General features: G+C 48.0%; 3 protein-coding genes across 14 annotated transcripts; 2 read left to right on the forward strand and 1 right to left on the reverse strand.

The window, feature by feature from the left end:
- Positions 1–10,041: 10,041 nt before the first annotated feature.
- Positions 10,042–33,546, forward strand: HDAC6 (histone deacetylase 6). Of its 12 annotated transcripts, none has more exons than XM_078363182.1 (29): positions 10,042–10,258; positions 10,852–10,974; positions 11,059–11,187; positions 11,323–11,411; positions 13,857–13,941; positions 14,051–14,091; positions 14,788–14,884; positions 15,030–15,127; positions 16,155–16,259; positions 16,379–16,447; positions 23,522–23,648; positions 23,758–23,823; positions 23,917–23,976; positions 24,045–24,134; positions 24,474–24,580; positions 24,670–24,737; positions 24,971–25,139; positions 25,228–25,356; positions 25,554–25,722; positions 26,133–26,266; positions 27,193–27,261; positions 27,373–27,565; positions 28,991–29,140; positions 31,211–31,385; positions 31,502–32,169; positions 32,249–32,362; positions 32,499–32,645; positions 32,739–32,867; positions 33,106–33,546. In XM_078363182.1, the coding sequence occupies exons 2-29, from the start codon at positions 10,882–10,884 to the stop codon at positions 33,172–33,174; spliced, it is 3,639 nt and encodes a 1,212-aa protein (XP_078219308.1). In that variant the 5' UTR covers positions 10,042–10,258; positions 10,852–10,881; the 3' UTR covers positions 33,175–33,546. The 12 variants fall into 12 exon arrangements, with proteins under 12 accessions (XP_078219308.1, XP_078219303.1, XP_078219311.1 ...); XM_078363177.1 differs by having other exon boundaries at positions 10,042–10,156; XM_078363183.1 differs by having other exon boundaries at positions 10,138–10,394.
- A 1,046-nt stretch (positions 33,547–34,592) lies between these two features.
- ERAS (ES cell expressed Ras) lies at positions 34,593–38,691 on the forward strand. Its single transcript, XM_078363190.1, has 2 exons — positions 34,593–34,731; positions 37,808–38,691. The coding sequence occupies exon 2, from the start codon at positions 37,851–37,853 to the stop codon at positions 38,550–38,552; it is 702 nt and encodes a 233-aa protein (XP_078219316.1). The 5' UTR covers positions 34,593–34,731; positions 37,808–37,850; the 3' UTR covers positions 38,553–38,691.
- Positions 38,692–39,824: 1,133 nt separating this feature from the next.
- PCSK1N (proprotein convertase subtilisin/kexin type 1 inhibitor) lies at positions 39,825–44,435 on the reverse strand. The gene is made up of 3 exons (XM_035287692.3): positions 44,273–44,435; positions 40,412–40,884; positions 39,825–40,183 (listed from the first exon to the last, which is right to left on the reverse strand). Exons 1-3 carry the CDS (start codon positions 44,384–44,386, stop codon positions 39,988–39,990), a joined length of 783 nt encoding a protein of 260 aa, XP_035143583.1. The 5' UTR covers positions 44,387–44,435; the 3' UTR covers positions 39,825–39,987.
- Positions 44,436–69,060: the final 24,625 nt, after the last annotated feature.

The following is a 69,060-nucleotide window of genomic DNA, read 5'->3' on the forward strand; positions in this document are numbered from 1 at the left end:
GTGGTAATGTGGCTGGGCACAATGCTGCGGAACCTTTGAGACAGCGTGACGGCATACACGGTAGGCACAGAATCTGATATTCTTGGAATGTTGAACAAGAAGTGTGTGTCAGAATGTCTTTGTGGGTCTGGCAATGGCAATATTTCACTGCAAGTCCCTACGCATGGGCATGGGTGTGCATGTGTGTGCATACTGTGTGGCATGTGACATGTCACAGTATCTCTGAGTGGTGGATGTGAGCAGCTCTGTGTATATTTGTTTGTGGAGGTCTCAACAGGCAGAGTTTCAGAGGGTGTAAGTTAGGGACTGTCTTATGTCCAAGGGACAAAAGACACGTTCAGGAAAGGAACGCGGGGAAGGGTGGAGCTGGAATGGTAGCTGGCAAGTCAGAAGCCAGTTGTCAGAAGCTGGCCCAGGGTTGTCTGTGGGTCTTCCTGTCAGCCGGGTCTTATCTTGCTCAGCCCAGCTCAGCCTGCAGCCCTGTGGGAAATAGTAGAGAATGAGAGGGGGCCATTAGGGGAACAAAGCAGCCCCTGGAAATGATGCTTTGTCCTCAGTAGGTGGGGTGCTCTACACAGTACCAACGCCCTCCCCAACACTCCCACTCACCTGGGTGAGCTGCTCCCCCCACAGCAGAGTCTGTTCCTCAATTTCACAAACACACAGGAGCATACTCCAAGTCAGGGGACATCCTAAGGCAGACTGCTTAAGTGGCTCTTTGGAGGCCACACAGCCAGTGGCAAGGGGCCCAGCGGGGCAGTCTGGCCTGGGGTCCGTGTGCTCAGCTGCTCCCCATAACCAGCAGCACTCTTTCCTGAGGGCTTACCACAGGCTTGGTGGCAGGCTGGGAGGCTCCAGTTGCTATAGTTCATTAATGCCTGAAACAAATATTCTGAGGAAGATATACCCATACTCATTTCCCTAATGGAAGAGTAAGGCCCAGAACTGATGAGTAATTTACCCTGACCACCAAGTTTAAGGAGCAGATTTTGGATGGGATGATACCCCCAGCCCAGCAAATGAGTACTGCTCACACTTAACTGCCCTGCTTTTTATGGCTTCTCCCCTAGAGCCCTGGATTGGGGGATTGTGGAGACCCATAGGTCCTGACCATATTATAGGTAAGCAGCTGTCCTCCACAGAACACTAGCCCATCAGCTAAGGGGCACGCCAGCTCCACTGAGTAGCCTGCTGTAGAATCACAGGAGTCTATGCTCCTTGTGGGCATTGTCCACAACAGCCCTAATCCCATCAAAGCCACTGTCTGGCCTCCCCTCAGAAGCCCAGCACTCACACCCTGCAGGAGGCCCTGTCCTCCATAAACCCCTTCAGCTCTAGGGAACCCTTCATCTAATTATCAACAGGAAACCTATCCCGATCCTGCATAGGAACACCAACCCTTATAGTGGATAGGAGGAACCTCTGCCTAACCCCAACTAGGGACGCCTGGACTAAGCTGTATGGAAACCCCTGCACACCTTGGACAGGAACCCCCTGAACACCTTGGACAGGAACCCCTGTCCTGACCGTCCATACAAGCCTCAGCCTCCCTATTCGAATTCTGTCTTGATCTCAGACAGGAACACCTTTGTGCTCACACTGCTGCAGTCTCCTCCAGGTAGCATTTTAGAAACACCTCACTCACAATAAACTGAGTAGTGAACCATGGACCCAGCTCTGTCTCTATAGAAATACCTGTCCTCAACCTCTTCAATAACCTGTGTGTGGAATCTCTTGCCTTCATTGTTGACAATGACCCCTGACGTCACCCTGTACATTCCCTGATCTCATACCCTATCCTATAGAGTCCATATGAACCCACAATCCAACTCTCAACATGAACCACAGTCTTAAACTTGTATAGAAAACCACTTCCTGACATGGCAGGAACACCTGTCTTGACCATCTACTTTAAGCCCTGACCTCAGCCTATACCGGCACCTATGGCCTCACCTGGTACAGGATCCCCCCGCTTCTCACTATATGGGTGGCATTTACTGATGCTGAATGAGGCTCCTAGTCCTCACCTTGCATTAGCTCCACTACTCTGACCCTCTACAGCAGGGGTTCCCAACCCCCAGGCCATGGACTGCTACTGGTCCAAGGCCTGTTAGGAACTGGGCTGCAGAGCAGGATGTGAGCAGCAGGCAAGCAAGCATTATCACCTAAGTTCCACCTCCTGTCAGATCAGCAGTGGCATTAGATTCTCATAGGACCACGAACCTTATTATGAACTGTGCATGCAAGGAATCTAGGTTGCGTGCTCCTTATGAGAATCTAACTACTGCCTGATGATCTGAGGTGGAACAGTTTCATCCCCAAACCATCCCCAACTATCCACGGAAAGACTGTCTTTCACAAAACCAGTCCCTGGTGCCAAAAAGGTTGGGGACAGCTGCTCTATAGGAAGTCTGACCCTAAAATTGTACCAGAACCTCTGACCAGTCTCTGCAGAAAACCCTTGTCATGAACCTCAACAGAAATCCTTTACTGTCCTCATTCACAGGAATCTCTGATCTTTATAGGAACTCCTAACTTTACTCTCTGGAAATACACTACTGACCCTCAACAGGAAGCCTAATGTGATTCTCTGTAACAGCCTTTGCCCTGGCCTTGTCCTAGAAGCCCCACCTGCACCCTGTACAGGAACCACTGCCCTGACCCAACAGCAGAAACATCAATCTGAACCTCTAAAGGGGCAGGGTCCTAACTCTGCACACAGGATCTTTGTCCTGACCCCACACAGGCACCTCTATGACCCCCAGCAAGAACCTGGGCCCTGAGCTGGCACAGAAAATCCTGCCCTTACACTCAACAGGAACCTCTGATTTGCCTCTTTAGAATAATCTAAGGAATGAACCAGTATTAAAAAAACCTCTACATTGTAGAGGAACCCCTGTTCTGAACTCGTTAAACAACCCTTAATAAGAATCACCATGATGAATACCTGCCTGGAGCCTGCCTGTACAGGAACCCCTGGCCTAACCCCCAGTGGAATCACCTGATCTGTCTGTCTCTAGTAAAACAGCTCTGATCCTGGACAGAAATACCTGACCTCAGTATGCTGTTGATCCTCTGGCCTGGCCGTCTACAGAAAACCTCTCTCCTGGCCTCAAAAGGAATACCTAACCTTAATTTGTATGGGGAAAAAAATATCTTCACAGCCTTCCCTCTCTTTACAATGTCTCCAACCCTTGTATTTCCCTGCAAACCTGCCTTAACAGGTAACAGAATCACTCTCCTGACCCCAGACAGGAAACACTAACCTGACCAAGAGATATTCCTACCCCTACACAGTAAGAGTCCCTGTCTCAATACTTTAAAGGGAACTTTCTATAGCAGTGCTGTTCAATAGAAATATGTACGTCACGTAGGTAACTTTATATTTTCAATGTAGCCACATTAAAAAGAGAAAAAATTGATAAAATTAATTTTAATAACATATCAATATATTTAACTTTACCCAATATATTCAAATATTATCATTTCAACATGTAATCAATACAAAAATTACTGAGCTATTTTAAACTTTTTATGCTGAGTTTTGTAATCTGGTATATATTTCACATTTATAGCACATTATCTCAAGTTGGACTGGCCACATTTCAAGAGCAGTAGCCACATGTGGCTAGTAGCTACCATATCAGACAGCATAGCTCTGTAGAGTCTACAGAACCCTATAGCAGACAGTGCTATAAGCTCATTGAAACCTGTTCCCATTCTTCCTGAGCTCACTCTATCTTTTCCAACCTTCCCTGCAGACAGATGTGGGCACATGACAGAGTTCTGACCAATGGAGTATGGGCAGAAGTGACATACACCAGTTCCAGGCCTGGCCCATAAAAAATCTCTCATGCAGGCTGGGCAAGGTGGCTCACGTCTGTAATCCCAGCACTTTGAGAGGCCAAGGTAGGTGGATCATGGGGTCAGGAGTTTAAGACCAGCCTGGTCAAGATGGTGAAACCTTGTTTCTACTAAAAATACAAAAACTAGGAGAGAGATCCAAGATGGCCATCTAGCAGCAGCTCAGGGTTGCAGTTCCCAGTGAAGGCGCAGAGAGAGAGTGGACACCAGTCTTCCAGATGAATTTTTGTTGCTTACGGACCAGGAGATTCCCAGCGGAGGAGCCCCACGGGTCACCAGTGCAACTCTTTTGGCTGGCATGGCTGTTTTGACAGCGTGGCGGCTCTCAGTGCGGAGTATGTGGGACTAGGTACCCTTTTAGTTGGCGTTTGTTGCTCTGAGAAGGCAGAGTCACCCATTCAGCTGATTGGGAGGGGGACTGAAGCCAGGAGCCAGACCGGGAGATTCCCAGGCAGAAAAGTGCCACGAATCTCAGAGCCGCTGTTTCAGCCGGCGCGGTTGCCGCATAGGGAATTGCATAGATCCCAGACCCTTTTTGGCGGGCGACTGATGCACCTGGGAGAGAATCAACCATTCAATTAGGAAAGGAAAAAAAAAGGGGCTCCGAGGCGGGGAGCCAGGAGATTGGGCTAGGCTGGTCCCACCCCCACAAAAAAACAGCAATTGGAAGCACTGACAGTTGAGAGTTTCACAGCAAATACAACTGAACCTGGGAAGGTCCAGCTCTGTGGACGAGGGGCGTCCACCAAAGGAAAACAAAGAAACAGAAATAACATCATCACCAACAAACTGGATATCCACTCAGAGACCCAATCTGAAAGTCAGCAATTACAAAGACAACAGGTGGATAAATCCACAAAGATGGGAAGAAACCAGCACAAAAAGGCTGAAAACATCCAAAATCAGAATGCCTCTTCTCCTTCAGGGGATTGTAGCTCCTCAACAGCAAGGGAACAGGGCCTGATGGAGAATGAGTGTGATGAATTCTCAGAATCAGGCTTCAGAAGGTGGATAATAAGAAACTTCTGTGAGCTAAAAGAACATGTTCTAACCCAATGCAAAGAAACTAAGAAACTTGAAAAAAGGTTTGACGAAATGCTAACGAGAATGGACAATAGATAGGAATATAAGTGAATTAACAGAGCTGAAAAACACAATACAAGAACTTCGCAAAGTATGCACAAGTTTTAACAGTTGAATTGAACAAGCAGAGGAAAGGATATCAGCGGTTGAAGACCAACTCAATGAAATAAAATGAGAAGACAAGATTAGAGAAAAAAGGATAAAAAGGAATGAGCAAAGTCTCCAAGAAATATGGGACTATGTGAAAAGACCTAATCTACGTTTGATAGGTGTACCTGAATGTGACGAAGAGAATGAATCCAAGCTGGAAAATACTCTTCAGGATATTATTCAGGAAAACTTTCCCAACCTAGCAAGGCAGGACAATATTCAACTCCAGGTAACACAGAGAACACCACAAAGATATTCCTCAAGAAGAGCAACCCCAAGGCACATAATCGTCAGATTCACCAGGGTTGAAATGAGGGAGAAAAGGCTAAGGGCAGCCAGAGAGAAAGGTCAGGTTACCCACAAAGGGAAGCCCATCAGACTCACAGCAGATCTCTCGGCAGAAACTCTACAAGCCAGAAGACAGTGGGGCCAATATTCAACATCCTTAAAGAAAAGAACTTTCAACCCAGAATTTCATATCCAGCCAAACTAAGCTTCACAAGCGAAGGAAAAATAAAATCTTTTGTGAACAAGCAAGTACTTAAGAGATTTCATCACCACCAGGCCTGCTTTACAAGAGCTTCTGAAAGAAGCACTACACTTAGAAAGGAACAACCAGTATCAGCCTTTCCAAAAATATAACAAAAAGTAAAGAGCATCAACACAATGAAGAATTTACATCAACTAATGGGCAAAACAGCCAGCTAGCATCAAATGGCAGTATTAAACTCACATATATTATTAATCCTAAATTTAAATCGACTAAATCCCCAAATCAAAAGACATAGACAGGCAAATTGGATAAAAAGCCAAAACCCATCGGTATGCTGCATCCAGACCCATCTCACATGCAAGGATCCACAAAGGGATGGAGGCAGATTTACCAACCAAATGGAGAGCAAAAGTAAATAAATAAATAAAAAGCAGGAGTTGTAATTCTCGCCTCTGATAAAATAGACTTTAAAGCAACAAAGATCAAAAGAGGCAAAGAAGGACATTACATAATGGTAAAAGGATTAATGCAACAAGAAGATCTAACGATCCTAAATATATACGCACCCAATACAGGAGCACCCAGATATATAAGACAAGTTCTTAATGACTATTTATAAAGAGACTTAGACTCCCACACAATAGTAGTGGGAGACTTTAACATCACATTGTCAATATTAGACAGATCAACGAGACAGAAAATTAACAAGGATATCTAGGACTTGAACTCAGACCCAGAACAAGTAAACTTAATAAACATTTATAGAACTCTCCACCCCAAATACACAAAACATACATTCTTATCAGTACCACATCACACCTACTCTAAAAGTGACCACATAATTGGAAGTAAATAACTCCTTAGTAATTGCATAGCATTTCACAGGTTTAAATGAAATATTGGTTGGCTGCTTGTTTGTTATTTTCCTCCCTTATTCCTTCCTGTCTCCATTGGTAAGCACAATTATTGGCATAAAAGAGGTTTTCAATACCCATTTTTAGACTGCATTCTAGCCTGGGCAATAAAGCAACACTCCTGTTCTCTCTCCCTCTCTCTTCCTTTCTTTCTCTCTTTCGTTCTTTTTTCTTTTTTTCTTTCTTTCTTTTTTTTCTCTGAAAAAAAAAAAAACACAAAAACTAGCTGGGCGTGGTGGCAGGTGCTTGTAATCCCAAATACTTGGGAGGCTGAGGCAGAGAACTGTGTGAACCTGGGAGGCAGGGGTTACAAGTGAGCCGAGGTCGTGCCACTGCATTACAGCCTGGGTGACAGAGTGAGACTCTGTCTCAAAAAAAAAAAATCTCTCATGCAATCCTCCATTTTCTCTCTTTCCCTGTCTACCAACTGAAAGGCGACTAACTTCAAGGACCTAGAGGAAGACAGAGTCACAAAATAGGTTTGTCTGGGTCCATGAATGAACAGTAGTAAGTATTCAGATTGGCTTTTGTATAAGCAAGAAATAAACATTTATTTGTTAAGCCCCTGAAATGGGTTACAGAAGCTAGGATAATTTAGCCTAATTAATAATAATCTTTCTACTTTTTTTTTTTTGAGACGGAGTCACCCAGGCTGGAGTGCAGTGGCACAAACTTGGTTCACTGCAACCTCCGCCTCCCAGGTTCAAGCGATTCTCCTGCCTCAGCCTCCCAAGTAGCTGAGATTATAGGTGTACACCACCAAACCTGGATAATTTTTGTATTTTTAGTAAAGATGGGGTTTCACCATGTTGGCAAAGCTGGTCTTGAATTCCTGACCTCAAATTATCTGCCCACCTAGGCCTCCCAAAGTGCTGAGATTACAAACGTGAGCTACCATGCCTGACCAGTAATTTCTTTTTTTTTTTTGAGACTTGATCTCACTCTATTACCCAGGATGGAGTGCAGTAGCACAATCTTGGCTCACCCCAACCTCCGCCTCCTAGGCTCAAGCAATCCTCCCACCTCAGCCTCTCAAGTAGCTGGGACTACAGATGCACACCATCACATCCTGCTAATTTTTGTGGTTTTTAAAAATAGAGACGGGGTTTGCAATGTTGCCCAGTCTGGTCTCGAACTCCTGAGCTCAAGCAATCTGCCTTCCTCCGCCTCCCAAAGTGCTGGGATTACAGGTGTGAGTCATTCTGTATGGCCAATAATAATCTCTTGGCTGAAATCTAGACACCCGATCTTACTATCTACATGAACACAAGCTGTGAACCTATACAGAAACACCTGTGACCCAGCACTGGACCAACTGATCTCTTTGTAGGAACCGGTCATAATATAAGTCTAAGAAGCCCCATCCTGGCCACGCATGGTGGCTCACACCTGTAATCCCAGCACTTTGGGAAGCTGAAGTAGGCAGATTGCTTGAGCCCAGGAGTCTGAGACCAGCTTGGGCAACTTGGGGAGACCCCATCTCTATAAAGAAAAAAAAATTGAGCAGGTATGGTGGCATGCAGCTACTTGGGAGGCTGAGGTGTGAAGATAGCTTGAGCCAAAGAAGTTGAAGCTGCAGTGAGCCACGCTCACACCACTGCACTCTAGCCTAGGTAACAGAGTGAGACCCTGTCCCCTGTCTCAAAAGAAAAAAAAAAGCTCAATCCTGAACTGAACTTGTACAGGAAAAGGAACCCATAGTCTGGAACTCTCTAGAAACCCCTGCTTGATTAGTAAAGGAACAACAATATAGAAACCATAGGAATCCCTGCTCTCATGATGTCCAGTAACATTTGAATGACCCACGAGAGGTACACTAGAAGTGACCTAACCCTGTCCATGAATCCCTATAGTCGCACACCTCACACAAAAGGAATACCTCTCCTTAGGAAAAAAGACCCCTACCCTCAATCCTGTAAAAGAATCCCAGCCAGATAGAGGAATCCAAGGACTGACACTACAGCACAGATCAGCAACTATGGCATTCAAGCCAAAGCCAGATTGTAGGCTGTTTTACATTTTTAAAAGGTTTTTTTTTAAGAGGAAGAAAAGAAAAATGCCACTGAGACCGTATGTGGCCTGCAAAGCCTAACATGTTTACTCTCTGTCTCTTTATAGAAAGTTTGCTGACCCCTGCTCCACAGTTATAGAAAGTTTGCTGACCCCTGCTCCACAGGAACCTCTCTTCTGATCCAACAGAAAAATGGGCCTTGACCCTTTGCAAGACTCCCTACTCTATTATGTTCCAGGTACCACAACTCTAGAATTTGTGTGTGTGTATCATTGTATGTGTTTTCTTTGGTGAGTGTAGGAGTTTAAGTCTTAGGTCTGCAACTCTTTTGCGCTGAGACAAAAGAGGTTCAGGTAGGAGGAATGAAAAGGGAAGAGGCAGCAGGAATTGGCATCTTCAAAAGGATCAGAGGGCACAGCTACTGGGCGGTGAGACCGTCAATCTGTCAGTCTGCGACGCTGAACCCCCGGACTGCGAACTGCTTATCTCTCCGTTTCCAGCTTATAGACCGGTAGGAAATGGTGGAGAATGAGAGAGGGAGATTAGGAGGACAAACCGGCCTCCTGCAGAGCTGACATTTAGACCCAGAGTGGGAGTTGCGGGGAAGGGGGTTCCCAAGGACAGCTCCCCCGACTCCCCGGGCACACAGACACTTTCTATTACTCCTTGGGAGCAGAGGTTACCCGTCGGAGGGGGCAGATAGGGAGAGCTGCTGCCCATGAGTAACTCCCCTCTTCGAGTCCATTCTGGCCCTGGGTACTATTATTATCACAACTTTCCAGATAAGGACACGGAGCACAGAGCTGTTCAGTAACTTGCCCAAGGTCACATGGTTAAGTCCCGTAACCTCAGTTTCCTTATCTGCAAAGCAGCCTTAATAATGGGAACTACCTCATAGAATTGTGGTTTACAACGATGCCTGTCACACACTTGCTATCATTACCATTCCCTGCCCCCACTAAGACTCCTTTCACCCAGAATATTGCGGCAAAATATTAATAGCTAACATTCGGCTAGTGCTTCCTGTGTACCACCGTACTGAATACTAACTCGAAAAATCCTCACAACATTTAGCATCGTCACCACGCCTATTTTGGCCGCCACCAGCCAACGTCCAGTGGCAACCCCGCTCTCGGCCCATCCACAACTAGCCCGCCCGCGCTACGTCATCACGGCGCGTCGCGCAGGAAGTCCCGAGGAAGAGGGAAGAAGCCCTTCCTAATTCCCACGCTTCCTTGCTTGCTCTCGCGACACCGCTGGCCTGGAGGGCTCCTAAGTGACTGGACGGGGACAGAGGGGCGGCGGCTATGGCATACAGGATGACAGCGATGGTAATCGAGGGAGTGGAGAGCTTGCGCCGCAGCCCGGTCGCGAATCAACGGCGCGCGCCTTTTACGTAGGCACAGTACAGTGACGTAGCACGCCGACGCACCATCCCGCCTTCTGTGAGATCGCGAGAGGTGTGGCTCGCGCGAGGGGCGCGGCCTTGAGGCACGTTCCCTTCCGAAGGCGGGATCTGGGCGGGCAGTCGAGAGACCAGGCCCAATGGAAAAGAAAGGCCCGGACACTCGCGTCCCCACGGGTCGCCAGGAACTTGGCGGAGCGAGCCAAGGGCGGAGTTTGAGAAAGGGGTTGCGCCCGGTGAGTGGAGCGGCGAGGACTGGCCGCGTCGACAGCGGAGGCGGGAAGGGGGTGGAGGCCGACTGAAGGCGCTCAGGACTGGCTGAAGGGGCTTAGCGAAACGTTAGCGGTCCGGTCCGGGCAGGGGGTGGAGCTGGTGAAGGAACGGGGCAGTCCCCTAAGGAGCGGGGCTGGTTGAAACGCTAGGGGCGGGATCTGGCAGAGTGGAAGGTACCGGTCCGGCCCGATAAGGGGTGGAGTTAAGTGAATCGTTAAGGGTGGAGTTGAGGCCGGGGCCGGGGCCGGGGCGGGCTGAGTGAAAGGGTGGGTGATTATCCTGGGAGATAGGCCGAAAGGGCAGGTACGTGAAGGAATGGGGTCCGGGCCGGGCTTAGAGGGTCTGGGAAGGGCTTGGGAGAGTGGAAGGGGTGGTGATTGGTTGGAAAGGGTGGGCCCTAAAAGGGATTGAGTGAGCCAGGGGGCTCATTGCTCAGTGAAAGGGCAAGACCGGAGAAAGAATCATGTAAAGGGGTGGAGTCTAGCGGACCGGGCGGGTCCAGGTAGCATGGCCACCTGAGTGGAGGGAGAAGGCCTGAGAGAGGCGGAGTTTGGAAGGCTGTGGAGAAAAAGATCGCGTAAGGAATGGAATCTAATAGAGGGGGCGGAGTCCTCTGGGCACACTTGCCCCTTCACACACCCACGCCTCCCCCCCCCAGAACCGAGACAGGGGCAAAGCCTCCTCAGCTATGACCTCAACCGGCCAGGATTCCACCACAACCAGGCAGCGAAGAAGTAGGCAGAACCCCCAGTCGTCTCCTCAGGACTCCAGTGTCACATCGGTGAGGCCCTAGACCCGCCCTGAGGAGGGGAGAGGGAGCAAGCTGGCCATGCCCTGGACTCTGACCCTTCTCTCTGATTCGCAGAAGCGAAACATTAAAAAGGGAGCCGTTCCCCGCTCCATCCCCAATCTAGCGGAGGTAAAGAAGAAAGGCAAAATGAAGAAGCTCGGCCAAGCAATCGAAGAAGACCTAATCGTGGGACTGCAGGGGATGGTGAGCAGGGCCTGGCTGCAATTTAGCCTCGTATGACAATCAAAACCCAAAGGTTCCCCACCGTGGACAGTTTAGGATGTTCCTTCTGACTCAAGGCCTAAAATGGATCTGTGTCTCCTTTTTTTTCCTCTGCAGGATCTGAACCTTGAGGCTGAAGCACTGGCTGGCACTGGCTTGGTGTTGGATGAGCAGCTAAACGAATTCCATTGCCTCTGGGATGACAGGTGAGGCTGGATCTTCCAGGCTGTCTCCAAATCACAAAAATACATACACTTAGAGCCCATTAGCAAGAACAAATCCTTTCTTACCCCAGCCTGGATACTGGAAGCAGGTGATTTGGGGAGGTAGGGCTCACACTTGAAAGGGTTTTTCTATGTAGCAAACAAACATTTATTGAGTGCCTACTGTGTGCCAAGAGTTAGTGATACAAATGTACCAAACAACAGACAGGGTCCCTTCTCTGGGAACTGATTGGGTGAGTAGGAGGGCAGAGTCTTAAACAGTCAACAGCAGTATGAGGTATTTAATGAAGACAAATTTAAGACCAGAGGGATTCAAGGGTGTGTAATAGAGGATCCTAGACTAGTATCCGGGCTTCCCAGGAGCCTTTCTAGAGGAAAAGACCTCCCATTTGCTTTACTTTTCAAAAAGAATCATCAAATCTTTTTGGCTATATGTTAAATTATATTCACCATTTGACCTCAACTCACCACCTCCACTGCCACGATCATCATCACTCACCTAGACTTCCAGAAGCCTCCTCCCTGGTCCCCTGCTTCCAGCCTTGCCTTATTGTCTGTTCACAAAGCAACGTAAAAAAAATATGTGTGAAATGATGTTGTCTTTGTTTAAATACTTTAAGGAGGCCGGGTGTGGTGGCTCACACCTGTAATCCCACCACTTTGGGAGGCCAAGGCAGATGGATTGCCTGCGTTGTCAGGAGTTTAATACCAGTCTGACCAACATGGTGAAATGTCGTCTCTACTAAAAATACAAAAATTAGCTGTGTGTAGTGGCACACACCTGTAGTCCCAGCTACTAGGGAGGGTGAGGCAGGAGATTCGCTTGAACCCAGGAGGCGGAGGTTGCATGAGCAGAAATCACGCTATTGCACTCCAGCCTGGGGCAACAAGAGCAAAACTCTGTCTCAAAAAAAAACTTTAAGGGCAAACTGTTACCCTCAAGGTAAAGTCCATATTCTTCATCCTGGCCTCAAAGGTTCCACATGATCTGGCTCCACCTCACTTTGTGACTTCATCAGCCAATCCTCCTCACCGACACTTGTCCCCTTATTCTTCCAATATGCCAGGCACCCTCTTGTCTCTAGTCTGTACCCTGGCCAACCCCTTTCCCAGAGACTCCTTTCTATCTTCTTCTCTTCCAGTTACCTTTCACATCCCAATGAGACTTTCTCAAAGAGGATTTTGCCTGGCCAAACCCTACCCCAATACCTGATCTTATTTTCCTAGCCCATGGCATTGTGTGCTAATTGTCATACTTGTGTGTTGACCAATTGATATCTATATCCCTTATTCCAACCTAAGACTAACTTATTATGGCAAAAGACTTCTTTTATGGAATACCTATTTAATGTCTATTGAGGAGCAGGGGATACAGCAGTAAACAAAAGAAACAAAAGCCCATGCTTTCAGGGAAAAGGGGCAAGACAGACAATAAATAAACAAAAGTAGCCCCTCATACCTGTAATCCCAGCACTTTGGGAGGCCGAGGTGGGTGGATCAACTGAGGTCGGGAGTTCAAGACCAGCCTGACCAACATGGAGAAACCCCATCTCTACTAAAAATATAAAATTAGTCGGACATGGTGGCACATTCCTGTAATCCAGCTACTTGGGAGGATGAGGCAGGAGAATCACTTGAACCCGGGAGGTGGAGGTTGCAGTGAGCCAAGATCGTGCCATTGCACTCCAGCCTGTGCAACTAGCACAAAACTCTGTCTCAAAAAAAAAAAGTAAATGATACACTATGTTCAAAAGAGCAGTGTTATGGAGAAGCAGTAAAGGGAGGATAGTAAGAGAAAGTACAGTGGAAGGGACTTCAATTTTAAATAGGATGGTAAGGGAAGGCCTCACTGACATTTGAGCAGGGATCTGAAGAGCTGAGGGAATAAGCGACGAAGACGGTTGGGAGAAGGGTGTTCTAGGTGGTGGGGCAGCTAGAGTAAAGTTCTAGGGCTGGCTGAAGAGTATCTGGTTCAACTGAAGACCAGGGAAGAGACCAGTATAGGTGAAGCAAAGCAAAGGAGAGAGAGAGGGGTAGGAGACAGGGTCAGAGAGGTGATGGAGGACAGATTGTTTAGGGCCTTCTGGGCATGGGGAAGACTTTGGCTTTTATTCAGAATGGGATGGGAGCCTCTGAGAGACATGAACTGATAAGGGTTTCTACCAGTATCTGGCTGCCATGCACAGAAAGGACTGTTGAGGGAGTGAGGGGCAAAGCAGGGAGGCCCAGGAGATGCTGCCACAGCCCAGGCAGGAGGGTATGGTAGTAGTGGTGGTGGTGAAGAGAGGGTCACACTCCTGAGCCAGTGGGAGGCAGGACTGACACCAGTTTTCGGGTGAGCAGCTGTGGATCAGTAGATGTGGGGAGAACAGATGTGGTGCTCTCTAGGATCCCCATGCATATGTGACTATGTCTCCATCTCCCCAGCTTCCCGGAAGGCCCTGAGCGGCTCCATGCCATCAAGGAGCAACTGATCCAAGAGGGCCTCCTAGATCGCTGTGTGTCCTTTCAGGTAAGGCCCCCAAGCCAACACACTGGGTGGAGGGCAGGGAGCTGACCTGACCTGGGCACAGCCCATGCCTTAACCCGTTATCCCCGCTTTATTCCTCATGTCTCCCCAGGCCAGGTTTGCTGAAAAGGAAGAGCTGATGTTGGTTCACAGGTGAAGGCTTGGGAACTTTGTAGGGATGGGGAGGAGCCTGCCCTGGACAAACCAGGGCAAGCTGAATGCTTTGGGAAGGAATGTCATGGTCTCTGTGGCCAGCATTGAGCAAGTCAGTGAGCCTCTCTGAATCTATGTCATCACCTGTAACAAGGGGACCAGTAAACATAAGTTCCTCAGGAGAGTTCAATGTGTGTCAGGTGCTTAGAATAGGGCCTGATGTATCATCAGCTCATGGTAAGCTATTACTGTTATCATGATCTGATTGTGTGAACAGATGGTGGATGTGTGGACAGAGTGATCAGAGGTTCCCCCAGGGGCTGCAGGAACCCAGATTTAGACGCCTGGTGCTGTGTGGCTTGAGGAAAGCTAGCTTGGCAGAGGGGGTATCTGAGCTGAACTTTCAGAGGATAAAAATGTCAGATGAAGAGAGTGGCTGAAGAAAGGGAACAACAATAGCTGGACCAGTGTGGCCAAAGGCCTTAAAGTAGGATTTGGTGTGGCTAGAGCAGGGGAACAGAATATTACTGGGACTGAGGCAGGCTAGGCAAGAAACAGAATGTGTCTTATATTCCACTATTCCTTCAGGTTGACAGTTGGGGGAGCTGATCCCTAATTTGACCAGGGGTTTGGTGTATGGATGGCTCAGCTAGGGAAGAGACAGGGCCCTGAATCTCATCCCCAATCTGTGTCTAGCCTAGAATATATTGATCTGATGGAAACAACCCAGTACATGAAGGAGGGAGAACTCCGCGTCCTAGCAGACACCTATGACTCAGTTTATCTTCATCCGGTATGGATGAGAACTGTGGGGGCAGGGAATGGTGACAATCTTGGGGTCCCCCATCCCCATGCCCACCCCACCCTGGGGGAAGCAGCTGAGTGGATAGGGCTGTTCTCTCCCTCACTCCCTCTCTGGCTCCCCACTGTTTCTCCAGAACTCATACTCCTGTGCCTGCCTGGCCACTGGTTCTGTCCTCAGGCTGGTGGATGCGGTCCTAGGGGCTGAAATCCGGAATGGCATGGCCATCATTAGGTATGACTCCCCAGCATTTGACTTTCTACATTCTTTTAAAGTCCTTCCTTCAAGTGTAAAATGTGGGTAATACATTCATGTGATTCAAAAATCCAGAGGTACAAAAGATGATATAATAAAAAGTCTGTCTCCTATCCTTATCATCCAGACACCTGCCTCCTCTTGTGGGAGGTAGTCATTGGAACCAGTGACTCATGTGTCCTCCCACAAAGTCTTATTCAAGAAATACGTAACATATTTCATTGATTATAAGGTGTACATTTTTTCATATCTGTAACATCTTGAAATCCAGATGCATCTTAAAAACAGTGACATTTCAGAATTCCACAGAATAACAACAAAGCAGTATTTTCTGCTTTGTTGTTAGCATGTAAAATCATAGTGCATCTTATCATCATTGGCATCCCAGAATTGATGAAATGCAAAAGACTTTCTCCTCCCTCCCCTGTTTTTAACCACAAATGGTAGTAACATGACATACTCACTTAATGCCATCTTTTCACTTACACATCTTGGAAACCTTTCTCTCATGCCATCTTTTCACTTACACATCTTGGAAACCTTTCTCTAACAGTATATAGCTTGGAGCCTGGTAGAACGCCATTGTGTAAATGCACACTCTATGTTAATCAGCCCCCGACTGATGGGCATTTTGTTTCTCCCCAGTCGTTTGCTGTTTCAAAAAAAATGCTACAGCAAATGTGCTAGTATCTTTATAAAAATAAAATGTTATTTCACCTGTTTTAAAATACAGGTTGTAGGCTGCGTTCTTGCAACAGAATGACTGGCTATGAGAATGTATGCATTGATTATTTTAATGAACATTTTCAAATCTCCTTTGGAGACAGAGCAGTAGATTGCCAGGGGGTGAGAGTTCAAAGGCCTCCGTTACTCGATTCCTAGCAGATTTTTAGGCATCAGCATTAAAGGAATTGGTGGTCCAGGATTAGAGAGCAGGGGTTAGTCTGTCTCTGTGGAGGAGGACCCCACCACACACCCCAGTCTGTGACTTTCTTGTCCTGCCCAGGCCTCCTGGACATCATGCCCAACACAGTCTTATGGATGGCTATTGCATGTTCAACCACGTGGCTGTGGCAGCCCGCTATGCTCAACAGAAACACCGCATCCAGAGGTCAGCAACAGAGGGCAGATGTGATGGGGGTGGCATGGGGTTGGGTATCCTGGTCTGAGCTCTTCCCCTAGATTCACCTTGATCCCCTTTCATAGAGTCCCCCTCTCTCCTGCTCTTAGGGTCCTTATCGTGGATTGGGATGTGCATCATGGTCAAGGAACACAGTTCACCTTCGACCAGGACCCCAGGTATACCCCAAGTCCCACCTACGTGCTAGATTTTAAGCCACCTCTCACCCTTACAGACCCAGCCAGAAAGGGTCCAGAGGGAGGGAAAGGCACTCACATTCATGGGGCCTATCCTGGGATCAGGATCTGTGCTACTCTCTGTGGCTGCTATCTCTCCTGATTTCACTCTGAGGCAGGGACTGTTGGGTTCCCGATTTTACAGATAGGGGGACTGAGGCCTGTAGGTTAAGAGGTCACGCAGAGAAGAACTGGGAGAAATGGGATTTGACCCACAAATATTTGAAGATCTTATTCACTGATTTATCCTTTAATTGGAATGAACTTCAAATTACTGCTTTATTTTTTCTGATTAGGATAATACTTTAAAATGTTTGTTTATCCTGTCAGTAGATAATTAAAAATATTATCTATAAATAACAATGTATTTGTTTAAAAAAATCAAATAATACAGAAGTATCAGAAGCAGTGAGTCTCCTCTAATTTCCATTACCTCAAAAATAATTGTTGACAGTTTAGGTTATATCCTTACAGATTTTTTTCTATAGATGTATAAATATTTATTATCATCACTGCCTAATGGAATAATTCTCCACGTTCTTCAGCAACTTGCTTTATTAATTTAACAGCATATCTGGGACATCTCCATGATAGTACCTCTAAAAGCATATTGTTCTTTGTAGTATTCAATTTTATGACTGTACCTCTAGTTATTTAACCCCAGGACATTTAAGATGCTTCCCAGTTTTTGCTATTACAGGCACTTCTACCGTGAATAGTAAATATGTAATTCTGCACTTCTCTAAGTCTATCTGTAGGATGAATTTTTAACAGTGGATTGCTTGGGTCAGAGGGTCAGCATGCTTTAAAGTCAGAGGGTCAGCATGCTTTAAAGTTTGGTATACAATGCCAGACTTCCCTTCGGGAGGGGACCAACTTACCCTTCCTGCAGAAAGTTATTGAGCAAGTCCTTGTCAGTAGGGGACATTACTAAATACAGGTTGAATATACCTCATGTGAAGTGCTTGGAACCAGAAGTATTTCAGATTTCAGAGTTTTTCAGATTTTGAAATATTGATGTTATACTTAGTGGTTCAGCATCCCTAATCTGAAAACCTAAAATCCAGAATACCCTAGTGAGCATTTCCTTTGAGTGTCATGTAGGCCTTCAAAAAGTTTAGGATTTTAGGGCTGGGCATGGTAGCTCACACCTGTAATCCCAGCACTTTGGGAGGCTGAGGTGGGCAGATCACCTGAGGTCAGGAGTTTGAGATCAACTTGGCCAACATGGTGAAACCCTGTCTCTACAAAAGTACAAAAAAAATTAGCTCAGTGTGGTGGCACACACTTGTATTTCCAGCTACTGAGGAGGCTGAGGCAGGAGAATCTCGAGGCAGGAGAATCGCTTGAACTGAGGAGGCGGAGGTTGCAGTGAGCCAAGATCATGCCACTGCATTCCAGCCTGGGTGATAGACCGAGACTTCATCTAAAAAAAAAAGTTGTTTAGTTCCTGAGCAGGATGTTTCTAAAATTAAAAAAAAAAAAGTTTAGGACTTTAGAGCATTTCAGACTTCTAGATTAGGGTTGTTCAACCTGTAGTAGTTGTTTCATCTAGGCTGCTACCCAGCTGACTACAGGGAATTCACTTTTTCCCCATAGATCCTGAGTTCCTGTGACCCCTTATCCGATTTAGGTTGGTTGTTCTCTAGACATTGCCTTATTATTTTCCAGCATTCAGTGTTGTTGACAGGTGTCTGCTTTTCATTCCTTTTCAAGTATTCTACTTTTCCTCTCTGCAAGGTTATCTTGGTGTTCTTTTTTTAGACAGGATATCACTGTCACCCAGGCTGGAGTATAGTAGCATGATCATAGCCCACTATAACCTCAAACTCCTGGGCTCAAGCAATCCTCCTGCCTCAACCTCCCATGTAGCTAGGACTGCAAGCATGTGCCAACACACCTAGCTAATTTTTTTAATTATTTGTAGAGATAGGATCTCACTATGTTGGCCAGACTGGTGTCGAACTCTGAACCTCAAGTGTCCTCACACTGCAGCCTCCCAAAGCACAGGGATTACAGGCATGAGCCTGTACCTAGCCTTGATGTTCTAAACTTTTACCCTGGCCCTTTCACTCTGATTAGTAGAAGGTAGACATTTTAACTCTGCTTAGTAGTAGTAAGTAGACATTTTACACCTGAAGATTCATGCTTTTCTTTTTTTCTTTTTTTTTTTTTTGGTGACAGAGTCTCACTCTGTCTCCCAGGCTGGAATGCAGTGGTGCAATCTCAGCTCACTGCAATCTCCGACTCCTGGGTTCAAGCAATTCTCCTGCCTCAGCCTCCTGAGTAGCTGGAACTACAGGCATGTGCCACTACGCCTGTCTAATTTTTGCACTTTTAGTAGAAACGAGGTTTCACCATATTGGCCAGGCTGCTCTTGAACTCCTGACCTTGTGATCCACCCACCTCGGCCTCCCAAAGTGCTGAGATTATAGACATGAGCTACCGTGCCCAGCCTATTCATGCTTTTTTTAAATTTTTGGAAATTGTCTTCTATTAGATCCTTGATAATTTCTTCTTTTTTTTTTTCTATCCTTTTTCTAGGACTTCTGTTAGTCAGATGTTATACTTGGGTTGATCCTCTACATCTCTCTTTCTTTTTTTTTTTTTTTTGAGACGAAATTTCGCTCTTGTTGCCCAGGCTGGAGTGCAATGGCGCGATCTCGGCTCACCACAACCTCCGCCTCCTGGGTTCAGGCAATTCTTCTGCCTCAGCCTCCTGAGTAGCTGGGATTACAGGCATGCGCCACCGTGCCCAGCGAATTTTTTGTATTTTTAGTAGAGACGGGGTTTCACCACGTTGACCAGGATGGTCTTGATCTCTTGACCTTGTGATCCACCCGCCTCGGCCTCCCAAAGTGCTGGAATTACAGGCTTGAGCCACCGCACCAGGCCCCTCTCTCTCATTTTTAAGACAAGGTCTTGCCCTGTTGCCGAGGCTGGAGTACAATGACACAAATATAACTCACTGCAGCCTCGACCTCCCGGGCTCAAGCAGTCCTCTTACCTCAGCCTCCTGAGTAGCTGGGACCACAGTTGCACACCATCATACCCTGCTAATTTTTTTATCTTTTGTAAATATGGGGTTTCACCATGTTGCCTAGGCTTCTTATTTTTTATCTCATGTTTTCTGTCTCTTTTCTTTTGCTGTGTCCTGGGAGATTTTGTCAACTTTATCTTTAAGCCCTTCTGTTGAATTATGTATTTAGATACTCTTCTAAACTCCAAAAGCACTTTTTTCCTCCCTGTTTCTATGCCTTCTCATTCCTGATCTTGTATTTATAGAGTATGAATTAGAAGTGCTGGCCAGGCGCTGTGGCTCATGCCTGTAATCCCAGCACTTTGGGAGGCCGAGGTGGGCAGATCACTTGAGGTCAGGAGTTCGAGACCAGCCTGGCCCAAAAATTAGCTGGGCGTGGTTGTGCGCTCCTATAATCTTAGCTACTTAGGAGGCTGAGGCAGGAGAATTGCTTGAACCTGGGAGACAGGTTGCAGTGAGCCAAGATCCTGCCACTACATTCCAGCCTGGGCAATAGAGTGAGACCCTGTCTCAAAAAAAAAAAAAAAAATAGGAAGTGCTTTAAGTTTCTTCTGTTGTCTGAATTATGTCTCTTCATTCTGAGGCTGGTTGAATTATTTTTTCTTGGTCCTTCTCTTTCGTACTGGTGGTTTTCCTCAAATGTCTGGCCATCTTTATTTGGCTTTTTAAACCCAAGAATGAAGGCCCATTGTAGGGGGCTGTCAGAGGACTACTCTGCTGCGGTGTTTGTGGGTCTGTTTTTCTGAAAGGCATTTCCTCAGAACGGGGACAGAGAATGTCCACTGACAGGGTGCAACTTTAGCAAGGGTGGGTAAGGACCCAGGCATTAGATGGGATCCTGCCAGACGTTAGATCAAAGGAGGCCTCTTCTTGGGGTAATGTCTCTTTTTTCCCTCAGCCTTGTCAAAGGTGTATCTGTTTTCCAGTCTAGCTTTGGGCTTTGTTGGTCATCTCTACTGTTTAACTGTGGTTTTATACTTTTAATTTTATTTTAATGTTTTAGACTTCATTAATTTTTCTGGTTTTATCTTTATTAATTTTTTTCTCCTGTGTTCATTTTTTTATTCACTTCTGGCTTCTGGAATTGAATGCTTCAACATTTATCAACTCATTGGCCAATCTCATTTCATCTATACCTGTACACACTGCCCTCTTCCTGTTTTCCTTCAAAGCTAATCCCAGATACCACATAATTCTGTAAATATTCCAGAATGCATCTCTAAAACATAAGTATACTTTTTAAGAAAAGCATTACCTAAGTATCATATCTGAAAATTAACAAGAATTATTCTGCCTAGGCTCTGCCATCCAAAGAATCCTTTAATATCATTAATCATTCTTTTTGTTTGAATAAATGCATAGGAGGCTATAGCTGTTTGTTCTTTTGTGGGTACAGTATTTTTTTTTTTTTTTTTGAGACGGAGTTTCACTCTTGTTGCCCAGGCTGGTGTGTAGTGGCACGATCTTGGCTCACCACAACCTCCACCTCCTGGTTTCAAGTGATTCTCCTGCCTCAGCCTCCCAAGTAGCTGGGATTGCAGGCATGTGCCACCATGCCTGGCTAATTTTGTATTTTTAATAAAGACGGGGTTTTTCCATGTTGGTCAGGCTGGTCTTGAACTCCCAGTCTCAGGTGATCCACCTGCCTCAGCTTCCCAAAGTCCTGGGGTTACAGGCATGAGCCACTGCACCCAGCCTGTGGGTACATTATTGACTACACACACAGATGTAAAACATTGTGAATATATTCAGTACATTGTTCCTTATGAACAAAAATGTATAAACAAACAAAAAAAAGCATGTCCATGCTCTTAGGTCTCCCAGCTCCACATCTCTGTCTCTGAATTCCAGCAGCAGGGAGACAAACTAGGCAGCCCTTAAAATGCTGTTGTGAAGACAAGGAAAACAGATGATCTAAAACTAAGTAGTTAAAAGAAAGAAGTGGCTGGTGCATTGGTGATTCAGTGAATTGGCTCTTCAGAAGGGGTTTTGTGTGCATTGACCTGGATCTGTACTGGATTTCTCTAGGAGGGAAACTTCAGTTTATCTTTGGTGCCCCCTTCTCTGCATGAGACAGAGCACCCTGGGGCCCCTGGAATCTCAAATTCTACTTTCTAGAAATTCACTGAAGTCTCTTATTCTCTGACATCCTTTCTTCCACTCTCTGTCTTTTTGGGTTGCTGTTTATTTACAATATCTTTACTGTATTTTGACCAGAGTGGTAGGAGTGTAAGGAGGTAAACCCGTACTATCAATCCACCATTTAATTTGAAGGTGTATAAACTTATTTTAAAATTCCCTTCTGTTTCTTTATAAACGTAGCTTCCTTGAGTGCTAGTTCTGCTCTTTGTTGATTCTGATGGCTCTCTTTTAGAGTCAGCTTTCTTCAGATCTTTTCTTTATTCCTGTCTTCCCCTGATGATAATTTTTTTCTTTTTCTTTTTCTTTTTTTTTTTTTTTTTTTTTTTTTGAGACAGTCACACTCTGTCACCCAGGCTGGAGTGCAGTGGCCCCATCTTGGCTCACTGTAACCTCTGCCTCCCGAGTTCAAGTGATTCTCCTGCCTCTGCCTCCCAAGGAGCTGGGATTACAGGCTCACACCACCATGCCCAGAAAATTTTTTGCTATTTTTATTAGAGATAGGGTTTTACCATGTTGGCCAGACTGGTCTCGAACTCCTGGCCTCAAGTGATCTACCCACCTTGGCCTCCCAAAGTGCTGGGATTACAGGTGTGAGCCACTGAGCTCGGCCCCCTGTTCATAATTTTTATGTCCTACTGTGCTTCTCTTTCTCTTATGATTAACTTACTAAAAGTTTAGAATCAAGATTTATCTATCAATGTCAAAAATAAAACAATCATCCTTCACCCACTCAAGACCAGAGCTTTTCCATGTTTTTATTCCCAAATTCCAAGATCTTTTCCCTCAATTTTAAGAATCTTTTTATATCACTTGCATTAAATTTTACAACTACATTATCAACACATTAAAACGTGATTCTTAATTTGTTTAGATACATTGCATACCACTATTTCTTGGATTTCCTTAAAAAAGCTGCCTTGGATCCTCTCTGGGACAAGGCAGGGGTAAATGACCAGATAGAAGGAGAGATGGATGATAGATTATTCGTTTTGCTTTCCACAGTCAGAATTAAGCCCTCCCATGGCCCCTTGCTGGGCATTCTGTCAAAGCATGTGCACTGCATCTTTTCAGTATCTGTTTTGCGTGTTGATCTCACCCCTCTTAAGTGCTTGCTGGTTCACCTGTAAAATAAAAGAAGTAGTAGAGGTGGCCTGTAAGGCACTGGGGAGAGGGAACTGCCCTCTCACTGGCCTCATGGCAGCCCCAGCCAGTATCCCCTCTCCAGTTTCACCCACAGAAGCAAGTCTCACCCCTACCCCCCAGGTCTCTCCACTTCCTTCTAGAGAATCACCCAGCTCCTGCAGCCTGGCTTGAGGTTCTTTTCAGCCTTAGCTGGCTCCCCCCAGCTAAGAGCCCCATGCACCATTTGAGCCTCCAGTGTCACAGAGTTTGACCTGCTGTTACTGCCTTGGTCATAGGCGCATATGGTGGGTGAACATGATCTAGAGTACCCCACAGAGTCAGGAGCCCCCAGGATCTGGGATAGACCCTAGAGCTGAGCCTGAAATTGGGTGGGCACTGAGGGGGCAGTGATATTTGCTGAGGGAAAGGTTCTGGTGAGAGACTAAGTGAATGAGTGAATGAGGTAACAGATAAATAAGGGGAAAAATGAATAAATGGTAAGATGGGTAAATTGGTGACTGAATATAAGGGTAAACTAATGGAAGAATGGATTCATGTATTATATATTAATGGAGAAATTAATGAATGAGAGAATGAATGAGTCGTTGAATGGGGAAATGAGTGGTAGAGGAAATTAGCAACTGTTGGGTTGAGGGTGTCTATGGGGATTGACTCTTCTCCAACTCTCTTACCTCTTTTTCTTCTGCCCCCAGTGTCCTCTATTTCTCCATCCACCGCTACGAGCAGGGTAGGTTCTGGCCCCACCTGAAGGCCTCTAACTGGTCCACCATAGGTTTTGGCCAAGGCCAAGGATATACCATCAATGTGCCTTGGAACCAGGTCAGTATCCACTTACCCTCTGCCCCCAAAGTGAGGCCCAGCCTCGCCCTTCTGCCTGTGGCTCAGGGCAGGTGGCTGAACATCCCCTGTCACACTCCTGTGTCTGCAGGTGGGGATGCGGGATGCTGACTACATTGCTGCTTTCCTACACGTCCTGCTGCCAGTCACCCTTGAGGTCCTGGGGGTCTGGGGTGTGTTGAGGGGAGGAGAGACCTTGAAAGTTGGGCCATGAGGGCAGGTAGCCTCATGGAGTACATTCCCCCCTCAGTTCCAGCCTCAGCTGGTCGTGGTGGCTGCTGGATTTGATGCCCTGCAAGGGGACCCCAAGGTAAGGCAGGCTCCCTGGGGCAGCAGGTGGGCTGCATGGAGCCAGGCTGACCCTCCATGTCCCCCCAGGGTGAGATGGCCGCCACTCCAGCAGGGTTCGCCCAGCTAACCCACCTGCTCATGGGTCTGGCAGGAGGCAAGCTGATCCTGTCTCTGGAGGTGAGTGACTCACCTTTGTCCCTCAGCCTGTGGATCCTGGAGGGCTTAAGAACGAAGCTTTCAAGTCCAACAGGAGTTCCTGGCCGAGCATTTCACTTACTAGCTGGACAGCCTTGCATAAGTCACTTCACTTCTTTGTGTCTCCGCTTTCCTTCTGTAAAACGAGCATAATAATGGTAATCATCTCATATCATTGTCCAGTGAATTCAGTGAGGTCCCCTTCTAAGTTCCTTGTTGCTTGACATTTGGTATGCACTCTCTTATTATTATCATTATTATTATTATTCCCTGGTAATTTCTGGTCCTTTACTGACCCCCCTTCACAACTCCTTCCCCCAGGGTGGCTACAACCTCCGCGCCCTGGCTGAAGGCGTCAGTGCTTCGCTTCACACCCTTCTGGGAGATCCTTGCCCCATGCTGGAGTCCCCTGGTGCCCCCTGTCGGAGGTGAGCCCAGGTGGAGGAGGGGAAAGCAGGAGCCTCACTGGCTGCCCACGTTTCTTTGCATCATATTTTCTTCCTGTCCTGCCCTGTAGTGCCCAGGCTTCAGTCTCCTGTGCTCTGGAAGCCCTTGAGCCCTTCTGGGAGGTTCTTGTGAGATCAAGTAGGAAGTGGGGAGTGGGCTTGGTGGGGGTGGGCATAGGATGAGCCCTGGGGGAGACTTCAGACTTCCTCTGACTTTCTTAGGCCATCTTGGTGGGAGAGGGTCAGGCCCTCTGTCTCCCTGGGCCCTGGTTTCAGACCTCCCACCCTTTTTCTGTTTGGGTCACCTGAGTTCCAGAGTATGACGGGGATTCAGATTGAGAGGGTAGGATGAACGTGGCCTCCCCCTTATAGCTGATACTGTGGAAGGGGACAACGTGGAGGAGGACAATATAGAGGAGAGCGAGGATGAAAGACCCTGGGAGCCCCCAGTGCTTCCAATCCTGACATGGCCGGTGCTACAGTCTCGCACAGGGCTGGTCTATGACCAAAGTATGATGAATCACTGCAACTTGTGGGACAGGTAGGCAGTTGGAGGGCTGGGTGAGTAGGTGTTGGGGATTCCTCCCTCTCAGGCACTAAGCCCCTACCTCTGGTTCCCCCACCGCTAGCCACCACCCTGAGGTACCCCAGCGCATCTTGCGAATCATGTGCCGTCTGGAGGAGCTGGGACTTGCTGGGCGCTGCCTCACCCTGCCACCGCGCCCCGCCACAGAGGCTGAGCTGTTCACCTGCCACAGGTCAGACCCCAGTGTCTAGGGTGGGTGGGTTCCCAGGACTGTGGAGGAGGTCTCAGGGATTGGAGCTTGGAGTTCCTCCCCACTGGGGAGCTGCTACAGGACTTGAAAGGAGCTGAAGTTCCTATCTTGGGGGTGGGGCTCAGGAAGGGGACGAACCCTCCTCACTGTCTTGCTGGTGCTCCTCTCTGTGCCTCCAGTGCTGAGTATGTAGCTCGTCTCCGGGCCACAGAGAAGATGAAAACCCGGGAGCTGCACCGGGAGAGTTCCAACTTTGACTCCATCTACATCTGCCCCAGCACCTTTGCCTGTGCACAGCTTGCCACTGGCGCTGCCTGCCGCCTGGTGGAGGCTGTGCTCTCAGGAGAGGTGCGTGCTCTGTGGGCTGGGAAGAGGAGGACCTGAGGGAGAATAGAAGAAAAAGGGTCACTTGCTGTTTCTGAAGGCTCTGAGAGAGTCAAGCAGTGCCTGAGGAAAGGGGCCATGGGGAAGGGCACGAGAAGGGGCAGGCCTAGAGGCTGGGGACATAATGGAGGGAACTGGAGAAAGGGAAGGGAAGGATGGCCAAGTACGGTGGCTCAGGCCTATAATCCTAGCAATTTGAGAAGCCAGGGTGAGCTCAAGAGGTCAAGGCTGCAGTAAGCCATGACTGTGCCACTGCACTCAAGCCTGGGTGACAGACAGACCCTGTGTCAAAAATAAAAATAAAAAAGGGAAGCAAGGAAGGAGGACAAGCTTGAGGGCAGGCTGTCCAGCCTTAGCACCCTGCTGCTCCCTAGGTTCTGAATGGTGCTGCTGTGGTGCGTCCCCCAGGACACCATGCGGAGCAGGACGCAGCTTGCGGTTTTTGCTTTTTCAACTCTGTGGCTGTGGCTGCTCGCCATGCCCAGGCTATCAGTGGGCATGCCCTGCGGTAAGGACTCCCTGTGGACCCCCAAATCCTGATCCTTGTGGAGATCTGGAAGCTCCCCCCACCCCATTGCTTACTCATCATACCCCATGGTCCAGCTCCTAGGACTTCCCCAGAAAGAAGTAAGGGTGCAACCTTTACCCAGAGAAGGACCGAGGATGGAGCCTCTCAGTACTTATTTAGATAGGGCCCCCAGATCGTGTCACCTGGGTGCTTATAAAACAGGATCCAGGTCTGGGCACAGTGGCTCACGCCTGTAATCCCAGCACTTTGGAAGGCCGAGGCAGGTGGATCACCTGAGGTCAGGAATTCAAGACCAGCATGACCAACATGGAGAAACCCATCTCTACTAAAAATACAAAAATTAGCCAGGCGTGGTGGTGCATGCCTGTAATCCCAGCTACTCAGGAGGCTGAAGCAGGAGAATCGCTTGAACCCGGGAGGCGGAGGTTGCAGTTGAGCTGAGATCATGCCATTGCACTCCAGCCTGGGCAATAAGAGCGAAACTACATCTCAAACAAACACACACCAGGATCCAGGGTCCCACCCTAGCATTTCTGGCCTATAGAAGCTGTCTCGACAGAACCCAGGTCCAAGCTCCCGATGCATACTCCAGAAGACCCAGAACTCAGCCCCCAGCATTAGCTGCCCGAGGTCTAGGTCCAGTTCCCTAGCAATGACCCAAAAGAGCCCAAGGTCCAGTTCCCTAGCAATGACCCAAAAGAGCCCAAGGTCCAGCCCCAAGCACTTGCTCGGGTCTACGAGACAGCCCTTGGGACCCCAGGATCATACTTTTCTCCTTAACTGACAGGACCCAGTGTCCTGCCACTCCACACTAAATATCTCTGCAGACCCCAGGGGTCTAGCCCAGCCCTCTTCCACGGGGTGAGTATCCTAGGTTACTGAGCTTCTGCCTCCTTCCTACCCAGGATCCTGATCGTGGATTGGGATGTCCACCATGGTAATGGAACTCAGCACATGTTTGAGGATGACCCCAGGTAAGATGCTGCAGTCAGGGGCTGTGGTGTGGTCAGGGAGATGGGTGAGCACCTCAGGGGTATTGGAGCCCCTAACCAGCTATGGCCCCCTTCCCACCCCCTCCCCGGCAGTGTACTCTATGTGTCCCTGCACCGCTACGATCATGGCACCTTCTTCCCCATGGGAGATGAGGGTGCCAGCAGCCAGATCGGCCGGGCTGCAGGCACAGGCTTCACCGTCAACGTGGCATGGAATGGGCCCCGCATAGGTGATGCTGACTACCTAGCTGCCTGGCATCGCCTGGTGCTTCCTATTGCCTACGAGGTAAAGCTCAGTGTAGATCTCAGGATGTATGTGATACACCTGTGCAGGTGGCAGCCTGGGCCTGCCTCCTCAGCATGTGTGCGTTTGACTGCCAGGTGGCGGATCATATGAGACAGCCCAAGGGTGACTAATGAGGCTACTGGGGCAGTTGATGACTGTGATTACCTTGTGTGTTTGACCACACAGGTGGCTGTACAGGACTGCCTTCTCTGTGTGACACTGTGTGAGTGACTGTCTTGCCTGTGTGTGTGAGGGCCTTCTGGCTATGCAGCAGTGGCCTGTGTCCTGGCTGGATCTGTGTTGTATATGTGTGCTATCACAAGTTCTTTAGTATGTGTGTGCAATTCTGTGCAAGTGGGTATTTCTCACCACCTTTTCTCTGTGCGATGGATGTGATATTGTATGTCACTAAATGCAGCCATCTCTATGACAGCCTGTATGGGACCCTCTGGATGTGGAGGGCTGTGTGTGACAGCAGTCACTGTCTGACTGTCTGCCCTGGCTGTTTGTGTATGTGTCTCTGACTGGGAGGTAGCTGCCTTCCCTCTGTGTGAGCTGTGGGGCGGGGGGGTCAGTGGCTTGTGTATGGCTGACCCTGGGAGGGAGGGGAAGGAGGTGTGAGCACTGCTCTGTCACCCTGGGTGCCAGTGTGCATCTTTGGATCTGCACGTGCATCTGACTATGCATGGGTGGCCAGGACAGCCTTCTGTGTGTATACAACTGTATGTGCAAGTGACCAGCTCTTGTGGACACACCAGAGTGCATGTGGCTGTTGTGGCTGTGTGGTGATGGCATGTGTATGATTGTGACTGCAGGATGGCTGTGGGTTATTGTCCTTTTTAAGAAACTATGTATGTATGTGTGCGCATGACTAGTGCAGATATGTAGTACTGTTCTATATGGGACTGTCTGTGTGGGATTACACGTGGCTTTGTGTGACCATCTTCTCTGTGTGTGGTGCTTGCGTTGCCATCTTCTGTTATGGAAGTGTGTGAGCACCCCTCTTTGGCACTATGTACATAAAACCCTGTATCTTGTGTATGTGTGTCCCACGTTTGACCCTGGGGTGTGTGTGTGAGGACATGTCTCTGTCTCTCCATTTCTCATGTCAGTCTCTTGACATCTGAGTCTGGTCTCATGACTCTGTCTCATGTCCCCATCTGTCCATTTTTGCTGTCTCCATGTTTCTAGATCTGCATCTGTTTCTTCTATCTCTGAGTCTATATTTCTCTTCTTCCTCTCTTCATTTTCAGTCTCTGCTTTTGCATCTCCCAGTCTTCAGGCCCCGTGTCTCCATCTCTCTGATTTGCATCTCCATGTCTTCATTTGTCCTTTTCTCCATCCATGTCTCCTTGTCACCACCACTTACTGCCTACCAAAAGCCCTTACCCTCATGCTTATACGTCTCTTCTCTCCCTGCCTCAGTTTAATCCAGAACTGGTGCTGGTCTCAGCTGGCTTTGACGCTGCACGGGGGGACCCGCTGGGGGGCTGCCAGATATCACCTGAGGGTTATGCCCACCTCACCCACCTGCTGATGGGCCTTGCCAGTGGCCGCATTATCCTTATCCTAGAGGTAACTCTCTCTTGGTAACCTTTTCCCACAGTGGGAGGGTAGTTTGGGAATCTTGGCACTATCATTCAGTATAGTTTCCTAAAATCTCCTTTAAGTGTCCCTGCCTGGAATTGTGGGCACACACTGGGTAGTAATTGGGTAATAATAATAAGAATAACAGCAACATTAACAGCTTTGAGTGCTCACTGTGTGCAAAGCACTCTTCTGAGCACTTCATGTATCTTATTCATTTAGTTACTTGGCAAAGCAGCCTTATGAGGTAGGGTTAGCTTTTCCCCTCTCAAGATCAGGGAAACTGAGGCACAAAGAGGCGTGATGACTAGATGACTGAAAGAAATGTGCCTGAGATGGCACATTTACTGATGGCAGAACCAGGACTTGAACCGATGCAGCGTGGCTCCAGGGTTTGTGTTTTTTACTGTTACCTGAACTGACTCTAACAAGTTCCTGGGACAAAGAAAATTCACTGACCTTTGTAAGTGACTCGGTATCCCCATGCCCTGTGCCTCAGTTTCCTCATCTTTATGAGGCTGGCTAATCATGGAGGAGTGCCTGGCATATAGTAAATGCTGGATCTGGTAGATCTGTTTTTTTTTTTTTAATTGAGACAGAGTCTCGCTCTGTCACCCAGGCTGGAGTGCAATGGCGCAATCTGAACTTACTGCAGCCTCCACCTTCCAGGTTCAAATGATCCTCCCACCTCAGCCTCCTGAGTAGCTGGGATTACAGATACCCATCACCACGCCTGGCTGATTTTTGTATTTTTAGTAGAGATGGGGTTTCACCATGTTGGCCAGTCTGGTCTTGAGCTCCTGGCCTCAAGAAATCCACCCACCTCAGCCTCACGGAGTGCTAGAATTACAAGTGTGAGCCACCACACCTAGCCCCTGGTTACTGTTATGCATTGTTCAGATACTAACCCGCTCAGCAACCTTCTGTGCTGTTATTTTCACTACTTTACAGATGAGGAAAATAAATCACAGAGAAATTAAGTGGCTTGCAAAAAGTCCCACTTACCATGTGCCCAGTACTGTTTGTGACAGGGCATGGTGGGAGTTAAAAACACAGATGACTCCATCAGAGAGCCAAAGTTCAAATCCCAGTGCTGCCTCTACAGCTGTTAGGACCTCAGAAAAGTCATCTAACCACTCCGAGCCTCAGTTTTATTTATTTATTTATTTTTTTGAGATGGAGTCTCGCTCTGTCACCCAGGCTGCAGTGCAGTAGTGCAATGTCAGCTCACTGCAACCTCCACCTCCCTGGTTCAAGCAACTCCCCTGCCTCAGCCTCCGGAGTAGCTGGGATTACAGGTGCACACCACCACGCCCGGCTAAGTTTTTTGTATTTTCAGTAGAGACAGGGTTTCACCATGTTGGCCAGGCTGGTCTCGAACTCCTGACCTTAGGCAATCTGCCCTCCTCAGCCTCCCAAAGTGCTGGGATTACAGGCGTAAGCCACTGCGCCCAGCCTTTTGCCTCAGTTTGTCTGTAAAAAGAATAGCAACTGGGATTCCTGTAGAGTGTAAAGAAAGTCAGAACAGGAGTCCATATGGAGAGAGAGTCCGTTGTTCCTGTACTAGATCAGGGCAGGGGCTTTTGTATGGGTTCACAGCAGGCGTCTCATGCAGGTCAGATCAGTGATTACTGTATGATGTGAGGCCAGGGGTTCCTGGACAGTGTCAAGACGGATTTCTGTATGGCATGAAGGCAAGTTCTGGTATAGACTGAGCACCTGTGGTTATGAGGATTGAGTTAATATGCATGAAGTACTTAAAACTGGGTCTGGCACAGAGCAAACACTTAATAAATAATGTCAGCTATTACTAATGGTTTTATCAGTATTGTTATCTTGCACTTTACATCGCAATTTACTCCCCACAACAACCACTTTACACAATGGGTGCCGCCCATCTTACAGGTGTGGGTTCTGCTCACTTGTTCCCAATACTCCCCCGTCCCTCTCCAGACTTGCAGGGCTCAGTTGGGAGGATTGGGGAGGCAAGACATGTTGCTTTCCAGATTCCCCGATGAACCCCTACCATGCCTTTCCCTTCCCTTTTCCTTAACAAAGGGTGGCTATAACCTGACATCCATCTCAGAGTCCATGGCTGCCTGTACTCGCTCCCTCCTTGGAGACCCGCCACCCCTGCTGACCCTGCCACGGCCCCCACTCTCAGGGGCCCTGGCCTCAATCACTGAGACCATCCAAGTCCATCGCAGATACTGGCGCAGCTTACGGGTCATGAGTGAGTGGAATTGGGGACTATGGGGGGAACTCACGGAAGGAGGGGGCTGGGGAGCAGGGATTAGAGGCAGGAAGGGGGACAGCACCCACACTCAAGGATCTCCTCCCTGGTTCCAGAGGTAGAAGACAAAGAAGGACCCTCCAGTTCGAAGCTGATCACCAAGAAGGCACCCCAACCAGCCAAACCTATGTTAGCTGAGCGGATGATCACACGAGAAAAGAAGGTTCTGGAAGCAAGCATGGGGAAGGTCATCTCGGTGTCTGGGGAAGAGTCCACTCCAGACCAGGTTAAGTCAGAGACAGCTGTGGTGGCAGTCACTCAGGACCAGTCCTCAAAGGCAGCCACGGGGGGAGCCACACTGGCCCAGACCGTCTCCAAGGCAGCCACTGGGGGAGCCATGCTGGGCCAGACCATCTCAGAGGAGGCTGTCGGGGGAGCCACTCAGGACCAGACCACCTCAGAGGAAACTGTGGGAGGAGCCACTCTGGACCAGACCACCTCAGAGGATGCTGTTAGGGGAGCCACTCTAGGCCAGACTACCTCAGAGGCTGTAGGAGCCTCACTGGCCCAGACCACCTCAGAGGCAGCCATGGAGGGAGCCACACTGGACCAGACTACGTCAGAGGAAGCTCTAGGGGGCACCGAGCTGATCCAAACTCCTCTAACCTTGAGCACAGACCACCAGACCCCCCCAACCTCACCTGTGCGGGGAACTACACCCCAGATATCTCCCAGTACATTGATTGGGAGTCTCAGGACCTTGGAGCTAGGCAGCGAATCTCAGGTAAGGCCCACCACACCCAGGTAGGGGCAAGAAGGGGCAAGAATCTGACTTCTGTGATACATCTCTTCTGCATGTCCAGGGGGCCCTAGAATCTCAAGCCCCAGGAGAGGAGAACCTACTAGGAGAGGCAGCTGGAGGTCAGGACATGGCTGATTCGATGCTGATGCAAGAATCTAAGGGCCTCACTGATCAGGTGAGCTCAGGGAGAGGCTGGAACTGTGGCTTTCTTCTCTTGCCCATTTGTGTCTCCAGGTAGGAGCATGTGATGTATAAACATATAATGGGGAGATGGGGTCCTCAGCTCACTCAGTTTTGCCCACCCACTCCAGGCCATATTTTATGCTGTGACACCACTGCCCTGGTGTCCCCATTTGGTGGCAGTATGCCCCATACCTGCAGCAGGCCTGGATGTGACCCAACCTTGTGGGGACTGTGGAACAATCCAAGAGAATTGGGTGTGTCTCTCTTGCTATCAGGTATGGAGCAGAGGAAGGGGATGGGGCAGAGGTTGGCCTGGGAGCAAACTGCAGGGGGGTGCTGACCCCCACCTGATACACCCCCAACCTCAGGTCTACTGTGGTCGTTATATCAATGCCCACATGCTCCGACACCATGGAAATTCTGGACACCCGCTGGTCCTCAGCTACGTTGACCTGTCGACCTGGTGTTACTACTGCCAGGCCTATGTCCACCACCAGGTGGGCTCTGGGTAGACCCTTTAACACGTGCACACTCACCCCACTCACACACACCCCTTCTGTGATTGTGTAAAGGGAGACCACAGACCCCTCTGCATGGCTGCCTCGTGTGATTATTTTGCGTGGGGCGGGGGCTGTGGGATAGTCCAGAAGACAGAGTGGTTGAGGGCTGGAGTCGGGGCAGCTGAGGTAGAGGGGTCCTTACTCTCTCTCACCTTCCCAATTTTTGTCTCCTCAGGCTCTCCTAGATGTGAAGAACATCGCCCACCAGAACAAGTTTGGGGAGGATATTCCCCACCCATCCTAAGCCCCAGAATACGCTCCCTCTTCACCTTCTGAGGCCCACGATAGACCAGCTGTAGCTCATTCCAGCCTGTACCTTGGATGAGGGGTAGCCTCCCACTGCATCCCATCTTGAATATCCTTTGCATCTCCCCAAGAGTGCTTATTTAAGTGTTAATACGTTTAAGAGAACTGCGATGATTAATTGTGGATCTCCCCCTGCCCATTGCCTGCTTGAGGGGCAATACTACTCCAGCCCAGAAGGAAAGGGGGACAGCTCTAGCTCCAAGAGGGAGCTGATATCACGAGGATAACATTGGCGGGAGGGGAGTTAACTGACAGGCATGGCAAGGTTGCATATATAATAAAGTACAAGCTGTTACAAAACCCGAAGAAAGCCTTTTGACTTTGAACAGGTGGAGAACCCTATATCCCTAGCCAGCAGAGCCCATGAGTAATGAAGATATGAGGGAGTGGGTCTCCATTAGGTCAATCCCCTGCCCAGCCATTTCCCCCAAAAAACTAACTGAAAATAGAGCAGCCATCTTGACTGGCTCCACCTGCGATGAAATGGTAGAATCCATGAGAAAATGGGTGCTTGCCTTAGAAATAGGGACTTACAGCCAGTCCCAGCCACACCCACAGCCTAGGCTGAGAAGGCAAGAAAACTAATAGGAAGTATCCTCACCAGGCCTGTTTTCCCATTTGTGTCATTTGCCTGACTGGGGATGGGGGGAGGTCCAGGTTTAACTTGAATGTGGTGGTCATGGTAGCTTCTTGGCAGAAGGGGTGCCTGCCATTGACCAGAGGTGGGAAATTGAAGGACAGTCTGGGAGTTGGATTTCTCCCATGTGGTGAGAATTACTTTGGCAGCTCAAGAGAATGGAGGCTGAGGTTTCCAGGACTTTTCTTCATGGCCACCTTATGATCCCAAGTTGACACCACAGCCCCACCCAGTTAAGAAGAGGAGGAATGGGAAAGGGCTGGGGCTGCCCTGTATTAAGAGCCCTCTAGATGGCCCACCCACAACCTCTACTGCCCTCTCATTAGTCAGGACTGTGCATGAGGTTGCCATAGCTGCAAGGGAGCCTGGGAAATGTGTAGCTTGACAGGCAGCAGCCTCCAGTCAGGGGCTCTCTTCCCTGACAGAATGACCCTTCCTCTCTGTCAGTGTCCTCTTTTCTCCCAACCTACCAAAAAACAGCTGAGGCAGCACAGCCTCAAGAGCTTTGCCATCCTGGTCAAAATCACCCCCACCCCCACCTCCCTACACACACACACACACACACCACAGGAGGCGCTGCAGGGACACAGGGAGGTCTGGCTGCCGTCTGCACACCCCTAGAGGCCGCTGTGGCACCCACATGTCTGCACGCAAGCCACCTTTGGGGCACGACCCCGTGCTCCCCCAGGGGGCAGGGTCACCGCGTTGCGGGGGTGGGGGGGGGCCGGCCTGAGGAGCCGAGGGAGGGCCACTGCACAAAGCCACTCCCCCACCCGCTGCCTGTGGGCCCCCGGAGAGCAGCATCGCCCCCCGCCAGGCCTGTCAGAGCGTCCCAGCGCACCATCCTCACGGACACAGGTGAGCGAGGCGCCCGTGCCCCGGCCCCCGCCAGGTCTGGGAGTCTTCCCCACGCCGGCTTTGAGGGACACTCCCCCAAGCGCCAAGCCTTCAGGCGAGCGGCTCCTCAGGCATGTCGGCGCTGGGCTGGAAGCCGGGCCGCCTCACCCGCAGTCGGGATGGGTCTCGACGGGACGCCTAGGCTACGCTGCTCACACCGAGCCCGAAGTGGAGTCCTGGTTTCAGGGAACCCTCTGCACTCTGAGTTTTGCACCTCACCCGGCCTCATCCGGGAAAGCGCGACTTGGTGAGGCCAACCTAACCCCGGGTCCCGACCCCTCAGCGCGCCGGCCTGGGTGAGCTGGGCAAACCCCCATAACCTGGTCCCAGCGGCTCCGAGCACGTGGCCACCGGGACCTGCCAGAGGCTCCACGCCACTTAAAATGACCGAGAGGAGCCAGGACCCCCGGCCGGTCCCCTCGGCACGCACCTCTGCGCCTCGCGGCTCCTCCCCGAGAGCCGGGCTTTGGGGACCAGGGCCGTGGTCTCCCGACGCGTCGCGGGGACTGGGCGAGTGTGGCCCCGACCCGCCGGGAACCTGGGGTGGAAGCTGTGCTTGGCCGCTTGGTCCGGTCCCGGGTTCCCCTTCCTCACCGTTGGTAACCCCAGACTCCAGCCGCTTGGACCCCGATTTAGGAGGCAGCCTCAAATCCGCCTCTGCCTCCTGACCCATCCCTAAATATGGCCAGGCGCGGTGGCTCACGCCTGTAATCCCAGCACTTTGGAAGGCCGAGGCAGGTGGATCACCAGCCTGACCAACATGGTAAAGCCCCATCTCTATTAAAAATACAAAAATTATCCAGGCATGGTGGTGCACGCCTGTAATCCCAGCTACTCGGGAGGCTGAGGCAGGAGAATCGCGTGAACCCGGGAGGCAGAGGTTGCTGTGAGCCGAGATCGCGCCACTGCACTCCAGCCTGGGTGACAGAGCGAGCGAGACTCCGTCTCAAAAAAAAAAAAAGATGGCCGACACTCCTACAGGACCCCCAGAAGCCTAACTCTACCTCCATGTGCGCTGCCGCCTCGCCCCTCCCCCGTCCTCCAGGTCTTCTTCCTGTCCCCAACCGTCGGAGATCCCCAAAGCTCCGTCCTCCGCTTCCTGCTCTCCTCATCCCGTCCCCACCCCTCCTTCTGGGCCAGCGCCGCCAGTGACCATTCCCAGGGATACTTTAGAGCTTGAGGACGCCTCAGCCTCATCCCTATTTGGGTCCTTACCCACAACGGACCTCCGGCTCTCCAACTCCACCAAACCTCGAAACCACCATCTGCCCCCGAAACTGCCGCTGCTCTAGGCTTTCGGAGGGAAGACGTGGCAACAGCCATTAGGGTGCACTAAGCGGAGCACTTCCTGAGCCCTAGGACACCGAGGTGCATTCACTGAGTGAATGGGGATGTGCTACTAATAACTAGCACTAATTGACCACCAGCTGTGTGCCCATCCTCTTCAAACCTGCAACTTCCTTGTTCCTTACCTTGTTATTGTCTCTTTCTCTTTGCCAGAATGTAATCCTCACAAGGGCAGGGTCTGGAGTCTGTTTTGTTTACTGCCATAGCACAATGCCTGGCACGAAAGAAGATTCTTGAATTAATGAATGAAGATTAAATTATAATTTAAGGGCCCGGTGCAGTGGCTCACGCCTATAATCCCAGCACTTTGGGAGGCTGAGGCAGGTGGATTACCTGAGGTCTCTAGACCATCCTGGTCAACCTGGTGAAACCCCGTCTCTACTAAAAATACAAAAATTAGCTGAGCATGGTGGCACGCGCCTGTTGTCCCAGCTACTCGGGAGGCTGAGGCAGGAGAATTGCTTGAACCCAGGAGGTGGAGGTTGCAGTAAGCTGAGCGCGCCATTGCACTCCAGCCTGGGTAACAAGAGTGGAACTCCGTCTCAAAAAAAAAAAGTATAATTTAAAAGCCTGGCATCAACTGAGCACCTTCTGCATGCTTATCACTCACTACTAACATATAGTTCACTTTTTTTTTCTTTCTTTTCTGTTTTTGAGACGGAGTTTCACTCTTGTCACCCAGGCTGGAGTGAAGTGACGCGATCTCAACTCACTGAAACGTCTGCCTCCTGGGTTCAAGCGTCTCTCCTGCCTCAGCCTCCTGAGTTTCTGGGATTACAGGTGCCCACCACCACATCCGGCCAATTTTTGTATTTTTAGTAGAGATGGGGTTCTGCCATGTTGGGCAGGCTGGTCTCAAACTCCTGATCTCAGGCGATCGGCCTACCAAAGTGCTGGGATTACAGGGGTGAGCCACTGTGCCTGGCCCACTTTTTTATCTAGTTTGTTATCTTACACCCCGACCAGAATATAACCTTCATGGGGGCTACAGTTTGTTGTTTATTGCCCACTTCCGTGTCCTTGCCACATAGTAGGTTCCCAATAAATATATGTTGAATAATTAAATAAATAAAGACTACATTCTAATGATAATGGCTAACAGACCACATGATTTACATATTTATTTGGTTTATTGTATTATCTGCCTCTGCCTTTTAGAACATAAACCTTCAAGGGGTGGCAATGTTGAGTCCCTACTGTCTGGCAGGCACTGTGCTGGGCTGGGATTCACAGGTGACCAAAACCGGCAAAATCCTGCCCTCTCTCCGCCATGGGGAGGAACTGTTAATGGGCATGGGGATTCTCCTTGGGGTGAGGAAAACGTTCTAAAATGTAGTTATGGTGATAGTTGCACAACTTAGTGAATGTGCTAAAACCCGTTCAGTTGGACATTTTAGCTGGCTGAACTTGATGGGATGTAAACTACATCTCAATAAAGCTGTTTGAGAAATCCAGCCTTCACAATTGTCTGCTTTGAGTGAGGAGGGAAGAAGAGACAGGGGAAGGTGGGGTGGAGGGAAAGAGAAAACAGCATAAATCATGTATATATAGCATGCAAATTGGAAGGTGATCAGCACACAATAGGCATTCAATAAATGTTGAAATAATGACACCTCACTGTCTCCTTGCCCTGAAATGGTCTCCCCTAAGGTTTCCCCAATTGTCTTGCTTCTTCTCTTCCCACTTGCAGAAACTGCTGCCCACATCTCTACCCTGAGCTGCCTGCTGGGGGCATGGAGCTGCCAACAAAGTCTGGCACTTTCGACCTGGGCCTGGCCACATGGAGCCCTACCTTCCAGGGGGAAAACCACTGGGCTCAGGCACGCTGCAGGGATGTTGGCAGGCAGCTGCCTGAATACAAGGCAGTGGTGGTGGGCGCGAGTGGTGTGGGCAAGAGTGCGCTGACCATCCAGCTGAACCACCAGTGCTTCGTGGAGGACCACGACCCCACCATCCAGGATTCCTACTGGAAGGAGTTGGCCCTGGACAGCGGGGACTGCATTCTGAACGTGCTGGACACAGCAGGGCAGACCATCCATAGGGCCCTGCGTGACCAGTGCCTGGCTGTCAGTGATGGTGTGCTGGGCGTCTTTGCTCTTGATGACCCCTCGTCTCTGATCCAGCTACAGCAGATATGGGCTGCCTGGGGCCCTCACCCTGCCCAGCCCCTTGTCCTTGTGGGCAACAAGTGTGACCTTGTGACCACCGCTGGAGATGCTCATGCTGCTGCCGCAGCCCTCGCACACAGCTGGGGTGCCCACTTTGTGGAGACCTCAGCCAAAACACGTCAAGGTGTGGAGGAGGCCTTTTCCCTGCTGGTCCATGAGATCCAGAGAGTCAAGGAAGCCATGGCAAAAGAAGCCAGGGCAAGTTCCTGTGTGGAGAAGACCCGGCGCCAGAAGGCCACCTGCCACTGTGGCTGCTCTGTGGCCTGAAGGTCTTGGCCAAGAAATGTAGACCTTCCCCAGGCCAGGGTGATTGTTGCTTGACTTGAGACCTCTGAAGCAACCAGCTTTGAGGGACACATTCCATATACCAGGGAAAGATGGACATCTCTCTTGTTTTCACTTGGTGAGGGGCTTTTTGGTAACACAGGAGTACCTAGTGTTGCTTTTGTTATGTGAAGTTGAGAGATTTTGTGCAAAATTAAATAAATGGTGTTTTGGCTTTCAAAGCTGCCTCTGTTCCAAGTGTTACGTGGGTGGGAGTGAGACTGGGTAGAATGTTACTTGAGTTGTGAGAATTCTTTCATTCAAGAAATTCAGGGGGAGCCCACTGTGTGACAGGCTCCGCTTTGGATACAAAGGAGGTAGAGGCAAACAAGACACTTAAAAACCTGACCTTATAGATATGACATGATGCTAGACAGTGATACAGGCTACGTATTAAAGGCAGGTGAAGGAATAGGCTGACAGGTCAAGGAAAGCCTTCTTGAGAGTAGATGACATCTGGACAAAAACTTGGAGATATCCAGGGGCAGAGGGACTGGCCAGTGCAAAGCCCGTGGCCATAAATTAGCTGCCACCATGGCAACCCTCAGTATCTCCAGGGCCTGGTGCAAGAGTACAGGTAGGCCTCTATACTATATAACTAAATATGTGAACATTTAGACATTACTAATCAAGTTTTACAAAGTAAATGAAATACACCCTATCCCCCTACTTTGGCAAATACACCATTAGTGACCTGGATGCTCAGGCTCCAATTTCTCAGCCTTCTCAGTTCCCAGCCAGAATGTGCCTGTCTGCCAGAGTGTGCCTGTATGGGGACCTCCTGACCGCCCCCCCCCCGCCCCCGTGCTCAGCCCCCTCCCTTTCTCTCACCCACATCAGGAGGTGCTCATGTGTGCCTGCAACGTCTCAGCCAGCACCTCAAGCTCTACTCATGTGACTCACAAAGCCACCCCTTGGCCCTCAGGAAGATGGACCCTTGGAAGATGATGGTGCAGGCCCTGAAAGTGGCCTCTAAGCCTGGGATCCCCATACCCAAGTGAGGTCTAAAAGGGGGACACAAGATCTGCGTGGGCACTGCCATTGTCCATGTGGATGCCTTCCCCTCCACCCCTAGGAGAGTCATAGACTGAGCAAGTGATGGTTCTAAAGTGCAGGACCCAGGATAGGGGCTCCTCTCCCTTAGTCAAAGGGCCACCACGACAGCGGGCATCACCGGCCCCTAGAAACTGCCACAAACACAGACAAGCACAGAGCTGCTTCAGATCATGTTTATTGTGGGGCCGGGGGTAGGGATTTCCGGGTGGGAAGGCTGGCTGGCCGGGGAAAGTTGCTCTGAACGTGCTGGTGGGGAGCAGTGCGGGTGGTGGGATGGCGGGGGCACTCCTGGGTCCCACGGTGGACGGGATCCGGGCTGTGCTCAGGGTGGCAAGAGGCGGCGTGCAGGCATCTGGGGCGCCGGGGTCTCCAGGCGTTTCACGCGCAGCAGTGCCCCCAGAACGCCCTCAGGGGGCACCTCGGAGCCCACATCCTGGTCGGCAGCGCGGCGGAAGCGGCGCGGCGCTGCCACCCCCTCGGAGTCCGCGCTACCTGCAAGAATCCGTCCCAGCAAGTACCTGCAGGACGCAGCGCAATGCAGTGAGGCTGTGTCCGCTGTGAGGCGTTCCCCATCCCCTCCCCCGGGGCCAGGCATCCTTGCCCCTATTCCATGGAGCCAGGACCTCTCTCCTAGGGCCCCAGGACTTAGGGGTTCACACTCCACGAGGGATGCAGGCGTCCCAGTTCCTCGCCCTAGACCTCCTCGGACGCAGGCGCCCGATCCCTCCCCAACCCCTGCCGGGCACCTCAGCAGCTCAGGGTCCACGTCGGGTGTCTCGTCGCCGGCGTCCTCGGCATCCGGGCCCGCGGGGCCGTCGTCGTAGACCGGGGGCCGGGATCGGAGCGCCGCGGCGGGGACAGGCGCCGGGACAAGCTGGGCTGCGAGGGCCGCAGGGTCAAGGCGGGCGCGGAGCAGGGCGCGTGCGAGCTGCGCTGCCGGCGCGTCGGGGTCGTCGTCCAGGCCCAGAGTCGGGTCAGAGTTGCGGGGGGCGCCCCAGACGCGCAGCATCTGCGCCAGGACGCGCGCCTGCTGATCCTCAGCCTCCTGCGCCTCGGCCCGCGCCCGCTCTTGCCGTTCGGCCTCCAGCAGATGCGCCAGCGCCCTCGCCAGTTCCTGCACGGCCCCCGCCGCCTCGCCTCGGGGCACTGACCGCCGGAAGCGGCGGGGAGCGCCAGTCTCAGCTAGGGGTGGAGACGCTGCGCTTAGGCCGCGGGGCTCCTGCGGGGAAAATGAGGTGGGGGAAAAGAGGTTGTCAGCGTCGGTCGAGCCAGGGACTCCCAGCCCGGGAATCTCCGTGGACCTCAAACATCCCAGATGCCACCAAAAGCAGACACGCCTAAAGCCACTGGAAACCCCCAAATATCTCCAGCCACACCTAAGATCACCAAAGACCCCCAGACACCACCCCACCCTCACACCACAGCGCACCAGTGATCCCTTGGTGATGCTCATAATTCCTCCCTCCCCATCCTCATTCCTGGAGACCGGGTTTCTTCATAGAAGTGGTGATGGTAGATATGACAGTTACAGATTTTTCCATATTAATATTGTGGACTATAGGAACTATATGAATAAACTTATTCATATATCATTTTGCATGTATACAAGTTCATCTGTAGAATAAATTATCCAATGACAAATTTTCAGTTCAAGCAGTTTTGAAACCATTTCCACAAGTTTAAAGAACTAAAAGAGGGTACCAATAATCTGAGCAAGGAATGAAAGATAAAAATGCCCTAAGTGCATGCAAAAAAAAGAAAAAGAAAAAGAAATGACCATGAAGGTTTGGAAAAGAAACATACAGGCCACATAGAAATGTGTTTAAAAGGAGGCCGGGCGCGGTGGCTCACGCCTGTAATCCCAGCACTTTGGGAGGTCGAGGCGGGTGGATCACGAGGTCAAGAGATCGAGACCATCCTGGTCAACATGCTGAAACCCCGTCTCTACTAAAAATACAAAAAATTAGCTGGGCATGGTGGTGCGTGCCTGTAATCCCAGCTACTCAGGAGGCTGAGGCAGGAGAATTGCCTGAACCCAGGAGGGGGAGGTTGCCGTGAGCCGAGATCGCACCATTGTACTCCAGCCTGGGTAACAGGAGCGAAACTCCGTCTCAGAAAAAAAAAAAGAAAGAAATATGTTTAAAAGGAGTGATGCCTGCAACACAAATAGTCAATAAAAGAGTAGTACACAGAAGATACAGAGAATTCCTAAAAAGTAGTAAGAGAAAAGCAAACTCATACTGAATTAGAAAAAATTCATGATCACCTATTTCACAAAAATGATTACTAAACATATGAAAAATTGTGCCAGGTGTAGTGGTTCATGCCTGTCATCCCAGCACTTTGGGAGGCCAAGGCAGGAAGATCACTTGGGTCCAAGAGTTAAAGACCAGCCTAGTCAACATAGCAAGACCTATCTCTACAAAAAACAAAACAAAACAAAAAAATCAGCTGGGCACACGCCCATAGTCCCAGCTAATTGGGAAGATGAGGTGGGAGGATCCCCTGACTCCAGGAACTCAAGGTCACAGTGAGCTCAGATCACACCACTACACTCCAGCCTGCATGACAGAGGAAGACCCTGTCTCTATGAAACAGAAAATTAAATTAAAAACCTCATTAGTAATCACGGAAAAGTAAATTAAAATGCCAGTGAGATACTATGCATAATATCATCAAAAGATTGACCCAAGTCAAAAAGTATGATAATATAATTGATATGAATGCAGAAAAATGGGAACTCTCATACTATGCTGGTGAGAATTAAACTGGCAAAGTACTTTGAAGAGCGGCTTAACATCTAAAAAGATGCGTACATCTTATGACCCACTCCTGGGATGTTACGCCCCAGAGTAGTTTTGGCACATATACTACTGGTCACAAGTTCGTGAAAGATGATGACAGCACTGTTCATAATAGCTTAAGTGGGGGAGGAGAAAAGCCTGGAAACAACCCAATGTCCACTGACAAACTGAGAATGCATATATAAATCATAAATCATGACGTCCTCATAGGATATATCATGCAGCAATAAAAATAAATGAATTATAGCCACATACATAGACTGGGATGAATCTCAGGACCAAAGTAGAGCCAAAAAGAAAAAAGAAATGCAAGTTCCCGAATTTCACTGCAGACTTCCTGAGACTACCAGACACCCTGAGGACTTCCTAGTGACCCCTAGTGACTGCAAGGAACCAGTCACCCAGTATGATTCCATTTTGATGTTCAAAAGCAGGAAAAACTAAACAATGGATTGTTTTGAGAGCTACACATATGTGATAAGCTACAAACAAAAGTAAGGGATTAATGGACAGAAGATACAGAATAAGGACTATGGGGGTGTAGGGGCTGCCATGGGGAAGGGCACACAGGGGCTTCTAACTCTTGGTCAGGCTCTATTTATTCAGCTTAGTGATTGTACACGGGGCAGTTATTTTGTCATCATTTACACTGTACATTTAAATTAAACACATTCTTACACGGATATAAGGTAACTGTTTTTGTAAATTCCCATCTTTGATACAGACAGTATTGAAGAACCAGAGGAGGATGCCTCTGCAAGTGCCCTTGCTTGGCGCCCCCCACTCCTCAGTCACCCTGGGGTATCACACTCACCAGCAATCACAGCCTCACACACACTCATGAAGACTGACAGACCTGGAGATGTCACAAATGCAACCCAACACTGCCACAGCCACATGCAAGGACCTGCACACATTCACATCCGCAGCTGCTCCTGCAGTTACACTCGCCAAGCCACCCAGGTGCAAGGCCATGCACCATCCTTAAAGACACAATGCAGCAGAGACATCATGGCTCCTCTCCTCACGATGACACAGCTCCACAAAGAAACAGGGAGAAACAGCCTCAAGGACATCCATACGAAATCCCAGGCACTTGGTCCAACAGAACCACTACGGGAATGTGGACCTGGAGATGCGAAGATCACTCCCTCTCAAGCAAAATCGAAATCACACACACACGCGCGCGCGCGCGTGCACACACACAGAGAGAGACAGAGAGAGAGGGAAGAGGGAGAGACACGCCCATAGGACATGCCACCGCACATATAAGGATTCACAAATAAATACACGGTGTCACTGAGAAAACAATCGGCCCCACAAAAGAATCGCGCCAAGAAGCATCCCAGTATCACACACACTACATACCCAGACACACCACGGCACCTTTGTAGGACACTTGGAAGCGCTCAAACCAAAGAACACACACTTTCAAGGACACGACACCACCACACCGCTGTCCTCACATCACACGCAAACACACCGATGCGCGCGCGCCCTTTCTTAAAGCGCCCTAGTGCCGTGGACAGCGCCACAGGCACGGGGCGCGGAGAGGTGGGCAGCGCACGGCTACCGGCGGCGCCCGGGACACCACCACCCGTACGGGCAGAAACCGAGCCGGGTCTCGGGTATGCCGTCGTGGCCTGGGCGCCGACCAGTGGCCGGAGCCCAGGCCATCCTCGCCGATCTCTCCGCACGTTCTGGGAACCGGCTCGGGTGAGGGTGAGGTAGCGTAGCCCCAACCCAACCCTCGTCGGTGGCATCCTCCCCCAACCCCCACCCCGCGCCTGACTGTGGTCGCACCTTTACCAGCCGCGCGCAGAGCGCGGGGGGCGGCCGAAACAAGCCCAGCAGCAGCAGTACCAAAAGGCCGACGCCCCCGGCCCGCGGCCCCCGGAGCAGCGGCGACCCCGCCATGCTGCCCCAGCGAGCCGGGCTCCGGACGGGCGGACTGGCTGGCAAGTGCGCAGTGCCGGGGCGAGCTGGCTAGGCAGCGGCGCTCTGCGGCTGCGCATGCCCGAAACCGCCCCCCTCCTGCCTCGCCAACCCCCACCCGACGCAGGCGCATCCTCCCGGAGCTACCAGCCCCTCCAGCCCGCCGTCGCCATGGAGATGCCCAAAGGGCAAGGTGGAGAGCTGGCGGTTGCCATGGCAGTCGGAGGGCAGTTGCTGGGGCAACAGACCTCACTGTTACCGTAGCAGACAGGAAAAATTGACTCAGTGGCATGGAATGGGGGGTCTGGTCCTCATCTCTCTTCCTTGGGGAGGAGATGGACTTTTTTTGTTCATTAGATAAACCAGGCCCGGCCCTCGCCAGGGAGATGGGTTCAATCTAGGTGATGTGATCATGGACAGCTCAGTTCACCATTCTAAGGTTCAGGCTCTCAGTGGAGTAAAGGGGTTACTACTGACAGCCTCCCTTAAAGTGACCTTGGAGGTTTCAGAATGACATTCAGTAGGAGCTCAGTAAATGCTCTTTTCCATCCTCTTCTTGTCTCTTTGGTTTTTTTTTTTCCTTACAGGATCTAGCCGTGTCCTCTAGGCTGGAGGGCAGTGGCCGGAACTCCTCTCACTGCAACTTCCACCTCCCGGGTTCAAGCAATTATCACACCTCGGCCTGCTGAGTAGCTGAGACTACAGGTGCCCACCACCATGCGCCTGGCTAATTTTTGTATTTTTGTAGAGTTGGAGTTTCACCATGTTGGCCAGGTTGGTCTCCAACTTCTGAGATCAAGCAATCGGCCCTCCTCGGCCTCCCAAAGTATTGTGATCACCGGCGGTGAGCCACCGCACTCTGCTCAGTGCTTTTTTTTTTTTTTTTTTTTTTGAGACAGAGTCTCACTCTGTTGCCCAGGCTGGAGTGCAGTGGTGCGATTTTGGCTCACTGCAACCTCAATTCTCCATGCTTCAGCCTCCCAAGTAGCTGGGATTACAGGCGCCCACCACTGTGCCTGGCTAATTTTTGTACTTTTGAAAGAGATGGAGTTTCACCATGTTGGCCAGGCTGATCTTGAACTCCTGACCTCAGGTGATCCGCCCGCCTCCGCTTTCCAAAGTGCTGGGATTACAGGGGTGAACCACTGCACCTGGCCCCAGCCCAATACTTTCACCTCTCCACGGCTCTCTGTGTTTCTCTTTCTGTCCTTAGCTGCCCACAGTTCTCCCCATGTGTCTCTCCTTGTCTATGATTTTCTCTCCCTTCACCTCTACAACTCCTGTCTTGTCTCTGTCTTTATTTTACCGTCTATATCTACTTCTTTTCCATAGATAAATACATACATAGATACATATATACATAGACTTTACCCATATATTGTTCCAGGAATAAGTTCAAGCCACTAAAATGACACATCAAAGGAAACAAGATTTTGATTAAAATGTATGTATTTGGGAGGGAATGCTAACACTGGTTATCTCTGGGGAGGTAACTAATGGTTTGTTATTTTCTTCTTTACATTTTTCTCTGTTGTCTGAAAAAAAAAATGTTACAGTAGGCCGGGCTCCATGGCTCATGCCTGTTATCCCAGCACTTTGGGAGGCCGAGGCGGGTGGATACCTGAGGTCAGGAGTTTGAGACCAGCCTGGCCAACATGATGAAACGCTGTTTCTACTAAAAATGCAAAAATTAGCCAGGCGTGGTGGTGAACGCCTGTAATCCCAGCTACTCGGGAGGCTGAGGCAGGAGAATCGCTTGAACCCAGGAAGCTGAAGTTGCAGTGAACCGAGATTGTGACACTGCACTCCAGCCTGAGTGAAAAGAGCGAGACTCCGTCTCAAAAAAAAGTTACAATAAGTATGTATCTCTGTTATAATCAAATAAAAAAGAATACAGATATATTCTCCTTTTGGAATTAAAACAAAATATGAAAACATGCATAAATTTAAATGGATGAAAAGAAAGATCCATTCATGGTGCTGTGGATGTATCTATCTAACCCATTGACTCTAACTGCCTTCATCTTGTTAGCTTTACAAACAATTTTACAATGAAAACCTTTGTATACATCCCTTTGTGGACCTGAAGATCATATGAACAGGAATGGTGTCATCAAAACACACTCAAGATGGCCCCCATGATCCCTGCCACCTGACGTTCACATCCTTGCATATCCCCATCCTTGAGTTTGTCTATGACCAAGAGTGACTGACTGTATGCCATTACATATACGTAATTATATTAAAAATAAGCTTGAGGCTAGGCATGGTGGCTCATGCCTGTAATTCCAGCACTTTGGGAGGCCGAGGCGGGCGGATCACATGAGGTCGGAAGTTCGAGACCAGCCTGGCCAACATCATGAAACCACATCTCTAATAAAAATTCAAAAATTAGCCGGTTGTGGTGGCAGACACCTCTAATCCCAGCTACTCAGAAGGCTGAGACATGAAAATTGCTTGAACCCAGGAGGCAGATGTTGTAGTGAGCCAAGATTTTGCCACTGCACTCCAGCCTGAGCTAGAGAGCGAGACCCTGTCTCAAAAAATAAGTAAGTAGGGCCTGGCGCGGTGGCTCACACCTGTAATCCCAGCACTTTGGGAGGCCAAGGTCGGCGAATCACGAGGTCAGCAGTTTGAGACCAGTCTGACCAACATATCAAAACCCCATCTCCACTACAAATACAAAAATTAGCTGGGCATGGTGGTGTCTGCCTGTAGTCCCAGCTACTCAGGAGGCTGAGGCAGGAGAATTGCTTGAACTTGGGAGATGGAGGTTGCAGTGAGACAGGATCGCACCACTGCACTCCAGCCTGGGCCACAGAGCGAGACTCTGTCTCAAAACTAACTAACTAAATAAATAAATAAGGTTGAAACAAACTATGTTGTGAGAAAATACTCACACCTGTTGGCTTATTCAAGCAAGTGGTCACATTGGGAAACTTAAACTCTAGGAAATGAGGATGACTTCCAGTTGACATCCAACAAGAAACTGGAGCCCTCAGTCTTATAACTGCAAGAAACAGAATACTGCCAAGAACTCTAGTGAGTTTAAAATTGGATCCTTCCCCAAGGAAGCCTCAAACGAGACAACAGCCCTAGTGGACACCTTGATTTTCAACTTATGAGACTATAAGCAGAAAATCCAGCTAACTAAGCCACAACCTGACATCTGACTCATAGAAACCATGAGATAATTTTGCATATATATCATTAAAAAGCTGGGAACTTCGTGGAAATATTCTTATACAGCAATAAAAAACTAGTCTAAATAGGATAAATAAGATCTCTATGGAGAAAAAGGTTAAAACTCCATTAAAAGGTATAAAAGAGATCGGGCGTGGTGGCTCATGCCTGTAATCTCAACACTTTGGGAGGCCAAGGCAAGCAGATCACCTGAGGTCAGGAGTTCAAGACCCGCCTGGCCAACATGATGAAACCCCATCTCTACTAAAAATACAAAAATTAGCCAGGCATGGTGGTGTGCACCTGTAGTCCCAGCTATTCAGGAGGCTAAGACAGGAGAATTGCTTGAACCCAGGAGGCAGAGGTTGCGTGAGCTGAGATCGAGCCACTGCACTCCAGTCTGGGCGACAGAGCAAGACTCTATCTCAAAAATAGATCATCTGAATAAATGAAGACACAACTCATGTTCTTGGATGAGGTGATTTCATTTTATAAAGATGGCAAGTCTCTCCAAACTCATGTATAATTTCTATGTAATTTCAATTAAAATCCCAGCTGAATATTTTAAAGAAATTAATTAAATGTACTTTTTATTTTGTTTATTTTGTTTTTTCTTTCATCCTACTCCTTCTGTAATAAAATGTATTGTTTTGTTTGTGTAGGGTTTTGTTTTTTTTTTTTTTCAGATGGAGTCTCGCTGTGTCACCCAGGCTGGAGTGCAGTGGCATGATCTCAGCTCACTGCAAACTCTGCCTCCCAGTTTCAAGCAATTCCCTTGCCTCAGCCTCCCAAGTAGCTGGGATTACAGGCGTTCACCATCACGTCCAGCTAATTTTTGTATTTTTATTAGAGATGGGGTTTCTCCATGTTGGCCAGGCTGGTCTAAAACTCCTGACCTCATGTGATCCACCCACCTCAGCCTCCCAAAGTGCTGGGATTACAGGCAGGAGCTACCACACCTGGCCATATTTTTAAAAGTATATACGAATTCATGCAAAAATGTGTACACAAATGTTCAGAGCAGCATTATTTATGATAGCAAAAAGTGGAAACAACCCAAATGTTCATCAATAAATGAACAGATAAGTAGAATGAGGTTTCTCCATATGGTTGAATATTATTCAGCCATAAAAAGGAAGGAAGGGACGCCAGGCGTGGTGGCTCACACCTGTAATCCCAGAACTTTGGGAGGCTGAGGTGGGAAGATTACTTGAGGCCAGAAGTTCAAGACCAGTTGGCGAAACCTCATCTCTACTAAAAATATAAAGATTAGCTGGGCGTGGTTGTGCACACCTATAATCCCAGCTACTTGGGAGGCTAAGGCAGGAGAATCGCTTGAACCTGGGAGGTGTGGATTGCAGTGAGCAGAGATGTGCCACTGTACTCCAGCCTGGGCTCTGTCTCAAAAAAACCCAAAAAACAAAAAAACCAACAATGGAATGAAGTGCTGATACATGTTACAACATGGATTAATTATGTGCAAGGAAGATGATGTATTAATGAGACTGTGCACATCACAATTTATAGCTTCTGCTTAATGGAAGACCCCCATATGGAAGTAAATGATATTTGCTCTGTCTGAAATAACAAGAGGTTAAACAAACAGAATAGACAAGACTTTGAGAAATCAAAAAGAAAAAGACAGGAGCCCCGAGGACAAATTGATGAAAGATAAAACAGGCGGGGCAGGGTGCCTGTAATGCCAGCACTCTGGGAGGCCGAGGAGGGAAGATCACTTGAGGTCAGAAGTTCAAGACCAGCCTGGAGAACGTGGTGAATCCCCGTCTCTACTAAAAATACAATAATTAGCTGGGCATGGTGGTTCACGCCTGTAATCCTAACTATTCAGGAGGCTGAGACAGGAGAATCACTTGAACCCAGGAGGTAGAGGTTGCAGTGAGTCAAGATCGTGCCATTGCACTCCAGCCTGAGCGACAGAGCCAGACTCCATCTCAAAAAAATAAAAATAAATATATATCTGTAGCCTGGGCCTCTACGGATTCAAAATCCAACTGCCTCTTCAACATTCCACTTCGATGTTTAATAAGCAAAGCAATGCTAACCTCTCCAAAACTGAGTTACTGATTTACCACCTCCAACCACCTCCATCCCTGATTCCTCCCTCCACCAAAAACCCCTCCCTTAGTCTGCCCATCTCATTCAGTACTGTCACTCACTTAGCTTCTCCTGTCAAAAACCACACAGAACCCAGGCATGGTGGAGCGCACCTGTATTCCCAACTTCTTGGGAGGCTGAGGTGGGAGAATCACTGGAGGCCCGGACTTTGAGGCTGAAGTGAGTTATGATTTCGCCACTGCACTCCAGCCTAGGTAACAGAGTGAGACCCTGACTCTGAAAAACAACCAAAAAACAAAAAAACAGCCAGCCATGGGGGCTCACTTGTGTAATCCCAGAACTTTGTGAAGCCAAGGTGAGAGGACCCCAGGAGTTCAAGACCAGCCTGGGAACATAGTAAGACCCCTCTCTACATACATACATACATACGTACATACATACACACATAAATGCCAGGCGTGGTGGCACAATTTGTAGTCCCAGGTACTTGGGAGGCTGAGGTGGGAGGATCGCTTGGACCCAGGAGGTCAAGGCTGCAGTGAGCTGAGATGTCGCCACTGCACTCCAGCCTGAGTAACAGAGGGAGACCCTGTCTCAAAAGATAAAAAACCAGCCAGGCGAGGTAGCTCACGCCTGTAACCGCAGCACGTTGGGAGGCTGAGGTGGGTGGATCACCTGAGGTCGAGAGTTCAAGACCAGCCTCACCAACATGGAGAAACCCTGTCTCTGTATTAAAAATACAAAAATTGGCCAGGCGCGGTGGCTCAAGCCTGTAATCCCAGCACTTTGGGAGGCTGAGGCAGGTGGATCAAGAGGTAAAGAGATCAAGACCATCCTGGTCAACATGGTGAAACCCGGTCCCTACTAAAAATACAAAAAATTAGCTGGGCATGGTGGCGCGTGCCTGTAATCCCAGTTACTCAGGCGGCTGAGGCAGGAGAATTGCCTGAACCCAGGAGGCGAAGGCTGTGTGGTGAGCCGAGATCACGCCATTGCACTCCAGCTTGGGTAACAAGAGCGAAACTCCATCTCAAACAAAACAAAACAAAAATTAGCAGGGGTGGTGGCACATGCCTGCAATCGCAGCTACTTGGGAGGCCGAGGCAGGAGAATCACTTGAACCCGGGAGGCAGAGGTTGCAGTGAGCTGAGATCGTGCCACTGCACTCCAGCCTGGACAACAAGAGTGAAACTCCATCTCAAATAAAGAAAGAAAAAACCACCTAAGTGAACTTTTTCCTCAGTCTTGCCTTTGTGTCCCTAGGAATTGCTTTTTGTTGTTGTTGCTTCTTCTGACGAGAATCAGGAGGATTTTTTGTTGTTTTGTTTTTTCGGGTTTTTTTTCCTAGCCCATAATCAGTGATGATTGGCCTTGGGCCAAAATATGAAGACATGAAGTTACACAAGCACCCGAGTTCTGGAACCTTGCAATTCACATGTAATCTTCTCAGTCTGAGGCAGTGCCTCTTCCAGAACAGCACCTGCATCTAATGGCAACGCATGTGTTCATCTTTCTAAATAACACAATTTTACCAGGGGAATTTGCGAATTGAAGCAACCACTTTGAGAAACTTTTGAAAAACAAGATTGTTCATTTGAAAGGTGCCTCAGAACAAAATGGGAAGAAATCCACACGAAGACAGTGTTTGTCTTATCTGTCTCAAAGAGAGAAATCATTTTGTTTAACATAGGAGAGACCCTTCTTGTCATTTGTGTATTTGGGGATGTGCAGTGCTGACTTTTTAATAGTAGGCCTTGATAACATTGCCAAAGGCTTGAATTATTGTTTAAACTAGCTGTGTTGGCCAGCACGGTGGCACACACTGTAATCCCAGCATATTGGGAGGCTGAGGTTGGCGGGTCACTTGAGCTCAGGAGGTTGAGGCTGCACTGAGCTGTAACAGCACCACTGCAGTCTAGCCTGGATTGCAGAGTGAGACCTTGTCTCAAAAATATCATAATAAGCTGGGCACTGTGGCTCACGCCTGTAATCGCAGGTCTTAGGGAGGCAGAGGCAGAGGCAGAAGGATAGCTTGAGCCCGGGAGTTTGAGACCTGCCTGGGTGATATAGCAAGACCCCGTCCTCCACAAAAAAGAAAAAAACAACAAAAAAACATAATAAATAAAATAAAATAGACCAGATGTAATAACTCTTTTGTGTATGTTTATGTCAAAGTGGGTTTTCCTGCAATCAAAATTTCTCCTCTGTCTTTTCAGAGGGAACCTAACAAGCCTTTAATAATAATAATTCTTTTTTTTTTTTTGAGGCGGAGTCTCCCTCTGTTGCCCAGGCTGGTGGGATTTCAGGTCACTGCAACCTCTGCCTCCCAGGTTCAAGAGATTCTCCAGCTTTAGCCTCCTGAGTAGCTCAGATTTCAGGCACCCATCCCAACACCCAGCTAATTTTTAAATTTTTAGTAGAGATGGGGTTTCACCATGTTGACCAGGCTGGTCTCAAACTCCTGACTTCAAGTGATCCACCCAGCTCAGCATCCCAAAGTGCTAGGATTACAGACGTGAGCCACCACGCCTAGCTTAATAATGATAATTTTGTGTCCATCTGAACGCAGCTCCTTCTCCTTTTATTTCTAATTGTCTCCATCTCTTTTTCGCTCTCTTAGGAAACTTTAAATATTATCTGGTTAAAAAAAAAAAAACAACCAGGATACACTGGGTAGGGTACACTGGCTCACGCCTGGAATCCTAGCACTTTAGGAGGCTGAGGCGGGAGGATCTTTTGAACCTGGGAGATCAAGGCTGCAGTAAGCTATGACTGCATCACTGCACTTCAGTCTGGGCAACAGAGCAAGATCTTGTCTCAAAAAAAAACAAAAAACATTTCAGTCATATCTAGTCCAGAAAAACATCAATGACATCTAAGACAAAGAAAGAGGCCTGGTGCAGTGGCTCATACCTGTAATCCCAGCACTTTGGGAGGTTGAGGATTGCTTGAGCCCAGGAATTCAAGACCAGCCTAGGTGACATGGCAAAACCCAGTCTGTACAAAAAAATTTAAAAATCAGCTAGGTGTGCTGTTGGGCACCTGTAGTCCCAGCTACTCAGGACGTTGAGGTGGGAGGATCACTTGAGCCCTGGGAGGTGGAGGTTGCAGTGAGCGGAGATGGTGCCACTGCACTCCAGTCTGGGTGATAGAATGACACTGTCTCAAAAAAAAAATTGTGAACTCTTGGAATTGTATTTATATAAAATCCTTCATTACAAGCATTATGAGATAAAAGAGGAAAGTCCTTAATACTAAGACAAAAGAAGACCTTTGACCTGAATTAATTTTTTTAATTAAAAAAACTTGGTGTGTGTGTGTGTGGGGGGGTTTTTTTTGTTCTAAAAAAAACTTTTTAAAAAAAATTATTGGAGAGGACAGGGTCTCACTCTGCCACCCAAGCTGGAATGCAGTGGCATGATCTCAGCTAACTGCAACATCCACCTCTCCGGCTCAAGCAATCCTTCCACCTCAGCCTCACAAGTAGCTTCGATTACAGGTGTACAACACCACACCCGGCTTTTCATATTTCTTGTAGAATTTTTGCCACATTGGCCAGGCTGCTTTTGAACTGCTGAGCTCAAGTGATCCACTCATCTCAGCCTCCTAAAGTGCTGGGATTTCTGGCCATGTCAGGCCAGAAAAGTGTATATTTAAAACGAGTTGGCCAGACGCGATGGCTCATGCCTGTAATCCCAGCACTTTGGGAGGCCAAATCGAGCAGATCACTGAAGGTCAGAAGTTCAAGACCAGCCTGACCAACATGGCAAAACCCCATCTCTACTAAAAATATGAAAATTAGGCTGGGTGCAGTGGCTCATGCCTGTAATCCCAGCACTTTGGGAGGCAGAGGTAGGTGGATCACCTGAGGTCAGGAGTTCAAGACCAGCCTGGCCAACATGGTGAAACCCCGTCTCTACTAAAAAGAATATAAAAATTAGCCAGGCGTGGTGGCAGGTGCCTGTAATCCCAGCTACTCAGGAGGTCGAGGCAGGAGAATCGCTTGAACCCGGGAAGCAGAGGTTGCAGTGAGCTGAGATCGTGGCATTGCACTTCAATCGGCAACAAGAGTTAGACTGCGTCTCAAAAAAAAAAAAAATCCTGTGCACCTAGACAATTTCTAAGAAACAAATACAAAACACTAGCTGCTAAACATAGTTGTTTCTTTTTTTTGTTTTGTTTTGTTTGTTATTTTGGTTTTTTGAGACGAAATCTTCATCTGTCACCCAGGCTGGAGTGCAGTGGCACGATCTAGGCTCACTGCAACCTCGGCCTCCCCGGTTCAAGCGATTCTCCTGCTTCAGTCCGCAGAGTAGCTGGGAATACAGTTGTGCACCTCCATGCCCAGCTAATTTTTGTATTTTTAGTAGACGAGGGGTTTCAACCTGTTGGCCAGGATGGTCTTGCTCTCCTGACTTCATGATCCACCCGCTTCAGCCTCCCAAAGTGCTAGGATTACAGGTGTGAGCCACCACACCTGGCCAAGATAGTTTTATCTTAATTTCTCAGAATACTTACAAATTAACAAAGTATGCAGATGCACTTGCATGCTATATGTTATTTTTCGTTATTTAAAATTGTGAAAAATATATGCAATGAGTATTCGTGAAAAAAAAAAAAGCTAAACAATTCTTGGTTTCCTGTAGTTTAGCTTTCCTTTCTGCCTGGAGAAAAGAAAAATTGCTTACTTTGGTTTAAGATACAATAATCAGCTGGGCGAGGTGGCTCATGCTTATAATCCCAGCACTTTAGGAGGCTGGCAGATCACTTGAGCCTCAGGACTTGGAGACCAGTCTGGGCAACATGGCAAGATCGCATCTCTATTTATTTTTTATTTTTTTTATTATTTTTTTAAATTGAGGTGCTTTTGTGTAAAAGATCCCATCTCTATTTAATTTTTTTTTAAAGAGATAAAAATTTGTTGTATATTTAATTTTTTGAAACAGAGTCTTGCTCTGAAGCCAGGCTGGAGTACAGTGGCAAAATCTTGGCTCACGGCAACCTCTGCCTACTGGGTTCCAGTGATTCTCCTGCCTCAGCCTCCCAAGTAGCTGGGATTACAGGGGCCTGCCACTACACCCAGCTAATTTTTATAATTTTTAAATTTTTAATAGAGACAGAGTTTCACCATGTTGGCCACCCTGGTCTCGAACTCTTGACCTCAAATGATCCTCCTGCCTCGGCCTCTCAAAGTGTTAGGTTTACAGGCGTAATCCATGGCATCTGGCCTGTCATATATTTAAAAGTAACTAAAAGAAAACAAAAAAGATAAAAGTAACTAAAAGAGTGGAATTGGAGTGTTCCTAACACAAATAAATGGTAAATGCTGAGGTGATGAATACCCCAATAACCTGATGTACCCCATAAATATATATACCATGTACCCATAAAAATTAAAGATTAGAAACATTTGAGATGCATGGTTGATTAGCCTAGGTAAGAAGATTTACAGATAAATACAAATATGCTACGTGAAAATGGATATGAGATTTGTTTATTAAAAAGTTATAGGGGTAGGGGCAAGGCAGCCTACAAAATTTAAAAAATAAAAATAAAAAGTTGTTACAGCATATTAGATGGTAATACTATAATACATACACAATTTTATGTACCATACTAATTGTATTTTGAAACTATGGAAGAATTTTAAATGTATTCCCTATGTGTACATTGATTTTGAGATGGAGTCTTGCTCTGTCACCCAGGCTGGAGTGCAGTGGTGTGATCTCGGCTCACTGCAACCTCCGCTTCTTGTGTTCAAGTTATTCTCATGCCTCAGCCTCCCGAGTAGCTGGGACTACAGTCACCTGCCACCACATCTGACTAATTTTTGTATTTTTTGTAGAGAGGGTTTTTACCATGTTGCCCAGGCTGGTCTGAAACTCCTGACCTCAAGTGATCTGCCTCCCTCAGCCTCCCAAAGTTCTGGGATTACAGGTGTGAGTCACTGTGCCAGACCTATATCTGTAGATTTATATTTCCATGTATAACTAACTACATACACTTATATTAATAAATTCTTTACTGGAAATTATTACATGAATAATGTACAAAAGGTATAAAATTAGAATTTGTGTTCTTTTCCTATGATTAACTAAATATTGTTTTCCTAGTTTAGTAGAGGTTTCTTTTGTCACCAAAAATAATCTTTTCAAGGCCGGGCGCGGTGGCTCAAGCCTGTAATCCCAGCACTTTGGGAGGCCGAGGCGGGTGGATCACGAGGTCAAGAGATCGAGACCATCCTGGTCAACATGGTGAAACCCCGTCTCTACTAAAAATACAAAAATTAGCTGGGCATGGTGGCGCACGCCTGTAATCCCAGCTACTTGGGAGGCTGAGGCAGGAGAATTGCCTGAACCCAGGAAGCAGAGGTTGCGGTGAGCCGAGATTGTGCCATTGCACTCCAGCCTGGGTAACAAGAGTGAAACTTCGTCTCAAAAAAAAAAAAAAAAATCTTTTCAACATATTCTTACATCTTTCTTTCTTTTTTTTTTTTTTTTTTTGAGACAGAGTTTCTCTCTGTTGCCCAGGCTGGAGTGCAGTGGCACAATCTCAGGTCACTGCAACTGCTGCCTCCTGGGTTCAAGCAATTCTCCTGCCTCAGCCTCCCGAGTATCTGGGATAACAGGCACATGCCACCATGCCCAGCTAATTTTTGTATTTTTAGTAGAGACAGGGTTTCACTATATTGGCCAGGCTGGTCTCAAACTCCTGACCTCAAGCTATCTGCCCACCTCAGCTTCTCAAAATGCTGGGATCATAGGCGTGAGCCACCGAGTCCAACCACTTAAATGATTTTTTTTTAAAGAGTTCTTCCTTCCTTTTTTTTTTTTTTTTTGAGACAGTTTCACTTTGTTGCCCAGGCTGGAGTGCAGTGGCGTGATCTTGGCTCACTGTAACCTCCATCTCCTGAGTTCAAGCAAGTCTCCTGCCTCAGCCTCCCCAGTAGCTGGGATTACAGGCATGAACCACCACACCTGGCTAATTTTCGTATTTTTAGTGGAGATGGGGTTTCCTCATGTTGGCCAGGCTAGTCTCAAACTCCTGGGCTCAAATGATTCACCAGCCTTAGCCTACCAAAGTGCTGAGATTATAGGCATGAGCCACCGTGCCCAATGAGTACTAATTTTGGGAAAAGGTTTCTAATAAACGTTGTTTACTGCTTTATTATTCTGCAGTAATTATAAATCTTTCCTGTGTTTATTTATGAAATATTTTGACTCTTCTAACAACTCTTTGTAATTTTGCTTTTCCCAAATTCGGAATAAGATTGTTAAGATGTCTTTTCTATATAAATTATTTTGGGACTTATTAAAATGATTATTAGGGCTGAGCATGGTGGCTCACACCTGTAATCTCACCACTCTGGGAGGCTAAGGTGGGAGCATTGTTTGGGCCCAGGAGGTCAAGGCTGCAGTGAGCCAGAATTATGCCACTGCACCCCAGCCTGGGAGACAGAGCAAGACTGTCTCAAAAGCAAATTTAATTTAATTTAATGGTTATTAGGCAATCAAAAGATTCCTCCTTCTCACCTTATAAAAGGAAGGGCAGCCGAAGTAATTAGGTTTATCTAGAATGCTTCACATTTTAATTAATTCAAAATTCTTATAAGTGCTGTTTGACTTATTAAACTTAGATTTTTTAAAAAACCTCCGCCTCCCCGGTTCAAGCAATTCTCCTGCCTCAGTCTCCAGAGTAGCTGGGACCACAGGTGCTACTCAAATTATTCAAATTGATTTGAATAATTAAAATTTGACTTGACAAATCAAAAAGAGAACTTATTTTTCTAGGCTAATTCTACAAAAGTAAAATATGTTCTCATAAGTGTATTTTAATGTTTATAGACTTTTTGTGTTTAAAAGAAACATAATTAGGACACAATCAAGCACAAATCCTGGTATAAGAACTGTCTACAAAAAGATGTGTTGGCTGGGAGCAGTGGCTCATGCCTGTAATCCCAGCACTTTGTGAGTCCCAGGCAGGCGGATCACAAGGTCAGGAGTTCAAGACCAGCCTGGTCAATATGGTGAAACCCTGTCTCTACTAAAAGTACAAAAAATTTAGCCGGATGTGGTGACGGGCACCTGTGGTCCCAGCTACTCTGGAGGCTGAGGCAGAGAATTGCTTGAACCGGGGAGGCGGAGGTTGCAGTGAGCGGAGATCCTACCACTGCACTCCAACCTGGGTGACAGAGTGACTCCGTCTCAAAAAAAAAAAAAAAAGTATTTCCAGGATTGGATTCTAGATGCCAGCTTCCCTTTTTGTTGATGATATGTCTAAACAAGTATCAAGACTATTGCCTCAATTACCTGGGACTCTTCCAAGGCCTATTATTTAACTTCAGTCTGATTAGATCCGCCAAGGCGTGGCCTATGAAACATGATTGCTTCCCCTTCACACTTCACTAGTCATTGCTACAACACTCTGCCGTCCTGAATGACCTAGGTGATGAGAGCCCCATGTTGCTTACCTCTGCTAGGAAACTAGCCGTACTCTGTGCACACTTGCTAGAGACTCCTTCAGCTCTCCTCGATTTAATTGTGTTGTTGGCAATGCATACTCAAAAAAAAAAAATACTAGTCAGGACTCGGTGGCTCACGTCTGTAATCGCAGCGTTTTGGAAAGCTGAAGCCAGAGGATCACTTGAGGCCAGCAGTTTAAGATCAGCCTGGGCAACATGGTGAGACCCCATCTCTACAAAAAATAAAAGCGGTCTGGTGCGGTGGCTCACGCCTATAATCCCAGCATTTTGGGAGACCGAGGTGGGTGGATCATGAGGTCAAGAGATCGAGACCATCCTGGTCAACATGGTGAAACCCCGTCTCTACTAAAAATACAAAAATTTACTGGGCATGGTGGCACGTGCCTGTAGTCCCAGCTACTCAGGAGGCTGAGGGAGGAGAATTGCCTGAACTCAGGAAGCGGAGGTTGCGGTGAGCCGAGATCGCGCCATTGCACTCCAGCCTGGGTAACAACAGCAAAACTCTGTCTCAAAAAAAAAAAAAGTAAAAACTAATATAAACTAAAGGAATTCCACTTTTTAAAAACCTTTATTATTACCATTATTATTATCGAAATAAGGTCTGGCTATGCCACCCAGGCTGGAGTGCAGTGGTGATGATCTCCACTCACTGCAACTTCTGCCTCCAGGGTTTAAGTGATTCTCCTGCCTCAGCCTCCTGAGTAGCTGGGGCCACAGGCACGCACCACTACACCCTGCTAATTTTTGTATTTTTAGTGGAGATGAGGTTTCACCATGTTGCCCAGGCTAGTCTCTAATTCCTGAGCTCGAGCGATCCACCTGCTTTGGCCTCCCAAAGTGCTGGGATTACAGGCATGAGCCACCACACCCAACCCCCTTTTTTTTTTTTTACTTTTTTATATCCTAGGAGTAGGGAGAATTTCACTTCCGAGTATACAGCCAAAATAATTGAAAGCAGGAACATAAAGAGATATATATACACCTATGTTCAGAGTAGCATTATTCACAATGGCCAAAATGTAGAAGCTACTCATGTTCATTGATGGATGAGTGGATAAGCAAATGTGGTATATACATACAATAAAATTATTGAGCCTTAAAATGGAAGGACATTGGCCAGGCGCGTGGCCCAGCACTTTGGGAGGCCGAGGTGGGCGGATCACCTGAGGTTGGGAGTTCAAGACCAGCCTGACCAACATGGAGAAACCCCGTCTCTTAAGAAAAAAAAAAAAAAGGAAGGACATCATTTTGGCACATGTCAATATGAACAAACCTTGAGGACATTATGCTAAGTGAAATAAGCCAGTCACAAGACAAATTCTGTATGATACAACTTATACGAGGTCCTTAGAGCAGTCAAATTCAGAGAGACAGAGAGTAGAATGGTGGTTTCTAGGGTTTCAGGAGGAGGGAATGGGGTTTATCACTTAATAGGTGTAGAGTTTCAGTTGTGGAAAATCAAGAGTTCTGGAGATTGATGTTGGTTGTACTTACACAATCCAAAAATGCCGGGCATGGTGGCTCACGCCTGTAATCTCAGCATTTTGGGAGGCTGAGGCCAGCAGATCACTTGAGGTCAGGAGTTTGAGACCACCCTGGCCAACATGGTGAAACCCCATCTCCACTAAACATACAAAAAATAGCTGGGCATGGTGGCACATGCCTGTAGTCCTAGCTACTTGGGAGGCTGAGGCAGGAGAATCGCTCAATCCCGGGAGGAAGAGGTTGCAGTGAGCCAAGATCACGCCACTGCACTCCAGCCTGGGCAACAGAGAAAGACTCAGTCTCAAAATATATAGATGGATATATAGATATATAGTTATAAATATATAAATTAGTTCATATGGCTAAATTAATTGCCCTTGCCTAGATCAGCCAGCTGACAGAAAATAGAAGTTGCATATATTAATAATGATATAAAGATATATGATTTTGGGTCAGTCCATGACTTTGAAATGTTTTATGAACAAAAAGATTATCTGAGCACTACAGGAACCCTTATAAAAATGGACAACAAATTAAGAAAAATTTATTTGTCTTATTATTACTTGAGATAGTGAAAAAGTTCAGCAAAAATGCTTCATGAAATGAGCCAAGGCCAGGTGTGGTGGCTCACACTTGTAATCCCAGCACCAGCCCAGGCAGACAGATCACCTGGGGTCAGGAGTTTGAGACCAGCCTGGCCAGCATGGTGAAACCCTATTATCTACCTTAAAAAAAAAATACAAAAATTAGGCCGGGGGCGGTGGCTCACACCTGCAATCCCACCACTTTGGGAGGCCTAGGCAGGCAGATCATCTGAGGACAGGAGTTGGAGACCAGCCTGACCAATATGGTGAAACTCCATCTCTACTAAAAATACAAAAATTAGCTGGGTGTGGTGGCGCACACCTATAGTCCCAGCTACGAGGGAGACTGAGACAGGAGAATCGCTTAAAGCCGGGAGGCAGATGTTGCAGTGAGCCGAGATTGTGCCACTGCACTCCAGCCTAGACAACAGGGCCAAGCCCTGTCTCAAAAAAATAAATAAAAGAAAGAAAGAAAGAAATGAGCCATGATCAGAGAGCTAAATGGACCTTGATACTGAACCCACATTAATGGGGTCACTTTAAGGGTATTGCCAGGATGGTTCTTCCATGTCCTACTTCCACTGACACAGTCCTGGCAATGACTATAAAGGTATGATATGGATAGAAACCAAAGACCTGAGGTCCTTTTGAGCACCTCGAAGTGGGCTATGAGTAAGTTCCGGTCCTTGGTTATTTTCAGAGTGAATTGAGCTGTTCTTGGCTAGAGAGCCATTGCTGTAATGGTAGGGGGGGGAATGTATTCTGACTTAGGGAATCCCAATTTATTTCTCCAGTAAAAGGGACACCAGTTAAACTGGTACTGAGGACATCATGCTAAGTGAAATCAGTCACAGAAAGACAAACACTACATGATTCCACGTATCTGAGGTATCTAAAATAGTGAAATTCATAGACCCAAAGAGTGCCATGGGATCATTGCCAGGGGCCAGGAGGAAGGGGAAATGGGGAGGTTTTTTTTCTTTTTTTGAGACAGTGTCTGGCTCTGTCACCCAGGCTGGAGTGCAATGGCGCGATCTCGGCTGACAGCAACCTCCACCTCCTGGGTTCAAGCAATTCTCCTGGCTTATCCTCCTCAGTAGCTGGGATTACAGGCATGTGCTACCACACCAGGCTAATTTTTGTATTTTTAGTAGAGACGGTATTTCACCATGTTGGCCAGGCTGGTCTCGAACTCACAACCTCAGGTGATCTGCCCGGCTTGGCCTCCCAAAGAGCTGGGATTACAAGGGTGAGCCATCGCACCCAGCCAAAATGGGGTTATTAACAGAAAGGCATAAAGGTTAGTCAAGCAAGATGACTAAGCTCTGGAGTGTTGTTGTCCAACGTTGCATCTAGAGTCAACAATACTGTATTGTACATCTAACATTTTGTTAAAAGGATAGATCTCATATTGCATTCTACCATAATGAAATAATTTTTTTTTTTTGAGACAGAGTTTCGCTCTTGTTACCCAGGCTGGAGTGCAATGGCGCGACCTCAGCTCACCCCAACCTCCGCCTCCTGGGTTCAGGCAATTCTCCTCCCTCAGCCTCCTGAGTAGCTGGGCTACAGGCACGCATCACCATGCCCAGCTAATATTTTGTATTTTTAGTAGAGATGGGGTTTCATCATGTTGACCGGGATGGTCTTGATCTCTTGACCTCGTGATCTACCCGCCTCGGCCTCCCAAAGTGCTGGGATTATAGGCGTGAGCCACTGCACCCGGCCAATAAAATAAATTTTTAAATAAAATAGTTGGTAGGCTGGGCGTGATGGCTCATGCTTGTAATCCCAGGCTGGAGTGCAATGGCGCGATCTTGAGCCCAGGAGGTCGAGATCAGCATGGGTAACATGGCGAAACCCCGTCTCTACTAAACATACAAAAACAAAAAAATTAGCTGGGTGTGGTGGCACACACTTGTCCCAGCTACTCTGGGAGAATCAATTGAGCCTTCGAGATGGAGGCTGTGGTGACTGCACCGCTTCACTCCAGCTGGGTCGACAGAGGAGAACTATCACCTGCTGGGGGCCCCGTTTCCCTCGGATATTCAGAAATCTCTTAAAGGGAGGCAAGCTTGGGCTACGCAGAAGAACTCTGGGTAGGGACCACTGAGTCTCTTCATATGAGCTGCGGTTCTCACAGTGGCGGTCACACAATTGGAAAAAGGGGTCCCAAACTTGTCTCTGACCTTAGCAGATGACACAACTTCTACTCTAGAAGCCCAACAAACCAGCTTAAATTTAAATTGATTTGCCATCTTGACGTGATGAGATCCTGGATAAGGCCAGGCGCAGTGGCTCATGCCTATAATCCCAACACTTTAGGAGGCTGAGGTGGGTGGATCACCTGAGGTCTCGAGACCTGACTGACCAATATGGAGAAACCCTGTCTCTACTAAAAATACAAAATTAGCTGGGCGTGGTGGCTCATGCCTGTAATCCCAGCTACTCAGGAGGCGGAGGCAGCAAGAATTGCTTGAACCCGGGAGTCAGAGGTTGTGGTGAGCAGAGATCGTGCCATTGCACTCCAGCCTGGGCAACAAGAGCAAAACTCCATCTCAAAAAAAAAAAAAGAGGATGCAGGATAACCCCCACAAAAAACTCATTAGCCAGAATTGTCATGAACAATCTCATAACCCTTGATTTCCTTTGGCTGGTCAGGGGGGAGTATATGCTTCAGCAAACACTTCTTTCCTCATTGTCAAGACAACATAAAGCAAATACTTTGATGCACCTGTATAAACTCTGCAAACCAAGTAGAACAGTTTCTGTTTCTTATTAGGTTAAAAGAAAAAGTTGGCCAGGTGTAGTGGCTCATGCCTGTAATCCTAGCACTTTGGGAGGCTGAGGCAGGAGGACTGCTTGAGCCTAGCAGTTTGAGACTAGCCTGGTCAACATAGCAAGACTGCCTTGAAAACAAAAAAGAAAAAGTTACTGGTTCTCTATAAGAGACCAACTGGGCTTTGGGACATGTTTCCCTGGTCTGGTTTGGCCATCTAGGCCCCTGTCTTCAGAGTCTAGTTTGTTTGGTTGAGATTTTTTTTGAGATAGGGTCTCACTCAGTCAGCCAAGCTGGAGTGCAGTGGTGCGATCACAGTTGACTGTAGCCTCGACCTCCCTGGCTCAGGCAATCCTCCCACCTCAGCTTCCTGAGTAGCTGGGACTACAGGTGCAGGCCATCAGACCTGGCTAATTTTTTTGTATTTTTGTAGAGACGGGGATCTTGCCATGTTGCCCAGGCTGGTCTCAAACTTCTGGGATCAACTGATCCTCCCGCCTCAGCATCTGAAAGTGCTGGAATTACAGGCGTGAGCCACAGCTCCCAACCTTCAGGGTCTATTATAAAGACTAATCATCAGCTTGTTTCTGTGATTGCCTGTGTTGTATTTGGCCCTTGTATCCTGTCCAGAGTCTTTTTGTTTTGTTTTGTTTTTTTGAGACGGAGTCTCACTCTGTGGCCCAGGCTGGAGTGCAGCAGCACGATCTCAGCTCACTGCAACCTCCACCTCCTGGGTTCAAGTGATTCTCCTGCCTCAGCCTCCTCAGTAGCTGGGACTACAGGCATGTGCCAAGACACTCAGCTAATTTTTTGTATTTTTAGTAGAAACAGGGTTTCACTGTGTTAGCCAGGACGGTCTTCATCTCCCGACCTCGTCATCTGCCTCCCTCAGCCTCCCAGAACTGTAGAGCTACCAGCGAGCAACTCCAGCTTGGGCACCTGCAACCCCTGAGAGATTGCTGTGTGGGCTGAGCCCAGCGAGCCTGTGGGGCGAAGCTGCCTGAAGCCTTGGTGGCCCAATCCCTACCCCAGTGTGCCCATGGAGTCAAAGATTATTGTGGAGATTTACGACAATGTTGTTTGCCCTGCTTGGGAGGCTGAGGCAGGAGAATCGCCTGAACCTGGGAGGTGGAGATTGCAGTGAGCCGAGCTTGCACCATTACACTCCAGCCTAGGCAACAGAGTGAGATTCTGTCTCAAAAAAACAAAACAAAACAAAACAAAAAAACATTCATGCCATCTCAATAGACCTATGCAACTATCTTGCATGTTCTTCACGTGCACTCCAAAACCTAAAATGCAATTAAAAAAAAAGAGAGAAAAAAAAAGTGGGCATGTGACCCACACAGAGCCAAAAAAAAAAAAAAAAAAAAAAAAGATACTACCTGAGACTATAGTACAAAGGAAAGAGGTTTAATTGACTCATAGTTCCACATGGATGGTGAGTCCTCAGGAAACTTTCAGTCATGGTGGAAGGTGAAGAGGCAGCAAGGGCCTTCTTCACATGGTGGCAGGAGAGAGAAGGGTAAAAGTACAGTGAAAACTGCCATTCATAAAACCATCAGACCTCCTGAGAACTCCCTCACTATCGCGAGAATAGCATGGGGCAACCACTCCCATGATCCAGTCACCTCCCACCGGGACCCTCCCTCCACATGTGGCAATTAAAAGTCTAGATGATATTTGAGTGGGGACACAGAGCCAAACCATATCATGAAGGTACTAATAATTTTCTTAAGAATAACAGATATGTTAAGTTATATTTTAGAATAACATCACTCACTCATTCACTTTCTGATATGTTTTTTGGAGTTGGAGGAAAAGCGATGGCTGTAACAACTGGGATATGGGAATTGAACATAACCAATGCATATCTAATCTGTGCCCCAGCATCTGAAAATGACTATCACTCATATGTTTGGTAATTATGACTTAAGGCACTATTTCTGTCACAGGCAAAATTTATGTTTGTGTGCATTTCAGTATCTGGATATACTATTACTCCCTTCTCCTATGTCACAAAGGTGGGCATCATCCCCAGAAGGGGAAAAAAATCTGGTCAAGACAGTGGGTTTGAACTTTTCTATGCATTATAACCACCTGGGAGCTCATCGAAAATGTATATTTCTAGAAAAAAAAATCCATGCCATCTCAATAGACCCATAGTCTTAATTTGTTCCTAAATAATCTCTCTGAAGGTCAAAGTTCCGCAGATCTCTAGGGCAGGCATAAAAAGCCTCCAGTCTCTGCTAAAGCACAGCAAGAGCCACCTTTGCTCCAGTTCCCAAGTTCCTCATCTCCATCTGAGACCACATCAACCTGGAATTCATTGCTCATATCACTATCAGCGTTTTGGTCAAAGCCATTCCACAAGTGTCTAGGAAGTTCCAAGCTTTCCCACATCTTCCTGGCTTCTTCAGAGCCCTCCAAACTGTTCCATCCTCTGCCTGTTACCCAATTCCAAAGTTGCTTCCACATTTTTGGGTATCCTTATAGCAGCAACCCACTCCTGGTACCAATTTACTGTATTAGTCCATTTTCACGCTGCTGATAAAGACATACTAGAGACTGGGCAATTTACAAAAGAAAGAGATTTAATGAACTCACAGTTTCATGTAGCTGGGGAGGCCTCACAGTCATGGCAGAGGTGAAAGGCACGTCTCACATGGCAGCAGCCAAGGGAGGAGAGCTTGTGCAGGGAAACTCCCCTTTATAAAACCATTAGATCTTGTGAGACTTATTCACTATCATGAGAACAGCATGGGAAACACCTGTCCTCATGATTCAATTAAATCCCACCAGGTCCCTCCCACGACATATGGGTATTCAAGATGAGATTTGAGTGGGGACACAGCCAAACTCTATCACCCCCGTTCTCTCTCTCTGTCTCTCTCTCACCCTCGCTTTGCCCCTCTGCCATAGGATGATGCAGCAAGTCTGGCCTAATTGCTGTTCCATTGATCTTGGACTTTCCAGCCTCCAGAAACTTGAGTCAATGAATTTCTGTTCTTTTTAAATTACCCAGTCTGGCCAGGTGCAGTGGCTCATGCCTGTAATCACAGAACTTTGGGAAGCCGAGGTGGGTGGGTCACAAGGTCAGGAGTTTGAGACCAGCCTGGCTAACATGGTGAAACCCTGTCTCTACTAAAATATAAAAATTAGCCAGGTGTGGTGGCACATGCCTGTAATCTCAGCTACTCTGGAGGCTGAGGCAAGAAAATTGTTTGAACCCGTGGAGCGGAGGTTGTAGTGAACTGAGATCACACCAGTGCATTCCAGCCTGGCCGACAGAGCAAGACTCCATCTCAAAAAACAAAAACAAAAACAAAAACAAAAAATTACCCAGTCTGCAGTATTCTGTTATGGTAGCACAAAACAGACTAAGACATATGGTCAACTAATCTTTGAGTAGAGTGTCAAGAATATACAATGGAAAAATTATATCTTCAACAAATGGTGTTGGAAAAGCCAGATATCCACATGCAGAAGAATAAAATTCACCATACACAAAAAAATTCACCATACACAAAAAAATTCACCATACACAAAACTCAACTCAAAGTGGCCAGGTGTGCTGGCTCACGCCTGTAATCCCAGCACTTTGTGAGGCCGAGGCGGGCAGATTACCTGAGGTCAGGAGTTTGAGACCAGCATGGCCAACATGAAACTCCATCTCTACTAAATTAGCTGGGTGTGGTGGTGCACGCCTGTAGTCCCAGGTACTCAGGAGGCTGAAGCAGGAGGATCACTTGAACCCGGGAGACAGAGGCTGCAGTGAGCTGAGATTGTGCCACTGCACTCCAGCCTGGGTAACAGAGTGAGACTCAGTCTCAGAAAAATCAACTCAAAATGGATTAAAGACTTAAATGTAAAACCTGAAACTGTAAAACTCCTAGAAGAAAACACAGGAGGAAAGCTTCTTGACATTGGTGTTGGCAGTGATTTATTGGATATAGATACAAAAAGCTCAGGCAACAAAAGCAAACATAGACAAGTGGGACTACATCAAACCAAAATCTTCTGCACAGCAAAGGAAAACAATCAATAGAGTGAAAAGTCAACATACAGAATGGAAAAAAGATTTGCAAACCGTTTCTCTCTTAAGGGGTTGATATCCAAAGTACAGAAGAAACTCCAACAGCTCAATAGCAAATAACAACAAGAAAAACAATTTTTTTTCTGAGATGGAGTCTTGCTCTGTTGCCTAGGCTGGAGTGCTGTGGCACGATCTCGGCTCACTGCAACCTCCATCTCCCGGGTTCAAGCAATTCTCCTGCCTTAGCCTCCCAAATGACTGGGATTACAGGCACCTGCCACGACACCCCGCTAATTTTTGTATTTTTACTAGAGACCGGGTTTCGTCATATTGGCCAAGCTGGTCTCAAACTCCTCACCTCAAGTGATCCACTTGCCTCGGCCTCCCAAAGTGCTGGGGTCACAGGTGTGAGCCACCACACCTGGCCAAAATACAAATGATTTGATTAAAAAGTGGACAAAATACTTGTCCAAACAAGACATACAAACACCACCAGGGGTAATCCTATCACTTTGAGAGGCCAAGGTAGGAAGATTGTATGAGGCTAGGAGTTTGAGACCACCCTGGGCAACATGGTGAAATCCCATCTCTATAAACACATACAAAAATTAGCCAGGTGTGGTGGTGCACACCTGTAGTCCCAGCTACTTGAAAGGCTCAGGCAGGAGGATCACTCAATCCCAGGAAGTCGAGGTTGCAGTGAGCTGTGATGGAACCACTGCACTCCATCTCAAAACAAAATAAAACAAACATCATTTTCAGACCAGCTTGGGAACCAGCCCTACTGTCTCTCAAAAGCCCCATTGCGTGAGTAATAAACTTTTCATACCTTTGGTGTATGTGTGGTATCATCAGGCTTGATATGTGAACCAAATTTGCTGTGTGTGTGTGTATTCATGGATCCATCCCACCTCTGCAGGGTGGTACAATACTGACCTTGACAAAAGAGGTACTGACAAAAAGAAATGCAGTACTTGACATCCAACAACTGGCCTGGTTCATCACCTAACCATCGGTGTCTCCTGTTGATCATGAACAATTCCACAAAATATCAACATCAGACGGTTCTGCTCTGCGGTTATGGTAGATCAAGACGAAAACAAGACCAATCTGGAATCAAGTCTGAGACACAAACAAAAACATGGACATTGTCGAAACCACAAAATAACCAATCATCCCTCCATCCTGGCTGATGTGAGTGGCTCCTGCTTCCTTACTAGTTACAGCTTTCGTCCACTTAATTCCTTTTGCCTTGTAGATATAAATCAAGATATTACATCCTAGAATTACTCCTACTTTCTGACAGCAGCCAATCCAGATAAAAGTCCTGTTTCTTTAACCGTCTCTGAAATCACCTAACACAAATCTCAAGCCCCCCAAACCCTAACCCTGTAATACCTTTTCCTTTATTTTCTTCCCCCAGCCCCCACCCGCAGACAGAGTCTTGCTCTGTTGCCCAGAGCTGAAGTGCAGTGGCACGATCTTGACTCACTGCAACCCCTGCCTCCCGGATTCAAGCAATACTCCCGCCTCAGCCTCCCAAGTAGCTGAGATTACAGACTAACGCTGCCATACCCAGCTAATTTTTCTTTGTATTTTTAGTAGACAGGGTTTCATCATGTTGGCCAGGCTGGTCTCGAACTCCTGACCTCATGATCCACCCGCCTCAGCCTCTCAAAGTGCTGGGCTTACAGGTGTGAGCCACCGCCTGGCCCTCACTGGGGTTTAAATTTGTATATTTTATTGTTTTTTTTTTTCTGTTTGTTTTCTCGGATTCTCATTCCTTTGTTTCTCTCACTTTACCTTCCTTGGGGTACATGATCTTTTTTTTAAATTCCATTTTGACTTATTGACATAATTTTTTAGCATATCACTGTTATGATTTGAATGTTTGTGTCCCGTCCAAAAATTCATGTCTAAACTTGATCCCCAATGCAGCAGTGTTGAGAGGTGGGGTCTTTTGGGAAGTATTTAGGTCATGAGGACTCTGCCCTTATGAACAGATTAATACTGTTAGAAAAGGGTTTGATG

The sequence above is a fragment of the Callithrix jacchus genome, chromosome X (genome assembly GCF_049354715.1).
Source record: "Callithrix jacchus isolate 240 chromosome X, calJac240_pri, whole genome shotgun sequence".
Lineage (NCBI taxonomy): Eukaryota > Metazoa > Chordata > Mammalia > Primates > Cebidae > Callithrix > Callithrix jacchus.

What these genes read in the sequence shown, in the direction of transcription:
- HDAC6 (XM_078363177.1), top strand. Translation starts at nt 10,061, where the DNA reads ATGGAAAAGAAAGGCCCGGACACTCGCGTCCCCACGGGTCGCCAGGAA. An exon ending in CCCTGCAAGGGGACCCCAAG is followed by an intron (nt 23,977 to 24,044) that starts GTAAGGCAGGCT and finishes ATGTCCCCCCAG; the next exon opens with GGTGAGATGGCCGCCACTCC. An exon ending in CACTGCAACTTGTGGGACAG is followed by an intron (nt 25,140 to 25,227) that starts GTAGGCAGTTGG and finishes CCCCACCGCTAG; the next exon opens with CCACCACCCTGAGGTACCCC.
- ERAS (XM_078363190.1), top strand. Translation starts at nt 37,851, where the DNA reads ATGGAGCTGCCAACAAAGTCTGGCACTTTCGACCTGGGCCTGGCCACA.
- PCSK1N (XM_035287692.3), bottom strand. Translation starts at nt 44,386, where the DNA reads ATGGCGGGGTCGCCGCTGCTCCGGGGGCCGCGGGCCGGGGGCGTCGGC. An exon ending in TCTGCGCGCGGCTGGTAAAG is followed by an intron (nt 40,885 to 44,272) that starts GTGCGACCACAG and finishes TTTTCCCCGCAG; the next exon opens with GAGCCCCGCGGCCTAAGCGC. An exon ending in GTGGACCCTGAGCTGCTGAG is followed by an intron (nt 40,184 to 40,411) that starts GTGCCCGGCAGG and finishes TGCGTCCTGCAG; the next exon opens with GTACTTGCTGGGACGGATTC.